The following is a 72,089-nucleotide window of genomic DNA, read 5'->3' as shown; positions in this document are numbered from 1 at the left end:
AGCCAGTGGGCAAATATCTTGATCGTCACCTACAACCTAGCGTCAACAATATGAGATCATTCATCAAGGACACCACTGACTTTCTCATTAAACTAAATCAAATAACCATCTCAGAAGATGAAGACATCATCTTATGTACAGTGGACGTCAACTCTTTATACACCTCCATCCCCCACCAATCAGGCTTGGAAGCCATTGAACAAGCACTACTACATTCCAATTATCCACAGGACTTACAAGTTTTCCTAATGGAACTGATGCAATTCACTCTCCTACACAGCTATTTCCAACACAACAACGAATGGTTCCAGCAACTAACGGGTACTTCTATGGGAAATTGCGCAGCCCCAGCATATGCCAACATCTTTATCAACCGTTTTGAAGAAGACAACATCCTCACTATTCAAGCATGGACTAATCATCAAAAGTTATATTTGAGATTCATAGATGACATATTCATCATATGGAAGGGCCCCACACACATCCTAAAAAACCATTTGGAACAACTCAATCAAATCGACCAACGCATACAGTTTACATTTAACATCCACCCCCATTCAATCACATTTCTCGACGTCAACATTACAAGATCTTCTACAGGATTCGAAACAGATCTGTACAGGCAAACCACGGACAGAAACAACACTCTTCACTATCAAAGCTTTCACCCCTTACCTCTCAAACAACATCTCCCGTATTCCCAAATGCTCAGAATCAAAAGAATTGTATCAAATCCTAACAGAACCAACATACAACTGGATATCTTAATGAAAAGATTCAGGTCTCGTGGGTACCCAGATCAAGTACTGCAAGAAGCACTGAAGCGATCAACAACCAAGACTCGCAATGAACTCCTTACACCCCAAATCAAACACACCAAAAACCAAATCACAGTAGTATCTAAATACTCCACTATGAGCGCTTCATACAAACGCATTATCCGAACATTGGCAACTCCTAACACTGGAACAGGATTTCAATCATATATTTGATGAGACACCAATTTTTGCCTTTACCAGGAATAAGAACATTGGGGAAATTCTAAAACAACCTCAACTACCGACCATTCAGCGAACATCCAAAGGCACCATCCCGTGCCTAAACTGCAACAATTGCAACTACATCATCAAAGGCGAATACATTACACATCCTATGAAAGGGCACAAAATCAAAATTAGAACGACAGCAACATGTGACACCTCCAACGTCATATATATGCTCAAATGCCCATGTGGCATAATCTATATCGGACAAACCGAACGAAAAATCAAAATCAGACTCAACGAACATAAATCTAACATCAGAACCAAACAGTTGAAGTCATCAGTCGCCCAACATTTCATAGAAGCAGCACACAATGTTAGCCAATTGAAATTTTGTATCCTGGAAACCGTTGACAAGAAAGAAGGGAGAAACAACCACAAATTCCTACTACAACGAGAAAACCACTGGATTTATTTGTTGAACTCTATGAAACCACACGGAATGAATGATCGCACAGAATTTACATGCTCCCTATAGTGGTTTCAACAACACAACACTTTATTAACCATTTTTTTTTAATTGCCAGACTATCTACATATATTGTTTCATTTAAATCTTATTTTCTCCCGCAATAGTTATGCATCCCTCCTGTAATCATCTTTGATGTTTTGATGTCTCTGTTCCCATGTGTTGTAACTTTCCCACTTTATTGACCCACTCACACTTCACTTCATAACGACAGTCAACATCACACCCGTTAACCTCATTATCCATGTTTACTCACACATTCTCTTCGAACGATAATTAAATCGTATATCACCCCCCATCTTTTTCATTATCCATCTCACACCAACTATGTTATTTCAGCCCCTTTTTCTTTTATCTTCACACATTATTCAGTTTTTTCTACAGTCTCCTTTTTCCACAGTCTCTTTTTCACATAGCAACCAGAACCCTTATAGTCTTTTTTCGCTCTTTAACGCACTGAACCGCACCACGTGATCACCTTCTTTTTTAGTTCCTGGATTTGATCTGTCACTAACCCACCATTGACTCCATGCGTCGATGCTTCGCACACCCGGTAAGAAAATATAACCTTGGAACACCATTATCCTTTAGGTTTCGTTTGATAACTAACAAACACCTTTAATATCTGTCACGTCCTTTATCATTAACAGCACCTCCTAACTGGTCACCTTGAATTCTATTCACCCGCAACATTATATAAAACACACCCGAAGAGTAAATAACACCACCCGAAAGTCACCTATAATCTTTAACATTCTATGATTGGTCACATGCAATTAGCATTCACCCTTCCACTGATCCACCACCAATACTTTTTCCGTTTACTTTCACAGTCAAGGGATCCGCGGTTTTCTCTAGACACCACGTTTATAATTCCACACTCATCGTCGACCATTCACGTGTTTCTTTAACGGTTAACACCATGTCCTCGTACATTATACTCATGACGTGCATTATCATTTGTAGATTTCCCCTGACGAAGGCAAACATGCCGAAATGCATTGGGAATGACATTGTAATTGTAATTGAAAAGCAGACGACTTCGTCTATGGATTGAAAATGGCATCTCCAATTTCTATGAAGCAATAGAAAACAGTAAAGATTCACTTCGAGAAAACATGAACTTGTGATGACATTTTTCTTTCTTTGAGAAAAACTCGAACCCGCTTTAATAATCAGAAACCTCTCCGGAGGACCATCACCAGTGCCTGGGGGACACACCCCAAATTGTTGGGGGTGCTTCTCTATGTTTATATTTACACTCCACCTCGGAGAGTGATACCCCGTGAGCACGGTACATCTTTAAACAACCTTTGGCAACTTCTAGGGAGTGCGCGTACTATTCTTTTCTTCAGTAATACTTATCTCTTCAACATGCATCGGCCATTCTCCTACATAGTTTCAATCCTGTCTCATACAGTGGTCGAAGTTGTAGGGATCGGAGGGGCCCAACGTGCCCATACTTTTTTAATTTAAGGTAAATAGTTCCCCTACTTTCTATGAAAAGATAACAGCCCTGGGATGGTTAATTCCAAGAGTTGAAATGTTTCAGCCGAAGTATAAGGAACTAAGTCTCCTCTGCTGGGAAACCGAAAGCGTGCAGAAAGCTAAACAAGCTTTCTGCCACAGTGTCTGCGTACCTGAAAGAAATGTAAATTTGCATAATGGGTCAATATGCAAATGTAAGGGAGCTCTGCCGGTATTGTCTTTAATTAATGGAACCTCATGACACTTCCTGATGATACAGATTTATTATTTTTGAATTGTTTTGTAAAGGACCTACCAGCGGAGCTGTGAAGTGTGTGCTTTTAAAGGGGGCATAACCAGGGGCGGCTCTTCCACTACGGCGGAGGAGCGTCACCCCACTGCTTTCTCGCAGTGCGAGAAAGCCAAAGCATGAATGAAAATAACTAAAAGTTATTACCATTTTACGTTTCCTTTTCGCGTTGCAGGCGTGGCTGCTCTGCTCTTTGAGCAGGGCAGGGAAGGAGTGGTGCATAAAGACTGTTTGGTCAGCCCTCTCGGGCTGCCCAATCTAGTCATGCGCACTCTACCCTTCTTAATGCAGACTGCATAGCAGCCTGCATGAAGAACATGGCCACCCCATTAGCCCCTGGCTGGGCAGCGACCCAACCAATCACAACGCTGCTAGCAATGCTGTGATAAGCTATGGGGAGAGAGCCTGGTTGCCGGCTTCCTGTTCCTGTTGGTTGCCGGAGAGCAGGAGCCGAGAAGACGCGGGACCCGGCAGGTGGAATGATAAGTTGGTAAATTAATTTAATTCTTATTTCCCTGCGACCTCCCGCTACACAGCCGTGAATTCCCCATCCCCCTGCAACCCCTTGCGCCTGCCCCCCACCCGCAATCAATGCCGGCCGTTACTGGGCATAACACAGGCCACTCTGATTACAGACACAGACCTCTATTAGAGGTTTTATAAACTATGATAGTGCATTTACCACTGATTAACTTCACTTGCATTACTTTACATTTAAGCTGTGTGTTATTTTATTTGTACAAACCTGAAGGCAAAAGGGGGAAAAAAGTTACAGAATATAGGGGGGCATATCAGCAAGGCGGTGATAAAAATTATCGCCGCCTTAGCGCCAGTTTCCGGCGATAAAGCGGCGATAATTTTATCGCCCTATCAACAAGGTGACGCTAACCCCTGTTAGCGTTACTTTTCCAGCGATAGCGACCAGAATTTTATCGCCTTTCAAGCCAGCGAAAATTAACGCTAATGACATGCAAAGTAGGCGTTCCTGACTGAAATCCCACGAAAAAAGTCGCTAACACAGCTGCTCACTATTAACAAGGTTATCGCCAAACCGCTTAGCTACAAAAAAACGCACGCGAACTCCCGCTAACTCCAGTTTTTAACACCTGATAAAAACCTGACTTACACAGGAGATAAGGGGGAGTATATAAGGGAGAGTTGACCCGAGCCTTCCCAGAACAGCCACAGAAGCCATGGAGATAGTCATCATGCAGATTGGAGTCCCACCAATGCAGCAACAACAACACCCACTGCCAATGCCACCACCACCAGGACCACCACCACCCATGCAGCGACGAAGAAGACAGCGGTCATTGCGCAGACGTGTCTACCTCACAGACTTAAGGCCAGAGGAAGTCATAGCCCACTACAGGCTCAAAAGGACATCCATCCAGCACATCCTGACCCTCATTGCCCACAGGCTGACGCCACCAACACAGCGGACAACCAATATCCCTCCGCAGACAAAACTGCTAGCTGTGCTGCACTTCTTGGCCTCTGAGACATTCCAACCAACAACAGCCAGAGTCGGTGGAGTATCACAGGCATCCTTCTCAACCTTCCTCCCCACTGTCTTGGATGGCATACTCAGCCTGATTCCTCAGCACCTACACTTCCCCAACACTGTGCAGGAGCAGATTGCCATCAAGCAAGGATTCCATGCCATTGCTGGCTTACTACAGGTGATCGGTGCAATTGACTGCACACATGTACCATTTGTGCCCCCTGCGGACAGCGAACACATCTACCGCAACAGGAAGCGCACCCATTCAATGAATGTGCAGGCAATAGTGGACCACCATGGACTGTTCACAAATGTCGTTGCCAAATTTCCAGGGAGCATGCATGATGCATTCATCTTCCGACACTGCATCATAAACCAGCGCTTCCAGGATGGCACATATGGAAATGCATTGCTTGTCGGTAACTACCAACCGAACACACCACATGCACAAAAAACACAGTCACGTTGACCCATCAAGAGGGAGGATGTAAATACATTGCCTAGGTACTGATTGGGAGGGTGCACAAAATGCATGGGCACATGTTGATGTCTTGTGTACGAGGATGAGGTATACAGGCTCCACTGTGTAGAGCACGGCTACTCATAGTATGGCCCACGTGCTGCCAGCGGCCTGGCAAACCTTTCTTGTCGGGCCGTGGACCTTGCAGACATTGTACCCGTGTGCCATGTCTGCAGATTCCATAAGAGTGCCACCAAACACTGCCGCACCAGTGCGGACTTCGGGAGACTCTGCACCAGGGGGGCTGTGCGAGTCCAGCGATAGTCAGAGTGGAGATGCATGTGCGCCAGGAGGTGAAATATAACAAAAACTCGTTAACAAATAAATGGTCCATGAAAGACCTGTGAAGTACTGAGGTGTGGCTGTGTGTGTGTGCCCAGGAAGCTGTCCCAGCCCAGGCTGCCAGGGGGGAGGTGACATAGGGTGACAGAGGGAGGGAGAGGCTAAGAGACAGAGGGATGGAGACAGAGAGAGAGAGAGAGAGAGAGAGAGAGAGAAAGAGAGAGAGAGAGAGAGAGAGAGAGAGAGAGATGTGTGTCTGCCAGGTCTGGTGGCTCAGTGAACGAGGGTGTCCGCACCAGGGGCCTGTGTCCAACCACATGCTCAGTTTCCTTACTCACTAGCTCTGCCCACTTCCCCACTGACCCCGCCCCCACCCGTGCAGCACACTGCCACAAACCACACTGCAAATTTGGGACCAGAGAGGAAGTATGTGAGTACCCATGGTGTAGAGTAAGCCCCAGTACCTGGCCATCTATTTACCTAATTAAAGTCATCCGGACTGGTATCCCAGTCCGGTGTGCGGTCGCATTGTTGATGAAGATGATCATGTTGCAATTCTTGTTGCCGGTGACCTATTAGGGTGAGCCAACGTTTCACAAGTACTCACACATGTACAATCAGTGTGTCAAGTCTGAGGTTTGTCGTGACCAAGGTTGTAACAATGCACCTTGATTGTAGGAAGTGCAGAGTGTGGCAAATGTGCATGCATAGGCCGGAAAATGTGTCATGAAACCACCATACAGCGCCATTGGTGCTGACTGCAGTGTTGAATGGTGCTGCTGTTGATGGTGTCTAGTAGCATCTCCTTTCTCACTCTGCCACACATATTTCTCATTCTCAACCCTGTGATATGGTGTGTCATGTGGTTGCCCGATGAGTAAATGGATGTGTATTTGGTCACTACTTGTGTGTTGAAATTGATCTGTCAAATGCTAATCCATTACATGCTAAGAAGTGTGCAAAGGTGAGCCATGCCATGTGTATCAGCGTGGTGAAGTGTGTGGACAGTCTGATATTGTCGAATAAACCACATAGTAAAAATGATTTTGAGAAGTTGTGTCATGTGAGTCTTATGCTCTGCTAGTGACAGATGACGCAGGCCAGTAAGTTTACGTTGTGTCACAAGTTATTGTTGATGGTGTGTGCAAGCGTTCACTGTCCCCAGTGGGCCCTGCAGGTGAGGTGGCTGTGGTCTGTTCCTCCGTTTTAGCTCTGGACATACAATTGCATGGCCTGTGTGGTGTCACAGGTCTGCCATCAGCATGAGATGCATGTCTGAATGTTAGCTGTGCCATGGGTGGCCTATGTCATTTGAACATTCACATGGCGGTTACTGCAAGGAGTGTGGATCAGTGCCATGGCCAGATGTTAGGAGAGCCAGCTTACCTGTTGGTGTCTGTGTTTTTTGTGCTGGTATCATTCCCATTTTGTACACTTGTAGTGACACTTATGCAACCGTGCAGCAAACACCAGCAAAAAGGATGGTTGGAGGATCAACACTGAGGCAATGTACTCAGCATTGATGCCGCTAAATAGCCAGAAGCAACACATGTCTAACCTAATTCTAAAAATAGCAAAAATCACAATAGAAAAATATGTCAATACTGCCAACATAGTATGCCTAATGAATCATGTCCACATCTCCCTATTACATCTCATAGGTGATCAAGGATATGCTCTCTGCCCGTGGATGATGACACCAATACGAAACCCCATCACCCAGGCACAGAGGCAGTACAATGCTGCACATCGACGCACACGTGGTATCGTGGAGCGTACATTTGGTGTGCTCAAGTCACGTTTCCGTTGCCTGGACATTGCAGGTGGCAAACTGCTGTACAGCCCAGAAATGGTCAACAAAATCATACTAGCATGTTGTGTATTGCACAACGTTTGTGTCCGTACAAATGCCCCCTGGATCCAAGTGCCTGCAGCACCGGGCGATGACCAGGATGATGACAAAGATCAACGAGGTGGCCCACAGACCACAGCCACTGCTGCTGGAATTGCCCGAGGGGACAGAATCATAAACAATTACTTCACTTGAGCACATCACATTGTAACAAACAAAGACATGTATATGGAAAATTACCTCAACACACATACCCTGTCTGCAAGTTACTTTCCTGCACCAGTATATCACTATTAAATGTTATCTTTGTACAATAATTGCAAGTAAGAGTCCAAAACTAAAATCCTGGTGTGCATGTTTCATCATCACAGAGATTCAATCGTGTGTCAATCGTGCACAACTTGACTTTACAAGGAGTAAAATCTGGCACGCAATTCATCAATGGCTGTGTCAAATAGCATGTAAATCATGATCCACAGGGTGTACTAATTATTAAAAATTGAAATGTATGGGTTTGTAAGTGCCAAATAATGAATTTCATGGTTAATTCGGTGTAAAATCAGAAAATTGGGTGTGGAATGTTGCTCAAATCTGAGAAGTGGGTGTGGAATGGGGCTCAAATCTGAGAAGTGGTTGTGAACTGTGGGTTGAAGCAGAAAAATGGGTGTGAAATTGGGGCTCAAATCGGAAATATGGGTCCGAAATTTGGGGCAAATATGAAAAGTGGGTGTGAAATGGTGCCAATTCTGAAAATATATCTCTGCATGCATCCAAGACATTGAATAAGCCACCAGCAGAGCTCACATGCACACCATCTCTGGACACCTTCAGGAAGACCGTCAAGACCGGTCTCTACGTTGAACAAATCGTCTCATTGTCAGTATGACCCAACAGACAAGATGAACTATCTGACCATCTCCCTGCAACCCGTGGTGGACAAAGTCACTGAGAGACACATAAACACCCAGCTGACTGGCTACATTGAAGAGAACTCCATCATGGACCACTCCCAGTCTTGTTTGGGTATCAAGCACAGCACCAAGAACGTACACCATGCTGACAATGCTTAAATATGCATGCAACTTGACCTGTGTCACATTGTGGATGACACATCCTACTACACCTCTATGCAGCCTCAAACACCCTCTCACACACCACACCCCAGATGCCAGACACCACCACAAGGGGATACGAGGAACAACCCTCATCTGGATCCACTCTGTCTTCCCTGCAATAAGCCAAAGGCCCCTCACCCACCCCTATCTCCTAAACCACAGGCAACAACTGCAGAGTCTCCTCCACCTGCTTCAACACCCTCTGTATGCCCAACAAGATCTACAGATGGATCCCGACAAGCACAAGGAAAATAGTCACCCAGGCCCTCGTCAGCAGCAGACTCGACTACAGAAACGCACTCCACGCCGGAGCCACCACAAAGCTCATCAACAGACTGCAAAGAATCCAGAATGCCTCTGCCGCCTGATCCTCGACGTCCCGCGCCGCAAACACATCACCCCCCACCTGAGGAACCTGCACTGACTTCCCGTCGATAAAAGAATCTCCTTCAAACTCAGGATCCACGCACACAAGGCACTCCACAAGACCGGACGGGACTATCTCAACAGTCGACTCTCCTTCTACGTACCCAACAGGAAACTCTGCTCTGCAGACCTTTACCTGGCTACCGTCCTACGCATCCGTAGAACCACAGCAGGAGGCAGATCCTTCTCACACCGTGCCGCCAAGACCTGGAAGACCCTCCCCCTCAACCTACGACAAACCGAAGACCTTCTAACCCTCAGGAGACGACTCAAGACCTGGCTGTGCGACCAGTAGCAACAGCATGGCCCCCCTCCACCCACCCTCAGCACCTTGAAACCCTTGCGGGTATGTAGTGCGCTTGAAAAATTATTTGATTGATTGATTGATTAGTTGAGTACCACATGGAGCGTCACTAAGACACACGTTTTGCTATATGCACATGTCCCCACTCACTGCCATTGCCAGACAGCACAGGGTAACCATATCATCCCACACAGACAACACACAGCTCATCCTCCCCCTCACGAATAACGCAGAAGACACAAAAGCCAGCTCCCAGGAATGAACGTCGGAACTAGCAGATTGGATGACACACCTTTGCATAAAGATCAACTGGGAGAAGACTGACCTCCTCATCTCCGCTCCATCAACATCCGCATGGGACAACCTCTGGTGGTTGTCTGCCCTTGTGAGCCCGCCCTCACTGACAGACCATGGACGCAAGTTTGGCATCATCCCAAATCCACCATCATCCTGCCCAGCCAGATCTACTCCATTGCATGCTACAGCTGTCTACAGATCTAACCAAATCCATCACAATGGCTAACCCCAGGATGCATTAAATTTGCCACAAACGCACTCATCCCCAGCAGACTGGAATACTGCAACAAAATCTACGCAGGGAGATACAAGACGCCATTACACAAGTTCTAACACAGCCTGAAAGCTGCAGACACACCTGTCTTCAGCAACCCACATCCCAAAAACAAGAAGCAACTCATACAGAACATCCAATGTGGCATCAACAAGGAGAAAGTAAGCCGCAAACTACTCACACACACCTACAATTCACTACACATCATCAGCCACAAAGACATCCACGAGAGAGTCAACCTCAACATCCCCAAGAGGAACTGCTGCTCTGACAACTAGCCCTTGCAGATTCGACCGGGCTTGGAAAATCACAAGGCAGAGGAAGCGCTGCCACCTACGCCGCCAGCAAAACCATGGACGAGATGAAAGTCAACTTCCAACAATCTCACACCCAGCATGCTTACATGCGGAACAACAAGACATGGCTATTTGGCTGAGGCGGAGCTGCACTCCCACTCCCCCACAGCGACTTGGGAGCCTCACGTGTGAGTAGGGCACATCATGCCCACCCTTAATGTCGGATTGATATGCGCACATACTCATCACCTACAGACCACCCCAGGGGAGTAGTACCCTTATAATACACATCTCTTTTTTGAATGAATGTCTGTGAAATTACCAAAAGATGTGGGGATGAGTAATGTCACATGCCATTTTGGGTGTCAACTGTCTTGGAACAAAAAAGGTAGTCTGTGTATACCCCTGAGGAAGTGTTGGCTATGGAACAACAATTCCCATTCTGTTGGGTGCAGGGGTATACACAGTACCTGGGCCTACAACGTGCTCCGACTCTTGCCTGTACAGCGAAGCTCAAATATTCAACACTGTTGGATGAGACGGATAAGGCGCTGGACGCCTGCTCAAAACTGAGCTTCACATGGTTTCGATGCATAGTGGGAGGAAAAAGTTCGAGTTTTCCACACATTTCCTATGTATGTCAATTTGGACACATGGTGTCCCACCCCCGTGCACTCACACAATTGCAAGCCCTCATTAATAAGTCTGTCAGGGAGGGCAACCGGACTTGCCTCTCACTTGTGCAGCTTACATGGCCGAAAATTCAAGGTTGCCTGGTTTTTCCCCTCATTGGTGGCTACTAACAAGCCACATGCCTTTGATATATAGTTGAATGGAATAGGCTGCTATCGGAGAAGCAATGGAGCTTCATGGACCAGTCTGTGGTGGGCAAAAACATCTGGATCTAACTGTGGCTAGCCCATAAGCACTGGCCCTGGGGCTTGTACTCTTTGCCGGTTAGTGCGCCCACCCACAAGGTCTTGGACAGGGTGGCAGTATGGAAGGGGTGGGCCTCTTTCCCCTCACCGACGAACTACAGCGTGGGTAACCCGGACTTGCCCCCGGATCAGGTATCAGTGATATTCCATCGCTGGCAAAAACAGGGCTGCAAGAGCATAAGGTCTATCTTTGATCTAGAAGGGCTTGTGCCATATCTGCGGCCCATACAGGATTATGAATTTCCCGCTGCTGTTGTGTATTCATAATGCAAAAAAACACACTGGGTCACGGGACTCGACGTTGGTTACGTCATATGCGAAGTGGTTAGCGCGTAAACTCTGGAGCGTCTGTCTCGGGGTGCAGAGGGAAAGGTGAGAGATTTTGCAACTCCGTGTTGCCCCTTTGTGATTTCATTGTCCAGAGATATGAGGGAAGTCACATGCCCAAAGTACTTGAAGGTCTGACGCATTCCACCGATGGGGCAATCATCCTCCGCCGCTCACCCAGTGGAGTGACGAGGGGGCTCCCTTCCACACATATTGTGTATGCTTACTATCATCTAGGTAGGCTGCAACCAGTGTGGAAGGTGGGGTTGTGGGAGGGTTATTGGGGGAGGGGTGTCTTTCCTCCCTTGTTTGTGATTGTTTCACTCGTCTGTTTTACATGGTTATTCTTTGGAAAATGGAAGACGCTCTTAGTGACTTGTTCGCTCTTCCGGTATGCGGCCGGCCTCTGGGTTGCGGCTTAAACGCTGTGTAAATGCTCACAATGCTTGCACGGCCGGCATCCGGATGTAGCCAGCAAGCTGGGTTTGCCACATTAGCCTGCCTTCCTATAAAAATATGTAACCCTAAAATGGAGTCGGCTTTCATTGTGCAAACCTACATTCATATTGTATTATTGTGCTGTGACCAGAGTTTTGGCCTGAATGTCCATCATTGCTATAACAATGCCGGGCCGTGAGATTCTTATCGCAAACACAATGATATGTCCCCCGCGCATTTAAAAGGACATGGCTGGACACACTCCCCAATACTGTATCAGCATCAGGCCAGTAGCAGCCTCTTATCGTGAAGAAACCCATTGCAAACTATGAAACATGCCGCATACACATTACAGTAAGCCTATGGACATTAACGGGCCCTTAGCGTGCAGATTCTAATCGCATGTATTCAGCCTCATGACATTAGCTGCCCCTTAGCGTGCAGATTCTGATCGCATTTCATTAAACTGGACGCATACACATTACATTAGGCCTATGGACATTAGCGGGTCCTTAGCGTGCAGATTCTGACCGCATGTATTCAGCCTCATGACAATAGCTGCCCCTTAGCGTGCAGATTCTGATCGCATTTCATTAAACTGGACGCATACACATTACAGTAGGCCTATGGACATTAGCGGGCCTTTTGTGTGCAGATTCTGATCGCATGTATTCAGCCTCATGACAATAGCTGCCCCTTAGCGTGAAGATTCTGATCGCATTTCATTAAACTGGACGCATACACATTACAGTAGGCCTATGGACATTAGCGGTCCCTTAGCGTGCAGATTCTGATCGCATGTATTCAACCTCATGACAATAGCTGCCCCTTAGCGTGCAGACTCTGATCGCATTTCATAAAACGGGCCGCATACACATTACAGTATCAGCCTTAGTACATTAGCGGCCCCTTAGGGTGCAGTTTCTTGTCGCTTTGTACAAAAAATGCCTCTAACACACAGGAAGTGATGTATGCCTGCTTCCTGTCTCCTTGTGTGTGGCATTCACTTTCACTTTCTCTTTTGAGCACATTGTGGTTGATTTGGCTGAGTGAGGAGGTGTTTTGGGGATTGTGCTGGTGGAGAGTGCATTTTGGAGTGTTGTTGTGTTGCTGTGCCTAATGTGCCTAATGTGTCTAATGTGTATTTTTTAATTATTTCAAATTTTATTTAGTTTTTACTGTCTACTGTCCTCAGTCTTGTTGTATTTGTTGTGGGTTATTTTCCTTTATTGTCATTATTGGGTTGTCTGGGGTGAGAACTGGGGTGTGTGGAGATGCCGGCAGTGGGAAGGTCAGGGCGGATGTCAGAGGGGGCATTGGGGGGCTTCCTGTGGCTGGTGCGGTGCTACCTGCCTCTGATGCTGGAGGGGGGAGGACGTATCCTCCAGGGCTATGGTGTGGCTGTGCAGAAGTTACGGTGGGAGCGTGTGCGGGTGCAGATGCTCCGCTGCTTCAAGGTCAACAGGACCGTGCGCCAGTGGAAGCACCGCTGGCAGGACATGCTGGTGCGGGAGGCAAACCTGCTTGACTACACCGAAGTCATGCCTGGCATCCAGGGTGGTAAGTACCAATTCCCTTGTTGTTCACGACGAATGTTACGTACATATATGAGTGACGTGTGTGAGAAGAAGATATGATGTCTTAATGCTGTCCCAAGACCGTGACACTGTACCAACGTGGTTAATGCAATGCGACTTGCTAAAAATACTTGTGCATGATGGCCTTGACCTTGGATTTGCATGACTCACTCTTCCCACTACAGTGTGTGCAACAGTATGGAAGGTGTTGGGATAGTCAATCAAAATACCCATTATTGATGTGCGCCATGCAGTGCAAGGTGGAGTGACGATTGGCATTGCAATGACCGCGTAGATTACGTTTGCCACTGGAAATACCACATAGGAATGGAGATCCCCGGTGTTAAACATCAGAAGATACACATGCTTAATGTGAGCGTATACTCAGCAGGAAGGGTTGCAGGGGCGTGGCGGTGTTTGCATATTGAAGTATAGCAAGGCATGTGTCTGTTGAAGAGCAATGTTCAGAGTTAGTGCTTGGAGATGGAGAGCAACGTTGCTTGTCAGAGGTGTAGCGGAACTTTGCCACAGGCCATATCTGCAAGGTAGGAAAAAGAGCTGAGTCACAATCAGGTCTCTCTGGGGCGGGGGAACACGGCATAGGCCAGCTGGTCGGATCGTCGGGTCCTTTGATGTGCCATGGAAAGAGAGTTGTACGTTAAGGTATGTTCGCCCAGTGTTGTGGATGGCTGTGTGAGCCTGGGTGCACATCTTGAATGTGACTCTAGCTTTGATGTGGAGACAGTGGAGTGTGCGCAGGTGGTGGGAGGTGTGACAGGGTCCTGGCAGTGTGAGGATCAATCCTGTGGTTGCATTTGAGATGTCCTGCAGCTTGCGGATGTGGTTCATGTAAATTCTGTCATGGACTGTGGTGCCGCAGTAGGGTAAGCTATTGCACAGGGTATGAGTGAGTGTCTATGTGTGTTTGAGTAGGAGTCATTTGAGTGTCTGACATGGGAGGCAGAGTGTGTGGAAGCACGATGATGAGACCGGATAGATCTTGCAATTATCTTGGACATCGGAGTCCATGATGGATTACATGTTGCGTGCCTTGGCAGTGTTGGGGTGTGGGTTCCCCATGCTGTGTGAGGAGCCTGTGTAATTCCATGCGTGGAGGTTTTGGCACATGATGGGTACTTATCTTTTGTTGTTGCTCACTTGTATGCAGCTCTTTGCCGTTCATCTAGCAACGTCTGCCATGGCTTCGCAATACTTGTGTTTGCTGGAGTTGTGTTGGTTGGATGTGTCGAGGAGGAGTTGCCAGTCATATGCCTATGATACAATGTTGAGTCCATAGCTAATCCCGATTGTAGCGTGCGGAGACATGTAGATGTGAAAGATTGTAGGGCTGAATATGGATCTCTGGGGGACTCCACGGCTGGTTGTTGTAGGCTCCAAGACAACAGAGGGGTGTCTGACCCACACAGTATGTACGTTGAGGAAGGAGCAGATCCAGTTAAGGGCCTTGTCTTGGATCCCTTTGTTGTGGAGTCTGCATATTGGTGGGCTTTGTGAGACAGTGCTAAATGCTGCAGCGATCGGTCAAGGATGATGAATAAAAAGGTTTTGTTTTGCACTCCGTGTGGATGAGGTGCCTTGATATTGCGTGAAACAACTCATATGTGCAGCTCGGCCAGCAGTGATGTTTGTCTGTGCAGCCTCTGCTTCCACATGTTCGTGTGTGGATGCCATTCAAAGTAGGCCCAGTCATGTGGCCAACATGAAGTGAACAACACAGGGATGTAGCATTGTCTGTCACTGTAACAATTCACATTGGGAATATGCCACGTTTGCTGGGGTTTGCTAACAACACCTATTTGCGTTTGTCCTCTCACAGATGGATGCCAACCTATCACCCAGGGGGACATTGACCGTTTCCGAGACCCACACGCCACTGGTGAGTAGTAACAAGAAATTTGGCGTGTTGCGTGGTCATGAGTGTCTGTGCCAAATGCAACACGTTGTTGATTAGTAGTATGGGTGTGTATCGCATGTCAATTGCCTATGATGTGCAGAGGTATTCAGCCTTTCCGATCTGTGTCTAATATGGTAGTTTAAAGGGATACAATGTATCTCATTCAGAGTTGTGACTTTGTCCATCAACAGTCATTGATACACATGTCAATGTATGTGCCTATTTCCGAGCAACTAATTCTGCCAACTAGGCATTTACACTGCAGTTGTGTTGTCAATAGGCCACTAGCATTTACTCCCATGTTCATTTGCGCAGTCTAGTCAAGATGGCACACTTACATGCGGTAGACATCGTCCAAGGGGCGTGCAGTGGGTGTAGCATTATGCACAATGAGGCAGTGCTATTATGTCCGGACAAGGTCAGACATCTTGGCACAGTGATACCTAAGGTATGCTGCATAGCACAGAAGCAGAAGTGGCAGGGTGTAGCTCAGATCCAATTTTGTCAATGGCGTGTTACACAAACACATTCCATAGATGTGTACGTCAATTGAGATTTGATATTTGTGCACTGCAATGGTGTTGACAGGCATGTCCGTGTGGACATTCCATGCTGGAATCAGGATCATGTGTAACAACTCATCTGACACAATTGGTGACATCACTTAACACACATTTCATACCCATGCATTAGCTATGCATCATTTGATGTCACATAGATTGGCAAATCAAGCCTGCGGCAACAATATCTGTGTGTACGCATTCGCCATTACGATTACACAACCCTCATGACCCCAGGGTGCCATTACAATGTGTAATCCATTGTAACAGTTTGCGTAGTTGATGCACGCGTGTTCATCTCTACTATGGAGTGAGATTGGGGTTACAACACATGCATGACTGGCAGTTGTGGGTCAATGATGTATTCCCCTAGCAGTGGATGACTATCACCAATTGCATAGTAATGGTGGAGTGAGTAAGTGCCTAAGTCAGCATTCATACCCCAAACATGTTTCCATGTGTGCGGCATGATGCAGCATGATTACAAGTGTGAGTAGGGCAGTCCCAGGCCTGTTATTGTGCATGTAGTGTGAGACTACCTTAGGTAGTTATTCACACCTGCACACATACACCCTTGCCTGTCTTGGCACTGACTTGATGTACTGCACACAGTTCCTGCGGGACACACATGGCTGCACATGTGCATTGTACTTTTGATGCAGCTGTCTGTCACAGGATGGGAGAGAGTTGTGCTGTGCACCTAGGGGTTATGCCTCCCGAATGAAGTCAATTGTACATGTCACCCGCAGCCCGGTTGTCCAATGGTGCCATGTTTGTAGCGTGTCCTTAGCTTTCAGTTGTGTCAGTGCATGTACCATACCATGCACTGTCATGTCAGTCTCAACAGCATGTAGTTATTGAATCATGCGTAGACATTGGGTTTAACAGGTCAGTCCTTGACTTAACAGGGTGAAGCGGATGTGTTGCCTCCCATGTTGTTTTTAACTTGTGATACAGATCTCATGTTGGACGGTTACATAGTGTAGGGGACAGAAAACTGAAATAGATTCTTTTTTCTCTCAGACAACATGACACCTGAGGAACAGCACCGATTCCAGGTCGCCAAGGACCGGTACCTCCACGTACGTAAGGTACATAAGGGATTTAGAATGATGGCAAGGAGGTACCGGGCCAAGAAGAAGGCAGGAACCTGGAAGTCGCTGCCGGAATGCGTCATGACTGGCAGCGGCAACAGACCAGCAACCTCAGGTGTCAGTGTGGGCTCCCAACCTGTCAATCCCCCTGCCGCCACACCCGCATCGGTGCCAGGCCACCATGCGCCACCACCTGCACCAGCACCAGCAGTGGCACCAGCACCAGCATTGGCACCAGCACCAGCACTGGCACCAGCACCCGCACCTGCCTCCATGGATCCTGGACTGTCCCAACTGATACGGATGGTCCAGGACAACACCAATACCCTCCAGGCGATCCGCCGTGAATTCCTGTACCTAAACCGGCAGATACATGAGATCCGGGCCCACCTTAGACTGCCATGAACACTGCCCCTGTTCTCACCCCCCCACCTCTTCTCCCTTCCCACACTGTCCCTCTTTTAGTATTATGTTGTGTAATGTCATAGTTGTGTGTGTTATTTAGCATAGTTTCAGTGTAGGCTTAGTTAGGATTAGCTTTAGACTTTTTTATTTATTGAATGTTATAGGATTTGGGGATAGGCGTCATTTATCTTTGGGTGGGGGCGGTTGATGTATTTATTCATTTTCTGTGTTTGTAAATAGTTAGGTAAGATAGCTTTAGTTAGAATAAATAATTGTAGTTAGTTTAGGGCTAGAGTTAGGGAAATAGATTAGTGTAGGGTTGTTTTATATATATAATTGTAGAATAAATCTTGTTAATTATAGATTTCTGCTTGCACTGATATCATGGCTGATCCGGGGGAGTGGGGCTTGCCCCATTGTGTGCAACTCATACCATCACTGGAGTAATCATTGTATGTGTAACTATGGTCCTGACCTGTCACTCTGCAGGATGGATTGAGGCCAGATACCTTAGATGTGAGCACAATGATCTTGCATGTCTGATAGATTAGCAATTATGGTTTACGGCCTACTCCGGTGACAGTTCATTGCGACATGTTCCTGGGCATGGCCAATTGATCTCCATTCCATGCATGCTGTTGGTCATTTGTGGGTCCATTGTTAACGTCACATGGCACAACAGTGTTAGTGAGTCACATGAGTTATATGAGACTGAGTCATGAGTTTGGAATAGTGGTCACTCACAGGTGTCTTGGAGTATTAGCACTGTCCGGAATACTGACTTAACTTCGAGTTTCTTGCTTTTGTGACACACTTGATCATTACAGTTATGCTTTGGGACCTGATGATGTTTGTTTGCAGATACACAGTTCTGCTGCACACAAGTGGTGACATGCTGCATTTCTCCCTGTACCAACAGTGCCATAGCCACTCATCCCAGCTGTAACTTTCGCATTGTCTCATAGTGATGATACCCTTGTAATCTTGCCACTGATTCAGACTATATGCTAAGTGCAGTTCAACTGACATCCGTAGGCACATTGGCCAATATGTGTGCACTTCATGGCAGTGCTCAGAAGATGCTTTGGCATTGTTTGTGCACAGGTAGGGGCTGACTGACGCTATGCATTTTGGTTTCAGTAAGTATTGTTGACTCAACTTCAGTGTGGCTTACTTTGTAGTTCCATGTATGTATGTTAGACCTGTGCCCTTGGGTCTCCTCAGCAATGTGAATCTGTTGTTAACACCTAGAGATGTGACCTGCAATGTGCTACATCACAACAATCTTTGACCAACATGTCCTGTGTTTGACGATATGCCTGGAGATTATACTTTGCTATCATTCTTGGTGACACTACATGTGGCCTCCAACAGACTTGTACATGTTGTCACACATGCATATTGTGAGAAAGTGGCTAGGTATATACTGTTCCCAAATAGGTACAGGGTGCACAGAGTCTATAGTCACCAGAGTTTTGGCAGAGGTTAAAGTTAGATATAACCTTACTCTCTAAAGTGGTAGCTTGGTCAAGCAGTAAGGCAGTATCAGAGGACAGTGTAAAGCATTTGTTGTATACACTCAGTGAGCAAATGGTCTCACACACTCAATAACTGAACTCTAGGCCAATGGTTTTAATATAAAAATATATGTTTGTTTTATTTTAGAACCAACAATAGGTATCAAAATGTACTTCCTCAGATTGCGAGGCTTTAGTTACATACTTTTGCAATATGCAATTGACTTTGGTAGGTAATAGTTACAAGTTGTTGCAATAGGCAACACAATTTCAAACACAATAATACATTGAGCTCAATGTGAGGTTGAAGTGATTTGCAATCGATTACTTTCAGGATTACTTTTCTAACTCAAGGACTGGATCCTCTATTCAGTCCTGTGCAAGGTCTTGGAAACATGTGAGTAAATTCGTTGTAGTTGCTGTTGTGATTTTAAGGCAATATTTTGCTACTTCAAAACTTGACACTTAGAAGAAATTTAACAGAGAAACTGGCAATGATTTCCTATGGAATGAAATTGTGTTATTGGTAAGTACGGTTGTGAGTGCTTTTCAGGGTCAGTGCTGGGCACCAAGATCCAGCAGTGGGATCTCTCCTAATAGCAGGTGAGTTTTTCCGTTTTTGTTACTTGGTTGATTTTAGGCAACTATGTTAACTTTTAGAATCTCCACACTTAGAAGAAATTTCTGATGAAACCAATCAATGTTACCCTATGGAATACAATTGGGTTATTGGGTTTTGGGTAAGTACTCGACTAGCAGAGTTAAGGTTCTGGCCACAGACTCAGGGTTTCCCCAGGGTCAGGTTTGTACAGTTGTTACACCCTCTGTGGCACTGTGGCGGACGGGGGCAGAGTGAGTTTGGCCCGATGTTATCCTATGGGAGGCAGGGGGGCCTTGGTTGGTGGCTGCTGACTAGCAGGCCATGTGGCTGTGGGAGCTGGGCTCCTGGTCACTTGCTCAGGGCAAATGGGGAAGTAGGTAGGAGTAGAAGTTACACTGCCAGGGCCACTCGGGCGGGTGGGTGCAGGGTGCCTTTGACCCTTCGTGCGCTCAATGGATTGCAATGGGAAAGCTTCAGGACAAACAAAGGCTGCAAGCTGTGGGTCGAAGATTCTTCATGTGCCCCCACCACTTTGGGAGGTAAATTGGGTAGTTGGAGGGTGGGTATGTACCCAGGAGTCGGGCACAGAGGGCCGCAGGGTGCCGGGTGCCGGGGTGACTTTTGGTCTTGGGAAATCTTACCCTCTGTTGATTGTGGTTGGGGGGGTCCCTGGTTCTGAGGCTGCAGGCGTCGTCATGAGCGTCGAGGTGAGGCCTTGGGGGCCAGATTCGGGGTCACAGTCGCCGGGGGGGGACGTCATCGGGGGCAGTTGGTGTCTTCCTCTTCTTAGCAGCTGCACAGCAGTTTCTTTCTTCTTGCTCTTCCTTGCCTTTTCGGAATCTGGAGAAGGAAGGTTCAGAGTGCCTCTAAATACTAGGTTTAGTTGCATTACAGGTAGGTACAGGGCAGGTACCAATGGGTCCCTGCCCTGGGGTGGATACACACACTATCCTGCCACTCACCTGTGGGAGTGGGCCAGTAGCCTAGTCCTGATTGTGCAGGGCTTCACATCTTCAAGATGGAGAGCGCCCGGAGATGGGCTGACCTCGCCTCCCCCACCTGAGGGTTGGGGTGGGCAGGCTGGCACATACCCTGTCCTTATTTTGTGTTTCCGGCCAGTCTTCCCGCCAGAGTGGGTGTCAGAACCGGGGGATTGGCGGCAGTTTTCTGGGTACAGCAAGTGGCCTGGAGAAGCTCACAGAGTCTGCATGCCTTTGAAGCTTCCCCCTGACCATCCTGGGGAGGAGACCTAGCACCTCGCCCAGCATGTGCATTGTTGCAGGCCCAGGAGAGCGGGGGCTCTCCACCCTGGGGTCCAGCAACATGTCTGATGTGTGGCAGCCTAGGCAGCCTCCAAACCAGACGTGGATTGTAGGTTAGTTGTCAGGGGGCATCTCTAAGATGCCCTCAGTAGTGCTTTGTACATTGAATCACACACTGGCATCAGTGCGGGTTTATGTGCTGAGAAGTTTGATACCAAACTTCTCATTCATCAGTGTTCCCATTATTGTGCTATGGAGTTCGTGTTCGACAAGCTCTCTGCACCATATACTCTTAAATGGCAGCACTGCACTTACAGTGCCCAGGAATGGACCTGAGTACTGTAGGTGCAGAGGGATAATGCTGTTGTGCGCACACCACTGGCGTAGGGCACCCAGCTATAGGGGTGGATGATGTATGCCAGGGCAGTGTAGTTTGTGTGCATGCAACACAGGGATGTGTGCCATGTCGACTCTTTGTTTTGCCTTGTACCCAGACACTCTGCCTGCAAGGGCAGTGTGTTTGTGTTAGGGTACAGGGCCTCTAAGGGTGTCACAATAAGTGCTGCAGCCCTTAGAGGCCTTCCCTTGTCACAAGGCCCTGGGTACCTAGGGTACAATTTTACCAGGGGCTGACATGTGGCCAGGGTTTGCCAATTTTGAATGTTAGTGTTTGGGGAAGGAACATAGGACCTGGGCACCTGATTGGCAGGAGTCCAGGGCACACTCAGTCAAAGTCCATTCAGCAGTTCAGCAAAAAGTTGGGGAATACCATGCAGCAAAGATGGTACTTTCTCGCACATATGTCATACATGTCGGGGGGTCAGAGTTGTTATATTGCTAGATTGTGCTATCTGATCAATGTTGTCAGTGCAATTTGGCCTGTGTAATCTCGTGTGACCCCCTGTGCCCCTTCTTCACTGTCTGACTCCAGTTGTCTCATCTGTGCCGTCATCGCAAGTGTTATTTAGTTTGGCCCACTGTGCCCCCTTCTGCCGGGTTTAGTTGTATTGCTTATTTACATTTCTTACCCTGTATTTGGGCATGTGTTCTTCAAACCACCTCTGCTCTCCCTTCCCGCCACAGTATCCCCTGCTGAGCCGCACAGCAACACGCACATTTGTACCGCTCACATGCCAGGCTGATCCTCCCACCTCCCCTTCCACTGGCGTACATCCACGCCGGGTCCACGCAAAGTGCATGAACATCCAGGGTCCGCAAACGCAACTACACACGTTGCCACTACGATGCTAGCACACTCAACATAGGACGATCACACACCTGCTTCCTGCCCGGAACAGAACGCACACAAGGACACCTCTCCAGCCGGAACTGTATTCTCACCAGCATCCAATCTGCAAATCCACCCACTGTGTTGGAAGCCAACTACCTCAGATGCATTGTCCCCAACACCCGCCACAAATGCCAACACACAAGTGAACTCTGGGACCTAATCAACTCAACCTCTCCAGACATGATCTCCATGACAGTGACCTAATTGTACCCCTCCTCGGAACACTACCTCGCCATAGCCATCCTGTGCAGCTACAAGATCAACCACAGGGACCGCACCAACGGAGTAGGACTAGGTATTGCCATCGTCAACAGGAACACTCTCAGAGTCTCAACCAACAACGACAACATCCTCATCAATGCCGAACACCTGCACTTCCAGATCCACACCAATCCCAACACCACCCTCAGAGTAACCCGCATCAACATAGCCTCCAGACCCCTAACACAGTTCTGCAACTCCATCACCAACTTTGTCAGTACACACGCCCTCACATCCACAGACTACATCCTTCATGTTGAGCTGAACTTCCACCTCTTGTACATTAACGGCACCGTATCCACCACCCTGATCGACACCCTGGCCAACCTCGGCCTCATACAACTTGTCACAACACCCACCCACCACAACAGCCACACGCTTGACCACATATTCTCCGAAAGCTCCCACGTCTACTTCCAACCACACAACCAACCTCCACTGGAACAACCATTGATGTATCAACTTCGCATTCCATGAAGACACCACGCGCCACCACACCCAACAGATCCACTGGCACTGCTGGAGCAAAGTCACAGAAGCACAGCTAACCAGCTGCCTTGCCTGGAGCACAACCACCGACACTGACTCCACCGCCCAGAACCTCAGACAAGGGCAACTGCGCCAACACACTCGCCCAGATTAAGACACACTCCAACAGACACACAGGCAAGTAAGCCAGCTGGTTCGATGCAGAACACCAGACCTCAATGCCAACCTGCCATGAGCTAGTGAAGAAATTGCACCGTGAACAGACACTGGGCAGCTACGCAACCCACAAAAACGCCACACGCAGACACCATCACCTCATCAGATACGCAATCGGGCCTCCTTCAAAGACCGCATTGCCAACAATGCATACACCAGCTAAGTGCTCTTCAACCTAGTGAAAGAACTCTCCAACACCAGCTCCAACACCAACACCATCCCACCTTTGAAAGACCTGTGCAACTCCTTTGATACTTTCGTCCATCGCAAGGGTGCAGACATCCACGACAGCTACAAATCCACGACTGCCACGAATAGCACTGAGACCTCCATCCCCACGGATCCCATACGCACCAACCCCCTGCTCTCCTGGACCAACATAAACAACACAAACACAATGCACATCTGGTACAACATCCACTCCGGATCAACGTCAGACACATGCCCACACCACATCTGCTCCAAACCCAGCCCCACCATTGCACCCTATTTCCAGATGAGCATCAACATCTCCCTCGTAAATTCAACATTCACGTAGAGCTGGTAGCACACCGATATCAACCCCTTACTCCACGAACAAAAGACTGACCCCAAGGACCGCCTGAACTTACGTCCCATCTCCCTGCTACCATTCGTATGAGGTGTCATTGCGAAGATCATCAACAGACAACTGACCCACTAACTCTATGGGAACAGCATCCTGGATCCGTCCCATTCACACTTCAGCGGCAACTCCTGCAGCAAACTGGGCACATCTCCGCCACCAATGACATAATGCCAAGGATGGACAACAGTGAAACAGCAGCACTCATTGCCCAGGACCTGTGATTTGCCTTCAACACTGTCTTGCACCGCACACTATGCACACGCATACACGACACTGAGATCCGAGACAAGGCTCGTGACTGGACAAACTCTTTCCTCTACGGCAAAACCCAGTCCGCCCACCTCCACCCTTCCTGCTCAGAGTCCACAGAAATCTTCAGCGGATTACCCCAGGGCTCATCCCTCACACAATATTGTTCTACATGTACATGTCACCTCTCGCACATATTACCCGACTGCACAACCTCAACATCATCTCCTACGAGGACGACAGCCAGCTGATCTTCTCCCTCACCATGGCCACCCTCACTTACACAACCATAAACCATGTAGGACTGTAAGACGTTGCTGAGTAGAGGAAGAACTGACAACAGGAGACAATCATCAGACAGGACAGAAATGCTCATCCTCGAATCCACCCCCTCCGCATGAGACACCTCCTGGTGTGCGGCCGCCCTGGGAACAGTTCCAACACCAACCAACCACGCACGCAACATGGGGTTCAACATCAACTCAACTCTCTCCATGCCAAAGCAGGTAAACACCGCCTCGTCCTCCTGCTTCATCACCCTCCAGATGCTTGTCAAGTTCTACAGGTGGCTTCCCACCGAAACATGGAGAACAGTCACACAGGCACTCAGCAGCAGCAAGTTGGAATACGGTAACACCCTCTATGCAGGAACCTCAACCATACTCTAAAAACGACTTAAACGCATTAAAAACACCTCTGCACGCCTGGTCCTCAACATCCCTCGCCGACAGCACATCACACCCCACCTGGGAGACCTGCACTGGCTCACCGCCAACAAGTGTATCACCTCCACGCGCCAGAACCACGACTCAGCTTCTGCACCCCAATCCAGCAGGTCCGCTACGCTGACATTGCAATCGCCACAGTACCCCGCATCTGGAAAGCTAACTCCTGCAGAAGATCATTATGCCACCTCAATGCAAAAAACTGGAACACTCTCCCCACCCTCCTGCGGCAGGCACAGCACATGCTAAAATTAATGTGACTCCTCAAGAACGGGACTTCCAAGCAGTGGCAGACTCCCACTCCCCCCCCCGCTCCTTGAGATACTCACGGGTTAGTGGTGCACTTTAAAGATGTTATCATAGGAAAATTATCTAGATTGCTTTTGCACATACACGGCCATCTCGCTGCCTATCCGTGTCAGGTGACGCATGTACATTGATTGAATTAGCCTTGCTGGACCTTCTTATGAATTCACAGCCCCTTACTTATTGCCTTAGTTAAATACTTGATTGTTCATGGAAACACCCCCCCCCCCCATGTGCGATTTAAGGGAATTTATTTACAAGACAAGGTTTTGCATGTACCAGAAGTGGACCATAGGGCATGAGATTGGCAGGATGCCTGTTGGAGTAGCAGTCCATTGTGAGTGACAGAGCCAGGCAAAGAGGCGGATTTTGCAGTGCCATTGTCAGTGAACAAGAGGAGATTTGCTGTAGGTCAATTTGTGGGTCCAAGCTGTGTGTTGGTGGACATCGGCAGACAGTGGGAGAGGAAGGGCAGTGAAATGATGGTATGTACAAACCAACAGGCCTTTGTACATCACTGCTAGCTGAACTTGCGCATTACCATGGTGGCAGTTTCATCCTCAGATTCGTCCAATTATGTGTCATGTGTCTCACATGTGCGTGGTGGTACGGTGGGAGCAGCACTGTGAGGCACAAACACATCAGGGTGCAGAGCTGAGGATGTGGATGTGCAAGCAGCAGATGTTGTCGCAAGACCGTGGGGAGGTAAAGATGTCATATGAAGGAGCATGGCCTGACATATCCGTTCCAGATTACGCTGGTGTTGAGCCGTGGCAGCCATCTGTTGGAGCTCCCTCCGCTCCCTCCGCTCCCTGGCCTCCATTATCCCTGACAGTCGGGATAATGCAGTACAGACACTGCTGGAGCTATCCTGCCGGGACAGTGTGTCCGCTCTCCGGATCAGGACCCCAGCAATGTCATCCAGGGCGCGTTGGAGTTTATTGAGGGGTGTGTGGATGTCTGACATCCTCGCGATGTTGTTGTCGAGGCGCTTCAGACACCCACTGAGCTCCTCAAATTTGGCTACCAGGCTCTCCAAGCCCACCCAGACAAAGTCCAGTGTCTCCCGTTGGACCTCAAGCACCATGGTGTGAAAGGCCGCATATGGGTTGGCTGGGTCCTGGGAGGCAGCTGTGGTGGGAGGTGCTTGCTGCTGGGTAGTTTGTGCAGAGGGTGGGCTGGGCGCAATGCTGCTGGGTAGCCCTGCTACTGGAGTTGGTGTGTCGAAGGAATCGAGGAGACGCTGAAACTCATCCACATTGATGGTGGTTGTTTCCGACGAGTCATCGTGGCGGAGTGGGTCGTCCAGCTGTCCAGGAGGTGTTGTCGCTCCCTCTGAAATGTTCATGGGAGATACTGTTTAACAGTGGTATCCATGTATAGGCATGCATTATTTGACTTAACAATCAGACTGAGGGAGACTGTAAATTATAGATATTTTGTACAATATGCATGCTAGTTTCTGGATGGTGATTATTTCAGAGACATCACGGATGTGAGGGTGTACTTGTACGTTGTAATATCACAAGTTGCCTAGGTGAGAAATGTGTCTTGACAGTGTCTACACACAAATGCTACCTGTTGTGTCCTGGTTTGTGTTATGTGACTAATGCAGTCCGCAACACCTATTAGGCAATGTTGATGTACTCAGATTAGTATGTGTGTACACTGCATTGTGTGATGGGGGCACCTGCTGCCTTTGTTTAGCTGCCCCTTGTCCCTTTCATGAAATGGGCCTTGGAATTCTGTGTATGGACAATGCAGACATGTGGAAATCTGTGTGGATTGTGTGTCCTTGTCAGAGTTGTGACACTTGTGCATAGTAGGTCATCAAGTGTCTTGTTCACATCAGGGGTTGTGTGTACATAAGTTTGTGACAGGGTGTGACATGCTCCCTTGAGGATGAGTTCCACACTCCGCAACATCAGTGAGGTGTCCTGCACCATGTGAATCTCTTTGTCCTGCAGGCGTGCTATCCATCATGCCCTATCACATGCCTTATCAGTGTGGCTCGAAAAGTTGCAGCTTTGCAGGTGCTTCCACATGTGCATGTGTTTAGTGTGATATTAGTAATGTGTGATGAGTGCCCACTTTTGGCACATTGGCAATGGGAGCCTACTTGGGGGCATGTTATCATGGACGGCCATGGTGTTAGCGACGCTTTAGCAGCAGGAAACTTCCACTACAAGCGGCAAAGATGTTCTTGGAAATATGCCGCATAGAATTCCAGGAGAAGCACATGTTCTTGTGTGAACATGGGCTTTGATTGGAATTCTCTGCAGCATGTTATCAGGCACATTATCACCGCTTTGGTGGCAGTTTCATGCCGCTGAAGTGGCTATAATTTTAAGAACATCCTTGATTATACACAAAGTGTTTTTTCTACAAAGCTGCACTGTGTAGGTCACATGTGCCTCTAAGTCGCTTTGGCTCCTTGCGATTTGTGTTGTGTGCATTGCGTCTGTCATGTTTAATCTTGCATGGTTTGCTTCCTGCACTTCTTTTGGATTACCCTTTCAGAGTTTGGTGCAGCATGTATAGCAATTGTTGTTGCTGTCTGAGCAGACTGTGTCCACACCCATTACCCACAGATTTGGTCCCACATGTGGAGTGTGTGTGGCAGTGGTGGGCCGTTTTGTGCATCATACCAGGCGCTGACCTTCTAGACTCTGCATGTGCGCTTTGATTTTAGAAGGGGGGACTACATACTCCATGCAGCGATCACAGCGGATATTCGTGCGCATTGTAAAGGGGACCAAGCAGGACCTGAGCTTTCTTTAGGGTGCCAATACATATTGACAGCAGCTGTAAAGTTTAAGGCAGTCACATGCCTGTACATGCGCATGGGTCTCGTGGAGCTGCCCCCTTTGGACATACTTAATTGAAATTGGAGGTAGATGTAGGGAGAGAGATACCAGCAAGGGCTTGTGCTGAGATTGTAGAGTAAGCCTGGAGGTGCACTAGGCACACCCGTTTCCAAAGGCTTCTTTTTAATGTTTTACATCGCCTTTCCTCACACCGGCAAAAAGTCAATGCATGTTTCTACACTGACTCATAGGAATGCACAAGGGTTCAGGGAGAGGGGCCAAACTTCCCTCACCTGTTTGGGGGTGACCACTTTGGGCTACTTATTGGACCGTAGTGATGACACTATTGAAGGTGTTGACGGACAGGGAGGTGGATCTGTCGTAGTTGGCTTGTATCCTACATTGCTTCCCACACACGGCTCAAAGTGGGCTTGCTGCAAGTTTATGGATAGGGGATTATTAGTGGCCATGAGGGTATATTACGATGCACTGGAAGGCAAGTGGGGCCACGAGTTTAGATCAATGAGAGTGCGAGTTCACCTAATGGGCAGAGTGTGATGGGATAGTTAGGCTACTACTGGTCAAGGGTACGGTGAGCAAGGGATCACTTGAGGCGGCTAGGGCATGGGACCATTTCTTTGGACCATTGGTGGATTAAGACAGAGAGAGCAATGTCAACACTGAGCCAGGTGAGCTGGTACCAGGGTAGGGCCTTTATAGCCCGTAGATGTGACCATTCGACACCATTGTAGACATTCATGATGGGTGAATCTAAAGAGGCAGCCTGTATATTGTGTTGTTAGTGTTTACCTTCTGGATACCACAGATTACGCACTGCTAAGGCTATCAAGGAGTACAGAGCAACATGGGTAGTGACATGCCTTGAGGGAGTGTGAAATAGACTTTCGGATGGATTTGTGATGATGATGTTTGTTTAAATGGCCTGTGTTGTAAATTGATTGTTAATCCCCTTTTTACATGGTTCTTAATATTAAAGGTAGTAGAGGAGACATGTCATAGTAACAAGCCAGGGATCCTATGCTCAGAAAATTGAACATCATAGTGAGGGGAGAGGGACTAGAGGCCATATTATCAAGATCAGCGTTAAAATTATCGCTGCTTTAGCGGCAGGTAACTGCCACTAAAGCGGCGGCAATGGGCTTGATGATATGCCCTTGTGAATTCCCATAGAAGTCCATGTTCTGGTGTGAACATGGGCTTCTATGGGAATTCACAAGGGCATATTATCAAGCCCATTGCTGCCACTTTAGTGGCAGTTTCCTGCCGCTAAGGCAGCGATAATTTGAACGCTGATCTTGATAATATGTCCCTAGGTTGGTGCGATTGTTAGATTTGAAGATCTAGCTTTCGCAGACATGAAGAGTTTTTTAATTTGCAAGAGCAAATAGTACATGCCATGCGTTGACATGGGGCGGGGGAGGGTGGTGGGTATTATGGACAGGGATATGTGTGAATGCAGGTAAGTTGCCTTTGGATGATTGAATGGATTTCATGGTGCGCCCTACATCGCATTTTGCAATGGAGGGTACACGACTAAGGGGCATATTATCAGGGACAGCATTACAAATTATCGGCACTTGAGCGGCAGAGAACCGGCAATAATGGGCTTGATAATATTCCCTGGGGAATTCCAATAGAAGTCCATGTTCTGGTGTGAACATGGACTTCTATTGGAATTCTCCAGGGCAAATTATCAGTCCCATTATCGCCGCTTTAGTGGCAGTTTTCTGCCGCTCAAGCGGCTATTATTTTAACGCCGTCCTTGGTAATTTGCCCCATAATCCGTATTTTTGGTGTGACATTGCATGTGTTGTCGGTATGCAGAGTCACTCATTACTTTCTCATCTTGCTGTACACAGTACTGCATAGCATGTACAGGCAAGGGAGCATTTTTGTAGTACAGGCATGAGGTTATCACAATGTCCCCCTTGCCTCATCACCACACTTATCCAAATCATCTACCAGAAGGCCGCAACTCCCATGTGCCAAAATGAGTATGCAGTGTGAATGTGACTGGTCATGTGCATGAGTAAGCATGCCAGTGACAGTCTCAGCACACCTGCAACATTGCACATGTGTCTGGCTCATGTGCAAGGTTGTGTGTGGCCCTCCAAGTCACCCGTGTTGGCCATGCACATCCTTGCACACAAGTCAGCCACATGTGCTATTTTGCAGGTGTGCTGGTCTTGCTGTTGGCATGCTTACTCATGCACGTGATCAGTCACATTCACACTGCATACTCATTTTGGCATATGTGAGTTGCGGCCTTGTGGAGATGATTTGGATATGGGGTGTGATGGTGCAAGGGGTGTATTTTGGCAGCATGCTGCGTCTCTATGTGATGTGGCATTTTGGTATGTGATGTGGCACTTATTTTGTGGTCTGATGATGTACCTGGACTGTGTTTTTCTGACGTTTCAGTCAAGTTATATTCAGTGCACATTTCAATGTCTGTGTGTCCGTCAAAGTGTGTCTAGCAATGTTTATGTTGGATCAGTTGATGTGTGTCCATGCAACCATGCACAGGGCTATCTGGGACCTGAACCACAGTAATTGTGGGTATGCAATGCTATTTATTGTACATGTGTACCATTGTGGCCATCCACCCCCGTCCACCCACTCCATAGTTTGTACTCACCCTGTGGTTGTGTCTGTTCACCTGCAGCAGTGTCCCGACCCAGCACTCCAACCACCGTCTCCTCGGTGATGACTTGCGCCACCATTTCCTCCTGCTCATCTAGCTCCAGCAGGAGCACAGGGCTACCACCTCCAGTGGCCATGGCTGCCCTCCGGTTGGCGGCCATCTTCTCCTTAGTGTTCCTTTTGCTGTCGTTCCAGCGCTTCTTTACCTCCTCCACGGTCCTCCTCTTTCTCTCTCCCACAGTATTGACCTTTGCTGTGATCTCCTCCCAGATCGGTTTCTTCCTGGACAATGGCACTGTCCTCCGGATAAAGAGCTCCTGCTGGTGTTCAGCCACCAGGCCATACAGGAACTGATTCTCCTGGTGGCTGAACCTGGGGTTCCTCCTCCTCTTTTCCTTCGCCTGTCTCTCTCCCTGCTCCTCTTGGCTGGCTGTGGGGTTTGCTGTGGTCTCCGTGCTTGGCCCCGCTTCCTCCATGTCTCTGGTCTGGTCTCTGGTATCCATTTTGTTTTTTGGCCTGGTTGGGGGCCTTTTATAGTGCATTTTCCCACTTGCTGCGTGCAAAATGCAGGCCTATTGGCAATTGTCGGGCTGATTTTGGAGATAATTGGCTTAGCGCGACTTTTCACGGCTTAGCGTGCGTTTTTTTATTGCCGGCGCTAAGATTTTATCGCCATCCATTGGCGCCGGAACTGATTGTTATCGCTGGCTAGCGGCGCCTTGTTAATACGTCGCTACTGCGGCGATAAAAAAAGGACTTCACCGGCGATAAAAAAAATTGCGCTACCAGCACTTAGCGATAATTATCGCTATTTGTTGTTCATATCCCCCTTAGTTTTTTAGCCACGCCTCTGACTCAGTCCCCACGCTTACTCAACCCACCCCATTATTCACAACATCACTGTTCCCTTACGTTTTTTAATGCACTATGACTGTTGGAATATCCTCTAGGCGGCTGCTCTTCAGTTGTACCTTCATTTTAAAAAACTAGAACATTCCTCTTACGATACAACAGTTTAGTTATCATATGTGGAAATATGGTGGCCAGCACGAGCAGATCAAAAGGATGCTGGTGAAGTAGAAAATACCTTACATGGTGATGAAGACTGTTAATGAAGCCAGTTCTTTAGTAATAGACATTCAGGAGCAGAGTTACTAAAGTGTTAACCAATGCAGCGCAGCAGGCAAAAATGCTGCGCTGCGTTGCATGACAGTGAGGGGGCAAGAGAGCACCATATCTAGAGATATGGCTCTCTCGTCAATCAATAAATCAATCAGGGGTTTGCAAAGCATGGCTACTCACCCATGAGGGTCTCAGGGTGCTGGGGGGTCTGCTGATCCATCTGGGTGTGGAGGTTCAGTCGAAAAGCCAGGTTTTGATCTTTCCTGAATTGGGTGAACGACGCGGATTGCCTGAGGTGTAGGGGTGGGGTGTTCCAGATCTTGGCAGCGAGGTAGGCGAAGGATTTTCCTCAGGTTCTGGTCACGCACACACCTTTGCGCCATAATACAAGGGTGCGTGCGAGAGTCTAGCATAGGTTTTCTACTGGACAAAATCCCTTCCAGTGCAAAATACTACTCCTAGAAAACTTTGAAAACGTTACCTACTTTGTATTTGTACTGTATGCTGCAGCACACAAGCAAAGTCGGAAAAGAAAGGAGAAAGGAAAAAATTCTAGTTTTAATGCCTGATTTCAAAATGCGTTATATTTTGACGCAAAACCCTGTCTCCCATTTTTGGTAGATAGGGTTTGCTCCAAAAAGGGCGAGTGGTTGCATGGTAACATCCAAGTAATGCCCTCTTGACGCTAAGTAACACAAATCAGTGCTTTGTGCTATTCTGCATTACTTTTATTCAATTTCAAGTGCAAAACAGGAATTAAATAATAAAACATTTTGTGCTGGTTTGTGTAACTTTTATGACACAAACCCAGAGCAAATTGTTAGTAAATCACCCCCTCCGTCTTATTTTGAAAAAAGATTTGTCCATTAGAGAAACAAAATTGGGAAAGGAAAATTATCTATGGCAGCCAACCTAAATGAGCATAAATCCTCAAAGGTAATTTGCCTTCTTATTGATGTCTGCAGGCAAGTTATATTCGAGTGGCACTGCAGCATCAATGATGTCCTGATGCTGTTTCATCAAGCATCTTGCACATTTATGGTCTCATTTAGGATTTGGGGGCACTTAAACCACCAACGAAGCCGAAGTGGAAGCGAGGAGCCAAATTTAGAGATCTCTGGTACAGAGAGTCTACTCCTTATCCCCCCCAACCCCCACCCCCACTATCCCTGCCTGACCAGCTATTACATGCAAAAGGAAAACCTGGGACCCGATTCACAACACTAATCTGAGATAAAATTCTAAATATACCACTTTTCGTATTCACAGAAGGCACTTACGAGTGTTTAGTATTCACAGAAATCACTTAAGCCTCCTAACTTTACGTCTGCACTCGGGCCGGAATTTCTGCATCCGGGGCGGAATTTCCGCACCCAGGCCGGATATCCTGCACTTGGGCTGGAATTTCCGCACCCGGACCGGAATCTCCGCCTTCGGACCGGAATACCCGCATTCAGGCCGGATGATCATTTTCATCAATGCTAAACACCTGTCCACGTGCTTACCATCCCCCCACATGTGTCAGATAAAATCAATTAACAGCAACTGCAAGACCAGCACCACAAACCACATAAAAGCAGCACACATTCAAGGAACAGGTTTGGCCACAGAGAGTTCCTGTTTTCATTTGCTGTGCATTGCTACTGGAAAATGTACCAAATGAGGAGGAAGAAAAACTTCACAAATGAGGAAACCACCATGATTGTGGAGTTCATTGTGAGTCACCACAAATGGCTACATGGTCTTCCCCCTTACTGCACAAGTCGCACACAGGAGGCAGCTCTATGGCAGCATTTAACCACTGCTGTCACAGCATTGGGGGAGGATGTGTGCACAGTCTGTGACATCAAGAAGAAGTGGCAGGACAAAAAGGTGCAGGTGAAGGAGAAATACTTCAGGATTGAGTTGGCCAGAAGTCTCCCTGCCCCATAATCCAGAACCCGCCTCCGCCCCACCACACTTGAGGAGGATGTCCTCACTACAATCCACCCCCACATGCTCCATGGGCTGCCAGTGAGTGATGTCTGCAACGTGGTACCAGGTAAATGTGATGACAAGAACAAGAATATAAAATAACTGTCTGTGTTGCACCCCCAATGTGATTAATTAAGTTGTCCAAAGTTTATATAAATCTATAGTCAATCGGAGGCTCATGTGTTTCCTTCTGTATGTTGCACCACATGTACCAGAATCCTTTGTAATAGAAATTACAAATCCCATTGAAAACATGGGCCCAGTACTGCTGCCGTATATACCTAACACTGTTAAGTAGCATTAGACAAAGTGCCCATTCCACTTATCCAGATGTGGCCGGATCAGTCAAGAACGCCAGGGGAGGTGGTGCAGTGCAGAGGAAATTCTACTGACAACGGAATAGGAAAATTAAAAAATAATCATCCCAAAAATAGCTCACCTTGTGCTTGCTGTAACACCAAGCACAGGTGAGAGAATCCTTATTCTGAGACATTTCTTTCCGCTATTCCATTGTCTGTTTCCCACTGTGCCCCACCATGCCACCCCCAATGTCCCACTGCTCCTACCTGCACCAGCCGCGGCAGTACTTCACAATACTGTTAGCATGCCGAAGATGTGAGGAAATGTCAGACAAGTTACACATGTACATTTTCGATTTGGTCACTTTTCTCTCTATTTGACACATTCAGCCAGAGTACAGACGACCACTGTAGCAGAGGTCCCTACATGTTATGTTATGTTATGTTATATGCGGATTTATAACGCGCTCCAATAGTCAAGACTGTCCTGGCGCGGGAGCGAAACTGAATCAAGGTGGTAAAAGGAGTCGACTATTCATGGATTTGAAAAAGGTGCGTTTTAAGCAGTTTTTTAAAATTGAACAAATTGGAAGAGTGTCTGAGAGCGTCTGGCAGGGCGTTCCACAATTGGGCTCCCTTTACCGTCAAAGATTGTCCACCCATACGAACTCTTTTAAATCTGGGGACGACCACCTGCTTTCTGGAGGTAGATCGCAGCTGACGGGTCAGGAGGTAGAGAGTGAATCTTTTGGCTAGATAGGCAGGGCACGGTCCATTAAGGGCCTTATAAACGAGGACCAAAGTTTTAAAGCGCACTCTTTGAGCCACAGGAAGCCAGTGAAGATCCTTCAACTGTTTGCGAACGCTGAGTCTCCTTGAGATGTTAAAAATGAGTCTCACCGTTGCATTCTGGACTACCTGTAGCTTTCTGATCAGGTAGTCTGGAGCCCCTATATAAAGGGCATTAGAGTAGTCCAGACGGGAGAGCACCAGAGCTCTGGCTACCGTTTCTTTAGCCATTTGAGGAAGAAGGGGAAAGAATTTGCGAAGAGTGGTCAGGGTTCCAAAACACGTCCCCGCCAGTCGCGAGATCTGGTCTCGAAAACATAAATCTGCTCCAAACCAGATACCCAGGTTCTTGGCCATCCCACTCTCTCCCGTTGGGCATGTTGATTCAGTGGGCCAAATAGACTCCTTAAAGTCAGTGGGAAATTGGCCGTAGAGCAGAATTTCTGTTTTTTCCTCGTTGCATTTGAGGCAGGCTCTAGCTAGCCAGGCAAATACAGAGGATAGGCATTGGCGTACTCCAGAGGTGCACAAGTTCTCCTTTTTCCAGGTGAAGAGAAGCTGGGTGTCATCGGCGTAAGCCATAATCTTAGCACCCCAGTTCTCTGCCAGCCGGATCAAAGGAGTTAAATAAATGTTAAATAAGAGGGGACTTAAGGTTGACCCTTGGGGAACTCCAGTTTCTACCCTACGATTAGAGGAGTAATAGGGAGGTAGCCAAATCTGTTGAGTCCGGTCGGAAATGAAAGACCTGATCCATTCCAGTGCCGTGCCCGAGATGCCAATGTCCTCCAGCATAGATAGAAGTTGGAGGTGGGGCACCGTGTCGAAGGCGGCAGAGAGGTCCAAAAGAATAAGGGCCGCTCTGCCGCCTCCGTCAAGGCATTCCCTGATGGCCTCTGCCACCTCCACCAATGCCGTCTCCGTACTGAAAGCGGTACGGAAGCCCGATTGGGCCGGATGAAGAGCCTCAGAAGATTCCACAAATCTCTCAAGTTGCCGAAATGCAGCTTTCTCGCAAACTTTAGCAAGGGCTGGTAGGAGGGATATAGGCCTGTAGTTGGAGGTGATCGATGGATCTGCGGAAGGTTTTTTTATCAGAGGGAGAAGTTTAGCTTGTTTCCACTTGGAGGGTAAAATTCCTGAAGTAAGGGATTCATTGACCAGAGCAGTGACCATAGGGGCAATTACTTCGGCTATTCCATTAAGGACCCTCGCAGGGCAAGGATCTATAGGTGACCCTGACTTCAGAGATTTTAATATGGTCACAACATCATCTGGGAGGAAACAACATCATCCAGAGCAATGCATACCATCCTCAGTAACTGGTAAGTCAAACTGTTCTGGAGATGGTCAAAATACATACATTGTTAGCAGACAACAGAGGGACTAATAGGGCCCGAATCTCAAAGGTAACCGGAGATGAAAACCTAACTTTAAAACTATTGGAAAACTTAAAGGAAATTTACCTTTAGCAACTGACATTTGTGAAAAGTGAAAGACAAAAATCATTGGGGCAGATTTACAAACCCCTTGTGCCTCGTTTATGCCGCCGTTGCGTCACTTTTGTGACGCAGCGGCGGCGCAAAGCCAGCGCCATGGTGCGGGGTACTTACAACGTGACGCATCCGGGAGATGTGTCACGTTGTAAAGCCCTGCGCCACATGTAGGCGTTCCGGCGCGGGGGGGGCGTTCCGGCGCAGGAACGCCTCCTAAAAGTGGCTGAGTGAAATCTACAAGATTTTACTCAGCTACTTTTAAGGCCATGATGTGTCAAAACCCTGCGCCTGCTTGAAGCAGGCGTAAGGATTGACGCAGTATTTTAAAGATAGGGTACCCCCGAGCCTTGCTGGAGCTGCGTCGCGCTTGCAACGCAACTCCAGCAATGCGCCGCCTTTATGGCAGCAGATGCATCACGCATCTGTCCCTTTTTGCCCCATGGTGCGCCGCATTGTAAACGCAGCGCATCCATGGTGGCGGAGCCGTGACGCACAATAACTGGCGCATCCCTGCTGATATGCAGGGATGCGCCAGTTATTGTAAATCTGCCCCTAAATATCTAGGCTCATCATCCCTTTGTGATTTGGGAACATTACATGTATTTCATCAACGGTTCCAGAACTGTGAACTCAGTCCTAGAATTGAGTGCCACAACAAGTCAAAAAGGAGTCTCTACTAGATTGTAATTGTTTTTGTAGACAAAATCTAGAAATCCAATGTTAACAAATATAACAATGATGAACAAGAAGTGACATTCAATTGTCGGGAGTATTGAGAATGCTTCCAGTATCCAAATTTAATGTTTTTTCAATACATGAAATTGTCCAGTCACCCCAGCTAATCATATTTATTAACTTTGGATGGCATGTTTTTTGGCCATAAACAAAACACGATAATGGACCTTACTTTAGGAATTGTTGTGGTGTCAATTTGATAGACGTTGCTTCTAGGCAGTGGGGCCATTATAAGTTGAATATGGGATCACTCATGATATTTATTGCCACACACTTCTGCAACGGTAGTGCCCACACTGCTTGTGCTCATCATTTGTGCCTGAAATTGAGTGCATCACATGTGGCAGCTGAAATGTAAAGTTGCAAACACACTTACCATTGTAGGTCCAATTATGTCATCTCAGATCCCAGTACCCCCAGTGACTTGTGCTACAAGGTTGGCTGTCGCATCTGGTCAGGGACCACACACTGGTCAGGTGCGGGGCCATGGTAAGTAAACTGAAGAATAATGTACCTGAATGCTCATTAAATGTACCATTAATCTCCGCTGTATATTGTATGTGTTCTACATCACTGTTGTCCTGCATCACAACATGCCTACATATGGCATTTAACCACATACCAGATCACACCATGGTGGCTAGTGAAAGGATGACACAAAATATATGCCAAGTGAGTGCAGAATGGACACAAAATAGTATATAGTGTCATATGAAGTGTACTAGACACAGCTGGATTGTAATTCAATTATATGAAATCTCACTTGCTAAATGTCAATGGGCAAATCCTATTGAAATTGATGGATGAGGGTCGTACTGATGCCAGTTGTGTAATTTTATGATGGATGTATGGGCTGCTAAGGTGAATCTTGAGGAAGTGAAAGGTTCAAATCTCTTGGCTGAAAAGCACAATGCAATTCCAGTGTAGGCGGCAACCATCAAAGCTTCTTAACTTACCCACAATGTGGGATCCTAGTCAGATGTTGCATTCTGCTTGCTTCCTCTTCTACTGTTAGTGAGTGTATGACATATGAGGTTAGGATGTCTGCTGTACAAGACATCATTCGTTGTCAGCTATGTACTACCATGATGTTGTAAATCGATTATGGGAACAGAGGGCACTCAAAGATTGACATAACAATTTGTGATCTCTCAGTCCAAAATGAGCTTTTGACTTCATATGTAGGTAAGCACAAATGAGCCACAAAATGTACATGAATATTGCACATCTCACATATGAACCCAGCAATGCAATGTTTGATCTGATGTTCAACTGTGAAACTGCTCAGCCTGGTGATGTACACTCATTTCAACTTGTCATCAGACAACACCATACTCATGAGGCATTATGGACTTAACGGTGAAGGTGACATCAATGTAATGCAGAGGCATCCTGAATATTTATCCCCACTACTTCAAATATCAGTAACCTTCTCATATACGTTTGTCTCTTGATTGGTCATCTAATTGATGTCAGTGCTGTGTGGAGATAACATCTGACAAGTGCTGCATGTCATCAGGGGCCCACATGTGTAGTCCGTGAGGCAAACATGCTGCACAGTAGCGGCCCACGGTGGGAGTGCTGCCGGGCACTGATGTGGGGTGGGGAGGGGCAGGGGCAGGGTGGGGGGTAGTAAACTATGAATTTCGTCTGATTAGAGGTAAGTAAACATGTAAATAAATAAAACAAATTTTGTTGCACGCTGTGCATCGCATTTCGAGTCCTGCTGTTGGTTCAATTGGCTAGCTGAGCCCACTGAAATGTAAGACAAATCATGATGTGGTGGTTGTACACGTCAGAACAAGACACATACCTATATGAGCCAAGGGCAGACTTTGTTCTCCTCTGATCACACTATATAGTTGTCAGTGTTTAGGAGCTTAAATTATGTGTATGTTCATTGTCATCTCTAACCCTGGGCGGAGTTGGTATAGTGCCACTATGCGGAGTTCCACGGAGTGTAACTCAACTCCACTCCGCTCCCCGCCTCCCCCCAACCAAACAATGAAAAGAATTAAAGAATTAAAAACACACTTACCTCTACTATGGCGTCTCTCGGCTGTCCTCCTCGCTGTGGTCTCACTCCTGCGCGCATGCGCAGTTCTCGCCAGATGTGTGTCCAACGTAGGGGTGTGCAGGAGAGAGACCATGGCGAGGAGGAGGAGGGCAGCCGAGACGCGCCACAGTAGAGGCAAGTGTGTTTTTTTCTTGTTTAATTCTTTTTCAAATTGTTTTATTAGGGGGGAGGCGGGGAGCCTATTTTTAGCAGGGGGATGCTGGCTAACTCCGCTCCGCTGCGGAGTCGTAGTTTTGCTTAAACTCCGTGCTCTCAGCGGAAGGGAGAGTAGGCAAAACTCTACATACTCCGCTGGTGGAGCGGAGGTCTCTGCCCCCCCCTTAGTCATCTCCTGATTTGAGTTGGACATTGACATTTCACTTGAATTTTGGTGGCTTACACATCTGTACTGATCAACCCATTCTTGTGATCTGTGTGTCCTGTCACTGCTACATGGGCAGGTTCCAAACCCAGTCTACAAATGGAGATCAGAGAGAGTCCAGATGGTATTGGAATGGGCCTGTGATATGGAGTCTCTGTCTCTTACTTCCGGACAAATGTCATCTGCTGTGTAGCATTGTATTTGAGACAACACAAATGCCAATTGGGGACATTGGGGGTCACACATGCATATTGGGTCTGGGCTCTTATGTTTGGTAAGTTGTGCATCTAACCTTTTGATATTCCCTCACAAAAGCTGACAATTCGGTGCCACATATTGGCTTCGAAGACTGATCTGGTTGTGCTGTGCACAGGTGAACAGTATTGGTTTGTTGTTGCTGCTACCTGGACTTGACAAATGGCATACACGCCACTGAGGGTAAGACGTGTGTCTGTGGACAGACTTAGCAAAATTGAAAACACTTAAGAGTGAGGCAAGGATCTGAAAGTCTGTCTTGACTCCATGGCAAATGAAGATCTGACTAAGTCAGAACACAAACTCACCGAATGCAATGCAAGTCACAGCATCCAATACCCATTGGCCTCTGATACACACACTGGAAAGTGTGTGTACCATTCCTCATCAAATGCACATGATCCAGCGCAAGACCGGGAAATGGGGAACAACATAACCGATACCCTCCCTGCGTCGCAGACCCGTCGTCACGCACACTTATTCATACATGCATTCATTGGTGGGGCCCATAACACCAACACTCACACAATCAATTCAAGAGTCTGCACACAGGAGGGATGAGTGATTCAAGTGCCGGACATGTGGGAAAAACACCATATAACCTATAGGGAAGGAAAAGTCATTTACAAATATACATTAATGCCCCTTCGCCTACAGATCCTTAATCTTAAAACATCAAGGCACTCCTCCCACTTCAGTCAATGGACCAAATTAGTTGGATTGGTTGATGGTGATTTAGAACCAGCTAAAACACATTTAAGACCTCAAATCTATTTCTTAAATGAAAACTCACAACTCATGAATTCTCGTTAATCAATACTTATTTATCTAAAATGTCATAATGATTTTAATTCGCATTTGTCTCGTCAAAGTTTAGAAAGTTTATATCAAATGTTCAGTAAATCGCTGAACTTCATATTTACCTAATCTTACTATTTGGAGTCCTCGAATTCATTGGCTCTGCATAGTCTTTGTCATAGATCGTGCGAAAGCAAGGCAAAGCTCAAAGTTTTTTGCTCAGCACGTTACAATCACAAAGATCGGCAAAGGACCAGAGACGTGCAAGCATCTATCATTGCTCGTAGATTTAGGAAAAGTTCGCAGTCATCAGATGATCAGGCAGCATCCAGAACGTGCGTCATGCATTCGTGGGTCGTTTGTTCATTCGCGAGCAAGCGCCTCTCTATTCTATTACCCCCTTATATAATGCAAAGTAGTAAAGATGAAACAATTTAATAATTTAGGACAGTCGTGATTGGCTGGTTGAGATCGTCCGATGTCAGTTTTAAAGTTTTAGTTCAGTTCGAGGGGTGAGGTCATAAGTAAGTCCAAAGTCGGTTTGTTCCAGTTTATTGTAAGGTTGATTGTTCTCTAGTTTTTGGCCAGAATCCCGTGCTACATCCTTGACCGCGGACATACGGTACAGAGGTTATCACGAGGTTTAGGAGATTTCTTTGCGCCTGCGCCGCTCACTCCGCGCCTCGTGGAACAGTGGCCACTTCGTCGTGTGGTGTCAGCGGCTATCTTGGATTTAGGCCCAAATGCTAACTTAAGCGAAACAAACACAAAAGAGTAATTAATATATAGAAATAATAAATTTAATGTTAACCCCTTACTAATCCCTTTATGTGCTTGTATTTATCTAGCATATAGCAACATTTAAAGCCATTATATTCACCTCGTTGGTCCTCCTCTTGGGCAACATACAAAAGCAACATATATCATGCAGTATTCTAATTACCACATATACTACTTGTTAATATGCGTACAGATTTTAGTCATAAAGGTTATTTTAGCCATGCAAATGCAAACTTGTTTAATAATATAGTTAATAGATTATCTAATTAGTATTTTCATGCAGAATAGGGGAGGTATAAAAAATTGTTGTACTACCCGCTCCATCAATCCCCCCTTTGGTGATTTTTATCACCACACCATTAACATTTTGTATCAATTTGTCATAAGAAGTGAAATTAATTCTTTAGTTTAGTTCACATTTCTGTTTCCCCAATTTCTTCTCATCTTGCTGTTTTATACATATTATCTTTCATTTCTTCTAATTCTACTTCTTCATATTCCCTCTCTTGTCTCTTATTCTGTCTTCTTTTCAAATTTTCTCTTTTTAACTTTTTCTGTGTTTTCTTTCTTATATAACATAAACGTCCTAGTCTTAAAATTAATACTAGAAAAATCACATGTTAATGGGAATACGATCTTACCTATAAATGTACCACCTAAGTTAAACAAGAAATCTTTAATGGAAGAAAGTTTCTTTCCAATCTTTTCCCAAACACTTTCAACCTCCAGTGGTGCAATTTCCTCATGCAATTCAGTTATATTTTTAATGTAGATCTTCAAATCTTTACTTTCGTCCGGAATGTAAGTACAACAATGTTGAACTTTCAGCATTTCATAGACTCCACCCTCTTTTGCCAATATTATATCAAGGGCAAGTCGATTTTGCATTACCATGGCACGCATGGCAACCATTTCAGTATTTACCAATAAGAATCCTCCAGCGGTGCTTGTTGACTAGCGATCCACTACTGTTGATAATTTTCTAATTTTGTGTGCATTCAAAGATATTCCCACTGCTGGTATCAATGCTCCAAAAATGTCTCCTACAATTTCTGACCAAGATTCTCTCTTTCTATGTGTTAGTAGACTTCCTAACTTTTGTACACCATCTTCTCCTCTTCCCATGTGGAATATCTTTGGAAAAACGAGACCTACATAACATGTGCCATACCAATGATCTGGCAACCGATAATATGCCTTGTTCCCGCAGATAAAATATAATCCAAGAAAAACTGGATCATTTCCGCCTCCTTTAAATCCCCATCCACCCATGATTCGATATGTATCATGGCAATCACTGTTACCTACAAAGTAATTATCATATGCAGTTTGATTCCTTCTAATACACAACTTTCCTTTCTGAGGCCAATCTAAAGCCATTGTTGGACTAGCTTCTCCTCTCAAATGCTTCTGCTTTTCAACATTTCAGACTGTCTTTTCCTCTCTTCCCTCAGGTACTTTCTTTTGCATTTTTAATCTCCTTTCTTCAACCATATCCAAGAACACTTTCTCCTCCTTCTTTAAACTACAAGTTAGATTATTCCGAAATATAGATTCTAATGTTAATTCTTTGGTTTCTAAGAAAAATTCACCTAATACCTTTGTAGGTTTTACTTTATTCAATTTGTTAATTACAGGTACTTGTGAAAATATGTTATCTACATCTGAAAAATAATATTTTAATTTCCCTATTTTGTAAAACAGACTAGCTATCATACTACATGTTATTCCATACGTTACTGGGAGGTGATGATAGGTCACTCCATCAGATACAGATGCAGGTAACTGCATGCAGACGTAGCAATCCCTCACATCCATTGTCTTTACATATTCATACAGTAGTTTTGAAAATACATTGTTAGAAAAATCATTTATAGACCTCTCTTTATGATAGTTTCTATCTATTTTTGTCAGATATACTTTCTGAAGCTTTTCTATATTAGTTTTATATTCACTATGTCCTTCTATTGTTTCTAGCGTAACTTTAAATAAGATCATCAACGCTAATACACTCCATAAAAGCATCAGTAATCCTGTACAACAACAACACATTTTAAACCACCTTCTAAGAAACGAACATTTAGCTTTTCTACTTTCTGTGTTTGCCATTTTCGTAAAATGATCAGTGTCTTTTGACTTAGCCTCTTCTACTTCACAACTAGTTTTGTCTAACCCAAGGCTCTAAGCACCTACTTGGTTCTATCAGTTATGTCTTTCTCCGTATTTTATAGTTTTTCCATTAACAGCATTTTTGTCTTATTCAGTTTGGCATTTGATCGTCTTTTACTTTTCTCTCATAGTCTTGATGCAGAACTTCCTGAACATCTGTTTTTTCTCCAATATCGGACAAGATAACTCTCAGGAAATTCCGATTCTTCGTCTTCCTCAACCACTTCTTGTACAGTCACCTCTGGGTTTTCTTGGCTGTCTGCCTCTTCTTTAATTTCAGGCAGGGCCACATACGACCATTCCAGCGACTTATACTTCTGGTTAGGTTTTCTCGTTCTTTTGTTTTCCTCTTCTGTAGTTATTTTCCCTTTTTTCGATTTTTCTTGACTAGATTCTCCATCCACTTGTTCTGCTCTTGGTGAATTCACTCGTGTCAGTCGGTATCACAATCTCTTTATTTTGTTTGACCAAATTTCCTCTTTTGCTGATCTTTTTGAATTATTTCCTTTATTATTCTTTTCAGCTCACCATGCTCTCCTTCTCAAGACTCGACCTCTGGTACTTCTTCATCACTATCCTCTAGTTCTGTAACAACTTGCTTTTTGCTTTCAGCTGTTCTTCTTTCCACCACTTCTTTAATTTTCCCTACTTCTGTCCCTCCTCGTGGTTCTTCCACACAATCTTCCTGCTGACTAACTATCCCTTTTTCTAACTGGGTGTTCGAATTCCCTACAACTCCTCGGGTGTCTTCCGCAAGAATCTTTCCCTCACTTTCTGTATCTGGCACCTGTCCATCTACTTTCGTTATTTCAGGTTGACTTTCTCTCTGTTTTCCATCAAAAACTTCCTTATCAACAATTTCTTTGATTGTCTCTTCACTGTTTTTCTCTTTTCTCCAATGTACCTGTGCTTGTTCAGTCTCTGAGTCTGAGCTGGTGTCAGAAATCTGTAATTTTCTTCTCAAGGGAATATTTTCTGGGGCGATAGTCAAATCTGGTTCTGATTCCCCCCTTTCAGGATTTTCTCTTGTTCCCTCAGCATCCGCTTCAGAACTAGTCTCTGACTCTTCAAAATATTCTCCTTCCTTGTTATCCACTAGATTTGGGATTCTCAATGTGTGACTAGCATGTATCCAGTTCTTTATTCCAGCACACTTTACAGCTGTTGTTGTGGTCAAAATCACTTGTCGTGGTTTTTCCCAATGTGGGACCAGACAGTTCCTTCTTCTGTGTACTTTAATTCTCACCCAGTCTCCTGGGCTCAGAGCATGAGCTTGCTTCTTTTCAAGGGTGGTGGCATCTGATCCAACCTGATGAAACCCTGAATGAACTGCGTCAGCCAGCCCCTTACAGTAATCCAACACCAAGTCATCAGTTATAGGGAACAGCTTGTTGACTGGTATGAAAACATGTTGCATTGCTCTTCCCATGACAATTTCATGGGGACTCAGACCTGTGTTCCTATCTGGAATAGATCTAATAGTCATGAGTACTAGAGGCAAGACATCAGGCCATTTCAAACCTGTGGCTAAACACATTTTTCCCTATCGGTTTTTAATGGTGCCATTCATCTGTTCCACCACACCAGAAGCCTCTGGGTGATAGGCACAATGTAGTTTCTGTTGTACATTCAATGCTTCACAAATCAATTTCATGATCTCATTATGGAAAGGTTTTCCTCTATCTGATTCAATTGTGACTGGGAACCCGAATCTAGGGATGAATTCCCTCAAAAGCAGTTTTGCTACTGTGATTCCATCACTCCTTCTTGTGGGATATGCTTCTACCCATCTAGAAAACAAGCAGACCATCACTAGAACATACCTCAACCTGTTACAAGGAGGCATTTCAATGAAATCAATCTGCATTCTGGTGAAAGGCCCTCCTTCTCGACCCATCGTTCCTAGACTTACCACTGTTTTCCTTCCAGGATTAAACTGCTGACATATAAGGCTTCTTTGACAAAGGCTCTCAGCTACAAGTCTGAATTTTGCATTATACCAGGTTTGCTTAAATGACCTAAGCATTGCGTCTCTCCCTATGTGTGCTTGTCCATGATACATCCGTGCCATGGCAGACACCATGCTATCAGGTATGACTGGTCTTACATCTCGATAGATCCACACATGATCTGTTTCTCTTGGTGCACATCCTGCTTTTACCCATTGTCTCATTTCCTCATCTCCTGCTTCTTTCTGCAACTGCCTCACTTCTTCCCAGGTACTCACAATGTTAGTAAACAGTAGGGGACAATAATTAATTTCCCTTTCTTTCGCCCTGTTGATTGAATTCTGATTACGAGCACAATATTGAGCCACATCGTTGGCATATTTATTACCAACTGCGATATAACTCCCGTCTGAACATGAGCAGCACACTTCACAATGGCCAATTGCTTAGGCAGCTGTATCGCCTCAAGCAACTTCCCAACAACTTCAGCATTCTTTATAGGAGTTCCACTTGAAGTCAGAAATCCTCTCTGCAGCCATATCTGACCGAAATCATGCACAACACCAAAGCCATACTGACTATCAGTTATCACAGTCACTCTCACATTCTTTCCCAACTTGCATGCTCTAGTTAAGGCTACAAGTTCAGCAACCTGGGCTGATTTCACTCCCTTCAGGTAAGATGCGTCCATTACTGCTGCAACTGTGCATACTACATATGCTGCACTTAGAATTCCTTCATCTGTTCTCAAGCATGACCTGTCCACAAACATCACAAACTCACTTTCTGACAATGGTACATCTTTTATATCAGGACGTGGTTTGGTACAGAAATCAAGTACATCCAAACAGTCATGATCCACTTTGTCTCTGACTTCCACATTCTCAGCATCAGGCAGTAACGTTGAAGGATTTACATTCAAGCATCTCGTCCGGCTTACATTTGTTGCACCTAATATGACCTTCTCATATTTATTCAGCCGACTATGTGTCATGAACTGAGTGCGGCTCCTTGTTAAAAGGATTGCCACATCATGAGGTACAAACACTCGCACAGGATATCCCATCACAATTCCTTCACTCTGTTCCAGACTCTTACTAGTAGCAGCTACTGCTTTCAAACAACCTGGCAACGCTACAGCTACAGGGTCTAGCATAGCTGAAAAATATGCAATCGGTCTTCTCAATTTTCCATGTTTCTGTATTAATACAGAAAGTGCACATCCATTCCTTTCACTGCAGTACAACTCAAACTCCTTTTCATAATCAGGCATTCCTATTGCTGATGCTTCACACAAATTGTCTCTCAATTGTTTAAAAGCTGCTAGTTCTTCCCTATTTAAGTCAATGGGGACTTTTACATCACTTCTTGTCAGGCGTACCAAAGGTTTTGAAATCAGGGAAAAGTTACTTATCCACTGACGACAATATCCAACCATTCCAAGAAACATTCTCACTTCTCTTTGCGTCATTTGGGCTTTTATTCCTTTTATTATCTTGATTCGGTCTGTAGTTATGTTCCTCAGTCCTTTTTCAATTTTGTGGCCTAAATATTGTACTTCTTTCTGACAAAATTGTAATTTCGATGGGGATACCTTAAGTCCTCCATCTGCCAAATTGTTTAGCAATGCTATGGTGTCCATTACACAAGCTTCTCGAGTCTTTGACGCCACAAGTAGGTCATCAATATATTGAACTAGCACTGAATTCTCTGGCATTTCTAGGTCTTCTAAGGCCTTTTTAATATCTGATTAAATATTGAAGGGCTTTCTGTATACCCCTGTGGGATTTGGCACCATGCCAAAATTCGTTCACCAAAACGGAACGCAAACATTTGTTGGCTATCATGATGTAATGGGATGGAAAAGAAAGCATGACATAAATCAATCACTGTATACCATTCTGCATCTTGTGGAATCTGATACAAAATCACAGATGGGTTTGGTACAATAGGACAACATGACACAACGATTTTGTTTATCTTTCTCAAATCTTGTATTATTATGAACTTTCCATTAGGCTTTTTCAGTCCCATAATTGGTGAATTACATGGACTACTCATTATTTCTCTCAAAATACCTTGTTTAACCATTTTCTCAATTATAGGAGTAACTCCTTCAATTATCTCAGGTGTCAATTTATATTGAGGAACATTTGGGTAACTTATTCCTTCCTTCACTGTTATTTTTACAGGATCCACATTTTTCATTAATCCTACATCTTCTCCTGTGAAATCCCAGACTTCTGCTTTAACTGTCTTTTTCAATTCTTTTGGTAATTCGTCAGGGTTGAATACAGCAAAGGCTTCAGTAATCTCAGGTTCCATATTAGCCATTGTCATTTTATACAGTACGTCTTCATCAGGGGTCTCAAATGCTATACCATCAGGGGTACAAAATATGGTGCAATTCATCTTGCACAGTAAGTCTCTTCCTAACAAATTTACAGGACTTGAATCGCACACAACAAAGCGGTGCATTTCGGAAAATTTCCCTATATTGACCTTTACTGGTTCTGTGAGATATGTTTTAATCTGTCTGTTGGATACTCCAACGACTTGGATCCGAGAGAGGAAGATTCTTAACATCAGCTGACCTAACAGTTGATCGAGTAGCACCAGTATCTACTAGGAAAGTAATATTTTCATCATTTACCTTTCTGTCTACAAAAGGGCCTGTCTGGTCTACTTCTAGAGTTGCGCCAAGGGCGCACTCTTCTTCCTCCCTTCGGCACCGTTAATAGCCTTCTTCTGACTCACTCTCATCGCGTTTTAGCCAATACTGCGAAACAGCGCTAGCGCGCGGCAGCTTAGTTACCTGTTCTTCGTTGAAGAATCCTGTCTCATTACTGTATTTCTGTGAATTTACGCTCTATGAAAAAGGCGGTTTTGGCACCTGATTCTGTTGGGTAACAACCTGCTGCTGTCGCTGTGGTGGACAACTCACCTCTTTCTGCACCTGCGGATTCATTGATGCATTATCATTATTAGTATTCTGGGGAAATTTACACTCGGATTTCCAGTGCCCTATTCTTCCGCAATTATGACATGGCCATTTCTTTTTGGCTTCTTCTATATTAAATTGTCCCTTTCCTTTTCCATTATTACATTTTTGTTTCATACCTGCACCATTGGCCTGTTCAATCAATTGAGCTGCCTGTCTTTCTGCTACCTTGACCTGTGCCCACGTGGCTTTTTCTTTCAATTTACGCTGCTTGGCTTCAATTTCATCACTAAAATACTTTGCATGTCTTAGTACTTCATCTATTTTCTTATTTTGCCAATCTACTGTAGGCTGTTTAATCATTTCACTTATCTCTGGACGCAGCCCATATACAAATCGGTATACAAAGTGACTTAAATCCTTTTCACTCAAGTTTTCATCACCACTAAACTGCTTAAAGGCGAGAATCAACCTTTCATAATAAGCATGTACCGATTCCTTAGCTTCCTGATGAGTCCTGTCGATATTTACCCAATCAGTCTCTTTAGGAGGTACCTTGTTTTTCAGGAAAACAATTACTTATTCATATTTTTTCATGACTTCCGGGTCAGGGGCTCCCGTTTTTGGGTCTCTAGGGTATTCTTGTGTGGGCCAATTTATCATTAGTTTACACTCTGTCCATAGATCTGCTGGTACTTTTATGTCAAATAGACTATTTAAATCAATCCATAAAACTTTTGATAACTTTACGAACCTATCCACTTGCCTTTAACACTCGACTGGCTTTTCGCGTAGTCGAGGAAAATCATTGGTAAATGACAAAATATCTTGTCTAGTCCAAGGGACATGTACATATCCCCCTCCTGGAATTTCTCTCATGGGACATTCTGTTACTACCTTTTCCTTTTCTCTTACGAGGAAAGCTGCAAACGCTTTGTCCGAGGTATCATCTCGTTTTCTAAACCATCTACTTTTCCATTTATCTACATCTCCCCATTTTCTTAACAAAACGATTATGTCTTTGATCTGGGTTGTTCTTCCAGTGGTATTCAGATTTGCAATATCCTTTTCAGAAAAATCTACTCTATATGGTTTTTGTAAAGCTTTTACTCTTTCGAAGTCTATACCCACTTAGTTTGCTACTTCTTCTAGTCTTTCGTGTAGACTCTTTGCTCTCCATGTTATGCTTTTGCATAGAAATAGTCATTCGTCATCCTGATAATTTTTTAGCTATTCTGTGGGGATAGTCCCTATTATTAATTCTTCCAAAACCATCCTTAGCTTAGCCACATCTATAGATTGGGATTCTTTATCTTTTTGCTGCAAACTCCTTAGCCATTCACTTAATTCTTCTGAAGTTGGACCTACACTATCTTTCTTAGTATTTTGTTGTACTAATCTCTCTGGTGTTCCTGGGACTGATTCTGTCGTCATTATTATCCTATCCACTAAACTTTGATTTACTGTCAAATTTTTAGGTGTACTCTGTTCTAATATACTTGTTGTCTATCTCCATGGGTTCTTGTCTATATTCTTTTCTGGCCTTTCTGTTTGTTTATTACCGTTATAAGGAATTGTCAGACAATGCTCACTATCCTTCTGTTTATCAAAAATAGGCATTACAGGACCTATGGTTACTGGAACCGTTACGGCTTCTACATTTTTAGTTAATTCCCTAATCTTCTCAGTTAATTCTAAAGTGGTTTTTGCTACGTCGGTTGAATTTTCATTACCCATTTTACCATGTTGCGTTTGCTCTAACTCTATTTCAAAGGATTGTTCCTTCCTGTCTCTGGTAATACTGATTCAAATTGTATATTCTGTGAAATCTCTCTCAATGGGGCACTTAGTGTCAATATGGTGGAATCTGACTGAGAAGGGGGTGGATTTTTATAAAACATGTCTTCAAGAACATCATCCTCCGATTCATGCACACCATACCCTTTTGACTCGACATTATTTCTCTTTTCCACACATTTTCTACTGCTAACTTCTTCAGTATGTCTCACAGGGAACAAACCATCAGCCATATTTGCACTTCGCCATCTCCTCATTCTATCATCATGATTCTCCTATCCATATGATCTACCAAACATGTCCTTATATCTTCCGCCACTTCTCTGTCTCTCTCTGTCATGCATCTCATCTTCCCATTCTGTCAATGCTTCAAACTGTGTTGGTCTAGGTCTCGGTTCTAGATTCATCATTCTTTCTCTCAAATTTCTTAAAACCGCTAAATTAAATGAACCATGTTCTGGAAATGCCAAAACTCCATCATCTTTTGTATACTTCGCCCAATTGTCCAACCAAATACAAGTATGATATCCATATTTCCCAACCATAAAGGATGCGGGCGATTTCGGTGGAGGAAGCAACTGTCCCTCTCTAGTCTTAATTGGTTTGTCCTTTTTAAATAAACTCTTGATCTTTCCATACCAGGTCTTTTTCTCTTTTTCTGGTGGATCGTAATACATCATTTTGTCTTTCGTGTATCGCTAGATTTTCCTTACGACTATTCTGTTGTTTTAACCAATCGTAGCGCGACTCACACTAACGCACCAATCCGGAGCGTCTATGTCACTTCTGCAATTCTCCAATCTCAGCGCGACTCACACTAACGCACCAATCAGCAGCGTTTACGTCACCCTACAATTCTCCAATCTCAGCGCGACTCACACTAACACACCAATCAGCAGCGTCTACGTTTCTTACTGACTAGCCAATCCCAGCGCGGACTTTCTGACGTCAGCTTTTCTCGCTACTTCTGCTTTTGCTGACCCCTCCTTTACAAAATTTATCGGCAAACTTTTCTTACGTTCTTTCTGACTCACAAATCTGTTAGTAACGACATAAATACACCACCATTATCTGTTTCGCTAACAAAGTATAGTTAATGACCTTTCTTACAAGAATTCCGTCTTTCCCGAGAGCAGCGCTTACCTCTGCCCTACTACGGAATCGTTACTTCCGTCGATAAAGTAGCACATCCCTCTACCTTACCCTTCTAACATGCATCAGCTAACCGTTTCTCCAGAATTAATACACCTAGTTAGAGACGCTCTGCTCCTGAGAAATAAAACCAGAGTTTCACAATTAACCTGAATGCTATTTCATTCACACACTTTCATACGGAAAATATAGTTCATTCACACAGAATTCTGTCTTTCCCGAGAGCAGCGCTTACCTCTGCCCTACTACAGAATTATAACACTCGTTAATAAAGTAGCACTTACCTCTACTTTATCCTTCTAGCAAGCTTAGGGAACACCTATTACCTTTCCAGTGATAAGCGTAATCAGAGTGCCTTTTGGACTCCTGGTACCTAAGACCAAAATTTCACAGGTGACCTTCGCTACCATATATTTCTCTCATACAGAGAATATCCCTAATGGCAACACACGACGATGTTACCGAATCGAACCCAGACAATGCGTCGTGCAACTTCAATTGTCACACGTTTTCCCCGTGTACTTCAGGGCAACAACAATTCTGTTTTTCCCGAGAGCAGCGCTTACCTCTGCTCTACTACGGAACCGTTACAGACTTCCGACTTCCTACATCCCAGAAGCCGTCAAACAACATAAAACTCGACGCGACTCAACATATAGTGTTAATACATAAACCAATACTTATCCACAATCAATAATCAATAAGCAATTTACAAGCAATAATCATCAAACCAATACAATAATAGCTATCATACTGCTACCAGAAAAACTGATCCAGTGCAAGACCGGGAAATGGAGAACAACATAACCGATATCCTCCCTGCATCGCAGACCCGTCGTCAAGCACACTTATTCATACATGCATTCATTGGTGGGGCCCATAACACCAACACTCACACAATCAATTCAAGAGTCTGCACACAGGAGGGATGAGTGATTCAAGCGCCGGACATGTGGGAATAACACCTTATAACCTATAGGGAAGGAAAAGTCATTTACAAATATACATTACTGCCCTTTCGCCTGCAGATCCTTAATCTTAAAACATCAAGGCACTCCACCCACTTCAGTCAATGGACCAAATTAGTTGGATTGGTTGATGGTGATTTAGAACCAGCTAAAACACATTTAAGACCTCAAATCTGTTTCTTAAATGAAAATTCACAACTCATGAATTCTCGTTAATCAATAATTATTTATCTAAAATTTCAGAATGATTTTAATTCGCATTTGTCTCGTCAAAGTTTAGAAAGTTTATATCAAATTTTCAGTAAATCGCAGAACTTCACATTTCCCTAATCTTACTATTTGGAGTCCTCTAATTCATTGGCTCTGCATAGTCTTTGTCATAGATCGTCCGAAAGGAAGCCAAAGCTCAAAGTTCTTTGCTCAGCACGTTACAGTCCCAAAGATCGGCAAAGGACTAGAGACGTGCAAGCATCTATCATTGCTCGTAGATTTAGGAAAAGTTCGCAGCATCCAGAAGGTGCGTCATGCATTCGTGGGTCGTTTGTTCATTCGCGAGCGAGTGCCTCTCTATTCTATTACCCCCCTTATATAATACAAAGTAGTAAAGATGATACAGTTTAATAATTTAGGACGGTCGTGATTGGCTGGTTGAGATCGTCCGATGTCAGTTTTAAAGTTTTAGTTTAGTTCGAGGGGTGAGGTCATAAGGAAGTCCAAAGTCGGTTTGTTACAGTTTATTGTAAGGTTGATTGTTCTCTAGTTTTTGGCCAGAATCCCATGCTACATCCTTGACCGCGGACATTCGGTACAGAGGTTATCATGAGGTTTAGGAGATTTCTTTGCGCCTGTGCAGCTCACTCCGCGCCTCGTGGAACAGTGGCTACTTCATCGTGTGGTGTCAGCCGCCATCTTGGATTTAGGCCCAAATGCTAACTTAAGCAAAACAAACACAAAAGAGTCATTCATATATAGAAATAATAATGTTAACCCCTTACTAATCCCTTTATGTGCTTGTATTTATTTAGCATATAGCAACATTTAAAGCCATTATATTCACCTCTTTGGTCCTCCTCTTGGGCAACATACAAAAGCAACATATATCATGCAGTATTCTAATTACCACATATACTACTTGTTAATATGCGTACAGATTTTAGTCATAAAGGTTATTTTAGCCATGCAAATGCAAATCCCACGTGTAATTTTAATATTAATAATGCTGATTAATAAACATGCAAACTCGTTTAATAATATTATAGTTAATAGATTATCTAATTAGTATTTTGATGATGAATAGGGGAGGTATACAAAATTTTTGTACTACCCGCTCCATCACACACATCAGTTATGGGGCCCTTGGTTCACAGTTAGTGGTGCTGGCAGTGAAAATTTGAGTACTAATGCACATTTGTGGCTCAATTCACCAGTTCTCATAATAAAACTACCACTCCCAGAATGCACTCTGCCCTGTACAGTCAATGTGCTACAGTGAGCCTTTTACTTCATGATAACTGCTGCATAGACACAGAATAGGTAAATTGAGGCATGCGATTCATGATGGTACAGCTCTCTCTTCACTCATGTCATACATACAGACACATATTGCATATAATGCACTTACCAAGTCTCTGCTGCTCATGCTCCTCCTGCTGAGCATGGAGGGTTGGCCAAGCTGCACGCAGGACCCTCCTTTACAGTGGCGAGAGGTGGGGACAATGCACATGGTGCTGGGAAGACTGGCCCAGCAGCTCCTCGGCCTTGTGCCGGGCCCATCGTTTTAGGTCATTCCAGCGTTTGCGGCATGCCCTGGCCTTTCTGGTGTATGCGCCCACTGCACTGCAGCGCTCACTAATGTTGGCCCATAGTGTGGCATGCGCTGCATTGCTTAGCTGGTCCTCTGGCCCCCCATAAAGCTGGGGATATTTGTTTAGCACCCCCTCAGATAAGATGTCTAATTCCCTTTCAGTGAAAGGGGGTGTTTTCTCCTCATAACCCTCAGCCAGTTTGGGGTAAAATAGGTTGAAATGAGCAGCATTATGGCAGAGGATCTAATCTATGAGAGAGGATGACTCAGAATGAACACAAAATGGCTGGCAACTACTTCCTGTGATGTATTTCCTGTATGTCATTTCCTGTATGTAAGAATGGGTTCTGGTTTGTTTTCGGAGCTTCCGGCCTGAATACGTATTCTCTGGTTGCGGAAAGTAGGGTCCGCATAAGAGGCATACGCTCCACAACCAGAAAGCACGCAGTTGTGCTGGAAGTTGCGAAAACGGACCGGAACCCATTCTTTCATACAGGAAATGACATACAGGAAGTTGTAGACAGGAAATACATCACAGGAAGTAGTTGGCAGTCATTTTGTGTTCAATCTGATTCATCCATCATCACAGATCAAATCCTCTGCCATCCTGTTGTTCTGTAGCGTGGAAAACTGAAATGACAGTGTAAGAGAAAATCACGGACATGGAACAAAAGGTAGAAAAGACCATTTAATGAGACTTTGGCTGGGACAAGGGTGGGGGCTGGCACAGTATCACACCCCAGTTTAGGTGTTTTCCTCCTTTGTATTATGGTACATGTAGTCCATATTTAGTGCTCAACACAAGAGTTGTCAGTTGTGTTATGGAAAATTGGCGGAAGCAGTGCTGTATATGCCAGACACATAGTGCCAGATTCACCCCGAATATCATCACTCACGTTGTGGGCCCATCATTTGTGGGGGAGTCAAATCTGTTGGGGGCAAAAACTCTGGCGATGCAATAGTTAGGCACTTTTGTGATTCAGACACCCATTCTCATAAGGTCCGGGAAGGTCTCTCAGAACATATACATCTTATCCACTGAGTCAATAGATTCCTTATGGACATCAACAACACTAATTACTGACACGGGCACATGACCTGATGCACGGTCAATCTTTTGACTCCTTTCAACAGCTGTGGTTTACATTCAGTTAGTGTGGCTTGTAAAGTAGTCTCAGGATGGAATTTTTGGACAGAGTCATAATTAGCCAACTTTCATCATTGACAACAGACTGCAAACCACAATTTGTCCATGACACAACAGGTTGCTCATGTGAAAAACGTGGCAACCAGCTGATCACAGACTTGCATACCCTGACCTCTGTTATGTGCAATGGCCCGGTTGCCTGGATTCAGAGCTAGCCGAGGTACAAGAGGTATGTGTAAGCCATGTGTTAAAGCTAAATTGTGCAAAACACAACAGGCTAATATGATCTTGCACATAACTTCAGGGGAGTACATCAGCACACAGCCTGTACGGTCAAGACATCTGAACCGCAACATCAGCAGACCAAAAGTGCGCTCTATGATGGCTCGAATTCGTATGTGTGCCCTATTGTACCTACGCAGAGGTACAGTTGTTTGACGTCTGTAAGGTGTGAGGAGTTGTGGGGAGAGTGAATACCCAGCATCACCTACGGAGGTAAGAAAGAGCAATTGGTTACATTTCCCTCTTTAATTTACACAGAACATGATCTACACTTTGGTACATGCAGTGTCTGTTGAGACTGTGTATGTTGCTTGATGATTCTTATAGTACAATGTTTGTTAATGTAAGGTGGCATTCATACATTTCATTTACACATATCCCTCATTTTCAGTGCTTTGTACTTACCCAGTGGGCACATGTTGCCAAATTCTCCTGCAGCCATCCGCCAGGCAAGAGGTGACATGTGGAATACAAAGCTGTCATGGGTACCGCCTGGAAACATTGCAGGCACATCAATGAATCTCCCACTGGCATCACAGACAGCCTGCACATTGATGGAATGCCATCAGTGTATGTTGCTGAATATGTGTGCAATGCGGTGGGGTGGCTGAAGGGCCACATGGGTACAAACAATTGTAACCAGCACACGTGGAAAGCGAGAAATTAGATAGGAATCTCTAGCTACCCATTGTCTCATGTCCAGTGTATGGGGCATTCATATGTGGAGTTGGGCTCTTGAATTGATGTAGCTCAGTACCTGATGCAAGCACTGCGACTGGCTTGATTGAGAGATGCCCACAAGGTCACAGGAGACCCTTTGGAACGACCCTGTCGCAAAGAAATGGAGAGAAGAAAGTATCTTGAGATATGCATGGGAGCAGCAGGTCACAGAGCCAAGTTCCTGCTCCCACTCACATACCATCTCGAAGATGGCTTCTGGAGGGAAACGGTATCTGGCCCTGATATCTTGGCTGGACATTCCAAAAGGTTTATCAAGGGGCATAACAAAAACACCCCCGCAGCCCCTGCGGAGCGGGGGGGGGGTCTAGTCTTCAGTACGTGAAGGGGGGCCCCTCAGCTCATCTATAGACAGCTGTGTGTGTCTTGCACTTTTGCTCTAAAGCAGCTGCAGTGTGCAGTCTGCTCTGAGCTCCTGGGTTGACCCAGGACTGAAGAGAAATAAAGTAACAATTTACATTGCTTCTCTTCAGTCAGAGCCAGGCCCGGAAAAAGGATGGGTTGGGGGCCCTCAGAGAGAGCATTCTCCACAGGGCACTGCTCCTCTGAGAAGGGACCAGACAGCACAATGCTGACTGGGGCAGGAGAATGTTTGCAGGACCTGCTGGGAAGCACTGGAAGGTAAACAAGCATTTGCAATGCAATTGGTCTGGCATTTGTGAGAGTTAGAGCTATTGACATTGTCAAGGACAATGTATTTTACCTACGCATTTTCTGTTTGGAGTGGAGTGAATGTGTGTGGTGTCAAATGGACATATGTGGTTTGGATTGGAATTGTTAGTTGTGGAATTGTGTTGTGTGGATTGGATCTGTGAAGTGAAATAATGTGGCATGGCGTGCAGTGTAATTATGTGTATAGTAATTATGTTGAATTGAGTGTACTGGCATTCTGTGGAGTGGGATTGTGTGTCTTGGAGTGAGATTATCTGGAATGGTATTTTATGTTGTGTAGTGGTATGTAGTGAAGTTTACTTCTGTGGTGTGCTGTTAAATATTGTAGCATGATGTGGAATTTTGTGGTGTAGATTGGATGTTATGTGGAGTGTAATTATGTTGTGTGATGAATTGTGTGGGGATGAATTGTGGAATTGTGTGACGTGTGAAAATATGTGGCATGCTGTGCATGCTAAGGCTTTTATGTCATGGGGTATAAAGTTGATGATTGTCTATTGTTCTTTGTAAAAATAATATGGGCTGTTTCTTTACTATACGGTACATTTCTGAACAGTTTGTTAAGCTAAATTGTATTGTTGCATTGTGTGCACATGCAGGGAAGAACAAGTGTCTTGCAGACATGCAAAAATCATCCTACGTCTCAGTAATAACTTCCGCACTTCTAAGCAGTAATTCCAATCCTAGAATGAGTTAACTGTTTGCTTTACAACAACAGTTAGACATGGGCGCAACTACCACCCCTGCAGCCCCTGCGGTGCCGAGAGACCCCAGTCTTCAGTACGTGAAGGGGGCCCCTCAGCCCATCTGTAGAGAGCTGTGTGTCTTGCACTCTTGCTCTAAAGCAGCTGCAGTGTATAGCCTGCTCTGAGCTCCTTGGGTTGACCCAGGACTGAAGAGAAACAAAGTAACAAGTTATATTATTTCTCTTCAGTCAGAGCCAGGCCCAGAAAAAGGATGGGGGCCCTCAGAGAGAGCATTCTCCACAGGGCACTGCTCCTCTGAGAAGGGACGAGGCAGCACAATGCTGACTGGGGCAGGAGAATGTTTGCAGTTCCAGGAACAGGATCTGCTGGGAAGCATTGGAAGGTAAACAAGCATTTGCAATGCAATTGGTCTCGCATTTGTAAGAGTTAAAGCTATTGACGTTGTAAAGGACAATGTATTTTACCTATGTGTTTTCTGTCTGAAGTGGAGTGAATGTGTGTGGTGTCAAGTGGACAAATGTGGTTTGGATTGGAATTATTAGTTGTGGAATTGTGTTGTGTGGATTGGATCTGTGTAGTGAAATAATGTGGCATGGTTTGCAGTGTAATTATGTGGATAGTACTTTTGTGGTATTGATTGTATTGGAATTATGGGATTGTGTGTCATGGAGTGGGATTGTGTGTCTTGGAGTGAGATTATCTGGAATGGTATTTTGTGTTGTGGATTGGTATGTAGTGGCGTTTACTTATGTGATGTGCTGTTAAATATTGTAGCATGATGTGGAATTTGTAGTGTAGATTGGATGTTTGTGGTGTGTAGATTGAATTATATAGTTTGTTGTTGAATTATATGGTGTGGAATGGAAATGTGTAGAGTTGAATTGTGCGCTGTTGATTGAAAATTATGTTGAGTGGTATTATGAGGCATGGTGGGAAGTGTAGTTATGTGGAATGTTGCTATGTGGCATAGACTGGATTTATGTAGAGTGTATTTATGCAATATGGAGTAGAGCATAATTATGTGGAGGTTAATTATGTGGTGCTGAATGGTATTATGTAGAGTGCAATTATGTTGTGTGATGAATTGTGTGGGGATGAATTGTGGAATTGTGTGACATGTGGAACTATGTGGCATGGTGTGGTGTATAATTGTGTGAAGTGGAATTATGCAGCATGTTGCAGAGCTGTATTTTGTGGAGGGTAATTATGTGTTTTGGAGTTGAGTGTAAATATGTTGTGTGAAGTATAATTATATAAGTTGAAGTGGAATTATGTGTAGTTGAATTGTGTTGTGTGGAGTGTAATTATGTGGTTTGGAGTGATATTAAGGTGTGTGGAATGTTATTATGTGGTGTGAAATTGTGTGGTATGGAGGAGAGTGGAAATATGTGTTTTTTAATTTTTAGGATTGTAATTATGTGGCATGGAGTGTTGTAGGGTGAAATTATTTATAATTGAATTGTGTGGCATGGAATTATGAGATGTTCAAATGTGCTGTGTGTGGTAGAATTAGGTGGTGTGGATTTGAACAAGCTGTGCACGCTAAGGCTTTTATGTCATGGGGTATAAAGTTGACAATTGTTTATTTTTCTTTGTAAAAATAATATGGGCTGTTTCTTTACCTTCCGGTACATTTCTGAACAATTTGTTAAGCTAAATTGTATTGTTGCATTGTGTGCGCATGCAGAGAAGAACGAGTATCTGGCAGACATGCCAAAAATCATCCTACGTCTCAGTATTAACTTCCACACTTCTAAGCAGTAATTCCAATCCTAGAATGAGTTACCTATTTGCTTTACAATGACAGTTAGTAAAACAAGTAAGTGATTTGCCAGAGTGTATAAGTAGCAAAGGTTATAAAGGGACTTCTTTTCGTGCAAGGTATTGTTTTCCCTGTTCACGGAAGGGATAAAAAACATCTCCAGATAATAATTGGGTTGACAGGATGGTGCGATAGCAGACTATTGATACGTGTGGATCTGGTGAGGACTGCGGGCAGCAAGTGCTTGATACGCTATTTGCATAAAAAAATCCTATATTTGTTTTGTAATCTTCATTAGTTATTAGTAAGGAAGGGGGAAGAGATGCGTTCACCAACAGCATTCGGTTACTCTTAGGGAGACAAAGAATGCTGTGGTGTGTGGTTGATGCCGCCCAGAAGGCATAGGTATATGTATCAGGAGGTGCCAATGAAAGGAAGTAGAAATGCGCTTTAGACATTGCCGGTATTGATGGCTGCTGTGCGGTTGGAGACTTCGCTAGGCTGACAGTAGGTGGGGAAATGCTACGTTGTCACTGTAGGTTTGATTACATGAATCTTGCATTCTCTCTGGTGTTTGTCCTTGGTGTACTTGCTGACTGGTGCTACAGATGGGATCAGGTTTTCCTTTGACAGGAGGTATGGTTTAGTGGGGTAAATAGTGTAAATTAATGTTGGCGTGAGGAAACAAAAATTGGACACTTTGTACATTTAATATTAATGTGTGCATCATGCAGAGGATGAAAAGTATCAGGAACAGCTTTGATGCCATAGAGGCTAGCAGGAAGAACTGTTTTGGGGTGGTCAGTTGAAGAGATTGTTTAACATGTTTCAAACACCCATAGTGGTATTGGGGAGGACAGCAGCTGAAAGGTTCTGTCTTTACTGGTAGGCAGTGGTTTGATGGGGACCGGCCATCAGTCTTTCTGTCAGTGGTGGACAGGAGAGCAGTGGGCGGCGGTCACGAGTTTGCAGTGACATCCGAGGGGTGGTTTAAAAGGCGGGCGGAAAGGCATAACTGTGGGTTTCGTAAGGGTGAGAGTAGAGTGTAATGGATGCGTTATTAGCAGGCACGATGGAAGTGGTCTGTGTTTGGAGGTGGTTAACTGAGCGGGCTTCGCTTGGAGGTGGGTCATCAAGTAGGAGGATGTGTTTGGTGGGCCGGCTGGAGGCAGTGTTTTGTAACTTTGCTGGAAGGCACAGCAGCAGTATTTACTGATGTATGTAAATCACCCGATGAGAGGGCGAATGTAACCAATGGAGAAACCAGAATCTTTTTTATGGCTGGGGTGAGCCCCTGCAGTTTGGTGGGTTGCTGGCCTGAGATCTCTTGACTGGCGTGGAGAATGGGGGGCCCCCTCCATGTACTTTGCAGTGGGGGCCCCTCAAGTTTTGTTACGCCACTGGGTTTATCCTTTTTCTGAATATCCTCTCTACTCTCCTCCTCCTGTCTTCTTGCTGCATGGCAAGGGACTTAGCAACAAACACATTCAGTGGCATGTTTGAAGATTTGGGTGTGTTTGTTCTGCTTTCATATGTGCTGCAGGGCTGGGATTGGCTGTTGGGCTGCAGTGTTTCTGCTGGAGCATGGTGGGGGATGGTAGGCACTTAGACAGGTGTTTAGCATTGATGAGGAAAAATGATCATCCGGCCTGAATGTGGGAATTCCGGCCCGGAGGTGGAGATTCCAGCCCACGTGCGGAAATTCTGGCCAAAGTGCAGGATTTCCGGCCCGGGTGCGGAAATTCCGCCCCAGATGCCGAAATTCCGGCCCGAGTGCAGACATAAAGATAGGAGTCGTAAGTGATTTCGGTAAATACCAAACACTTGTAAGTGCTTTCTGTGAATATCAAAAGTAGTATATTTAGAATTTTGTCTCAGATTAGTTTTGTAAATCGAGCCCCTGATTCCCAGAGATAGGCACAAAAAGTAGGTGTTCATCAACAGGACTCGCATAACTACTGCCATTCACACACTGAAAACAGACTCCTAAAGAGCAGTGCCCAGACACAAGTTTTTCTGACCAGATCCACCATGGTTTCTGTGGCATTCCCAGACAGAAACTGTGCCAGAGGGAAAGATGATAGAGGGGACACCCTTAGTTGCTTCTCCCTTCTGATGTCATTCCTTTTGGTGTAAGGACTGCTAAGAGGATGGCACCTAATAGCATCTCCTCCATTGGAATACCACACTAAGGGCCTCATTTATTTATTTATATTTTGCCGTAGGGCAGCACCGCAAGGAATCTTGCTGTGCTGCCCTACATGAAAACAAAAGGGCAGGAATGTGCTGTATCTATGTGATAGGGTGCATTCCTGACCTTTTCCTTTAAAGCTGGCACACACTGGCCTGCCATGCACCAATGCAAGAACCCTTGCACCATGGTGCAAGGGTGCCTACGCTGTGGGGCAGATTGATTTTGTGCAGGAAGGAACACCTTCCTGAACAAATTCAATCAATTCTCGTGATTTTCTCTTTCTATGTGTGCTGCAGGGGGCGGGGCTGAATCCTGCAATTGCATGTCGGCCGGCTCTATTGCTATGGCCAGCTCGACATGCGCAGTATGCACCCAGCAATCCCATGTCTGTGAAACAGCCATGGGATTGCTGCCACAGGCACCCAGCCTCGAAATGAGCAGTGGTGTTGCGTGATTCCATCAATTTGAAGCAGCTCTCAGGATGAGAGCAGCTCCAGGATTTATTGTATTGGTGTCCACTGAACAGGAAGGAAGTCCTTCCCTTTCCTGCTCCTGGATGCCAATCAGGAGAGAGGTTCGCACTGGGGGAGCAGAGTATGGTGAGTTTGGCGCTGTATCACCCCACCATAGGTTTATACTTGCAGCTGACACTGTTCATAATGAGGACCTATGTGTTTCTGTTTTTCCATGTTGCATGGCCATGGTTACACATACAAAAGAAATGCAGATTTTCCAGTAACTAATGTAATGTTGTATATATGTGTGATAAAATATAGATTTTAAAATGTATTTTAATTATTGATGCTGCGATGAGCATCTAGGCTTGCTCTTCCACTTGGTGCTTCTTTGGTCTCCTTGTTTAATAAATACGAACTAAAAAATGAAGAGAACATAATATTTTCTGCTTCCTGGCAAATTCGCACTTTATTGTTCATGGACTAGCGCACAACATGTAGAAGGTCTTAGGTAAGCAGTAAAATGACCCACTGCAGACTGTTTCATAGAGCTGCAAATTTTACAGAAAAATGCACGAGAGTCTTATATGTCTAATTGTTTTTGTAGACTGCAGGTGGACATTGAATTCCTCCAAAATGCAGGCCTAATCAGTGCTTAATTTGAGCCGGTGGGTTTCGGTGTTCGGCACCTGCACTTAATTGTCATAACTGGCACTAAGACAGTCTGCCACATGGGTGCGCTGTCTGTCTAATTTAGAGATGAGCACAACAACAGTTGTTTATTAATTCATTATACATTAAAAAAGACTACAACCTGCCACTTAAGCCATTCTTATTGCTGTGGGTGGACTTGAATAGTCTGGATTGTCACACTTGTAAGAGTGTGATGGTTAGCAGTTGTGTTGGTACTGTGATTGGCAACTCTGGCAGGGGCAATGGGTGGTGCAAGCTGCAGTGGCCTCATGTCGAGGCCCCTGGCACTTATATTTTTAGTAGCCTTATCCCCATCTCAACCAAGTAACCATGCATCTTGAGGCATCTGTTCCACGTAATGGGCCAGTTGGCTCTGGATGGCATGACGACAGACATTCTTTCCACCAATATTGAGAAGGCATTTGATATGCTACTGTGGCCGTATCTATTTGCTGTGTTAGACAAGCATTTACAATGCAATGGTCTCGGCATTGGTAAAGTTAGAGCTATTGGCATTGCTCATGACATTATTTTTGTTTATGTTTTTGTTTTTAAAACATTTAAAGAAACGGCATTGTCATGAGCAATGCCAATAGCTCTAACTTTAACAATGCCGAGACCGTTGCATTGTAAATGCTTGTTTATTTAATACAAGTTGACAGCTGGGGTGGACAGATAGACAACCAGAATATATCCTGCTGGCTGGATCCCTTTGAACTCACAGGGGTGGGGGGGCTCTAGGCGACAACATTATGTCACAGCCCGTGCCCCTGCATTCATATTACACTATCACTGTATTCTCTGAGCCCTGTCTTGTCATGTTTGCATGCTTGCAGTGTCTCAAAGCGCTTTGAAACAGCAGACAGGCAGCATACCAGCGCTACATCACAATTTGTAAACAAACAAAACAGTTCAGACACTCTTTGTCACTCCTGTTCTTTACAATGATGCCCTTATCTGTTCTAACCCAGACCCCTAACCCCCAACCACACACATAGCGCCCAGAAACATTAAGAGGAGCTCAGACCACCAGTCCGGTAATAGCGCCAGAGGTACATGAGGCTGGGGGTGATTTTGCATGAAAATCATTGATTTCCCTGTGTGCCTCGCTGCGCTATGTTAGCACTGAGTGCGAAATTCTAGTTTCACAGAGCACTGTATAGACTGGATCGCTTCTGGGTGCTATATTTAAATGTAATGCTGCGAAGGATGTCCCAATGACAACACAGGAAAAGAAATTGATGCAAATGAATTGCAGATCACACACTTTTCAGGTTGGGCAGGTCCAGCCCCCTTTAGTTTTATTTCACGCGTTGCATCATGGTATTCGTAGTCTCAATTGGCAGTCATTCCTTCTCAGCACTGTAAGTCTTCACAAACATATGTTGATTTGTCTGTAATCTTTGTCAACAAAAAAAGCATCTACTTACAGTGTAAACAATGACGCATTTCAAAGGGCAAGCAACAGAATTGCCTCTCCGGGGGCGCACGCACCCCTGCGCAGGAAGCAAGGCTCCGAGGGACCACGTTCATATGCTTGAAAGCGTGAGAGCTACCCCGACAAATCCGCTCGTGCAACATTTAAAAGTGCTCGGCTCCCGTTGAGGGATTCGTTTTATCACAGGCATTATGGGACTTGTAGTTTTGTATATTTTCCATTCATTCCTGATTTTTCACGATTTTAGTTCACGACATGTACATACTTTGCTTTCTTTTATGCTAATCATGTAAAAACTCACATTTCTGTGCAGTTAAATAATTTTGGAAGGCAAATAGAAGAGTCCTTTAAATAACCACGTTGATAAGAATCACCCTGCTGTCTCTTGTCGTGATATAATTTAAAAGACGCTTTTGCAGCCAATGAATCAATAATAAGGAAACACATTTAAGTGGCTTTTACGTCACCTTTCTTTGTATTGGTTACACATTTCTTTTTACTTTTGCACTTTCTATTGCTTCAGGTAAACAATGACGGGGGAAGTGAACAAAGTGTAAATAGCGCTTCACACCGCTTAGGCGCTATGCTTGAACACAGAAGCAAACATTATTTGCACCAATTCTTAGGGAGGTGGCAACATCTGAATTAGGAGTGGGCATTTCAAACTTCACGCGTCTCACTATGAGACCTCAGCTGAGACAGCGCACGGGGTGCAAAGCGGAAGCCGAGCCACTACAAACAAGCATTGGCAAACCCAATGTATCTGGACTTGGCAAGCTGTTGCAATGGATATTTAGCAAGCGGCACAAAAACAAAAAGAGAAAACAGGCAGCTACCTGACCAATCCACTATATGCTTGCAATAAATATTGTGAAATTAAAAATAATAACATCGGACTGTTTTACTGGTGATGTTCTGTCACAAGCATTTCAGTTGTATTGTGCATTTTATTATTATGTGACAGGGAGAAGAAAAAATCAACACCGAACAAAACAATTAAGTTAAGGGGAACACTTATAAAAGCAATGTGTTAGGTTGTGTCTCCCAGACCGTGCAAGAGGTCTGGTTGCACACAGAGGCGCAACTAGAGCCCAATGACGAGGGGAGGGGGGGGGCAAAGACATTTTTTTTGCGGGGGGAGGGGGGGGGCCTGGCCTGAATCTTGAAGCAATAGGCAGAGTGGAGCTGCAGGGGCTCTTAGAAAGGGTGAAACACCAGCGAGGCCTCATTAACATGCAAATGGTCTTTCAAAGACCTGTGAAGTGCTCGGGTGCGGCTGTGTGGGCACTGGGAAGCTGTCTCATCCCGGGCTGCCACACACGAGGGGGGACGGGGATGAAGCCCTTTGAGTCCAATTGGTGTTGCGCGCCCGGTCCCTGGGGACGGAGATGAGGAAGTAAAAGGGGGTGGGGGGAGGAGTAGAGAGGTGGGAGTGTAGGGGCTGCCACAAGAGGGCCCTACCCCAGTTTCTGCCCTGCTGCACTCGAGCACCATAGTAGTAGCCGGTATTTTTCTACTAATCCGATTTCACCCTATAATTGAACAAAGCAAAACCGCACTGTCAATCTGTCTATACCTTGGAGCCCTAACAACAGTATTCACGGCCACATGCGCCCTCACACAAAATGATATTAAAAAAATCGTAGCATTTTCCACATCAAGCCAACTAGGCCTGATAATATAAAACTAATAGTGCATAGACAGCAGAATCGCAGGCCTGCCTCAAGAGCAGGGGAGATACAGAACCGGCACTTAACACCCCACTCCTGCAAAGAACAGGAGTGGGGTAACCAGCAATGCAAACTTCCACACACAGTGTGTGCACCACATGAGGTAGAGCAATTTCCACCATAAATAAAACTGATAGTGCATAGGCAGTAGAAGCGCAGGCCTGTCTCAAGAGCAGGGGAGATACAGAACTGGCACTTTACAAACCCATCCTACAAAGAACAGGAGCGGGGTAACCAGCAGTGCAAGCTTACACACACACGTGCACCACGTGACGCAGGGCAAGCTTCCTTCTCACAGAAAATAGTACAGTGTGGGCAACACTAGGCCTAGCTGACCTCACACGCAGACAGAACAGACCCAACAACAGCACAAGCTTCCATCAGACACTGGGCGTGTAGAGCACAGACAGGAGCGCGAGAAGCTTCTCTAACACAGATCGGGCACAGCAAAGCAGTACTGTAGCTTGATGCAGAGACCGAACAAGTACAGCACAAACTGCGGCAGTACAATTTCACTCACTGATGTATTTTGCCGTTTTCTATGGATGCGACAAAAGAGAGGCCAGCGGGTAGAAGAGTAAGCAAGCTTCGCTCGCATACTCAACGCTGCATCATACTTCAGCAATGCAAGTTTACTTTAGACGTAGAATCAGGACAGCTAATGCAGCACTGTAAGCTATGTGGGCAGACACACACACACGACAACGCAAGAAATAGTATTGATAATCTCTCACGAACACACAGGTGCAACTGAACAGTAGCATGCAAGCTTTTACAGAAGGGAGGGACAGCATAGGCAACAGAGCAAGGCCCCCTCGAGCACAAATATTGGTAGTAGAAGTACAGACGGGTTCAACACTTTCTTAACCGTGCTGGGATCCTCACAGAATAGACCAGAGCAGTGCAAGCTTCCCTGGCATACACAGTAGTAGTACTGAAGCCATGCACAGAAACTTGGAAAATCGCAGCTCGATTCTACTGAAATTGGTTATAGCAGCATTCTATGAGAGAGACAGTAGTTAAAACTTTGCAACGGAGGAACAGGAGCACAACTACTGTGTGAAAGTGTGGACGGATGTGACCATTGCAGCTACAGACGAAAGAAGTCGGAGAGAGTTGTCAAATGGGAGGACACAACCGCGAGGGGCTAACACTCACCGTTAAACTTACGATCGGTGAAAGGGGGCACTGGATTACGATACTGAGAACTCGGACAGAGGTAAAAGCCTAGGCCAACACCGACAGAGGATGTTAACAGCCTATCAAGCGATTGTAAAGTACTTTCCCGAATACCTCCCCACATCACCCAATCTCTCTGACTTTTACACGTATACATATCATTTCACATAGCCTCAAATCGAACAACTTGCATACCCCCTGCCAGTTCCTTACTGCGGAGTCGTTATCCAGGACCTGATCCTCCGCTCCCACAATGGCGGCCTCTGTACGTCCACAACGCGCTCCCGGAAGCAGAATTCTAACTCTCCAGAGTTTTCACCAATAGAGAGATGCTAGGCAAATAGAGGAATGGTTTACACCAATGAAAAGCGGGGTACTAGGAGAAGGCGGTACCGCTATGCCAGACAGACAGGCAGCTATCATCATAACAAGGATGCCGATATAAACACTAGACAGAAAAGAAACACTACAGAACATAATGCTTCATGCGTATAAAAAGTGGACTGCAACAATCAAAGACCAATACTGCCAATAAAATCGAAGAAAGAATATGTAAGAGCCACAGAGAAGACCCAGTTACGCTAAGTTCGATTGATAACGGCCTGAGTCAAACTCCTTTCTGCAAACGAAACACAGCTTCTGACTTTGGAACTGAGGAATCGGGTGCAATGTTTGTTGCTGGTGATAGCACGGGCATCCTTCACCAGGCATCGAGATGTGATCAGACGTCATGGGAGAGAGGCGAGGAGGAGGGAGGGAGGCAGAGAGGCAGAGGCGGAGGGACTGGGGGAGAGAGGGCGCTGGGCATACCAATGCTGAGGGAGGTCGGGTCCAGCGGAGACTGCAGAGGAAGAGGCTGAGGAGGGGCCGGCGGGGGAGACAGTGAAAGGGCGAGAGAAGAGGCAGAGCTGAAGCCTGCCGGTAAAAAAAACACAAGAAGACCCTTGAAAAGGTGAGGAGACCAGAGCAGCAACCGGACGAAGGGGGAGCGGATGAGCACACGACTGCCTTTCTCCGAGGCAGAGCAGAAATGCCTCGGAGAAAGGGAGCGTCCTTTTCGGATTCGGGGGCGTGTTTTGCTGTTGTCTCCTCCCTGAGACTTTTCGCAAAAAACACGCCCCCCGATCCGAAAAGGACAGGGCCTAATCGGAGTGACTGACCTCTTCTCCAGTGGCTGGCCAGCATTTACGAGGCCAGCCAATGGAGAACAGGGGAGAAGAGGGGCGGGTTCAAGCCCCTCTTCTCCAAGTCATTATCTCTCGCGAGCGAGACTGCGCAAGCGCAGCCTTCGCTAGCCGAGACCTAAAAAAATGGGGTAGGACAATAACATATTAAAATGGATTTGTTTGTTGTTTACACATCTGCCAGCCAGGGTGCGAATGGGGAGCATGGTGTCAGAGCAATGGTTTATTTATCCTCTGTCCCCATTGCTTTTTGCTTTAGCCACTGAACCGCTGGCATGCCTACTACGAGCAGAGAACATGACTGGGGAAATAGGTTACCACATAGGTATAGCAGTGACGGCTGGTAGATTTGAAAGTGGTGAGTCCCAAAATTAAGATCTGAGTTGTTGCATGTAAGCTTGCATAGCTAAAACTAAAAAGGGGGGCTTAGACTCGAATTTCATGAAAATGTTCCAAAAACAAACCAAAAGCTATCCAGGAGACAATAGTTTGTTTTCAAACTGCCTTACAGCCCCAAGCACATACCGACACATACAACTGATTTATTAAATATACTGCACCTCTGATGCTTTACCACATCACTGAGCCAACAATGAGACAAGCTGGGTCATTATAGAAGCAAAACTAATACTGATAGTTAAAGATATATCACACCCACTATATCTGAATACCTGTCTTTCTTCCAGGCAGCATTCAACCGTGCTTTCCTGATTTCAGGGTTATTTTTAAATTGGGGTCAGTTACCCAATAACTCTAAAATGGATGGTTACTAAGGCAGGCTTTTTAACACCCTGAAAGATGGCTGAACCCCAGATTTTGTTGCTGCTTAAGTCAAGTGCTACTTTAATTGTTATAAGGTCTGATAAAGGTAAATGTACATTTTTGTCTACGTTTACGTTGGTTTTGGAATTCACAAAAGATATGACATGCCTATCTTTTTATGTGCGGAGTTTTCTGCCCCCAACTGCGGAGTCTCCACCTCAAAGACCATGAAGGGCAGTAGTGGCGCAATAATGTACACATAGTTGGCCTGTCTGAACACACGGAGGACCACTACATGGAACTCTTCCTAGATGACTGGTTTGTGAGAACAATACTGCAAGGTAAACAATCACTTTTTTCTCAGTAGAGAGAGCGCACAGAGTCCCAGGTGAACCACCCCACCCAGACGCAGCACCAAGGACCGTGATGACGCGCCTATTCAATTATAGAGACAGAGACCACATCCTGCAGGTATCAAGAGCAAGGTGCCCGTGGTCAGTTGAGAATGCCAAAGTTCAAATGTAACCTGATTATACTCTGGATGGCCAGAAACGCAAATCTTCCTTAGCAGTGGTGAAAAGGATCCTACAAGAGCAGGAAATTAAATATGCATTACAGTTCCTGGCCACTATACGAGTCAAACATGATGGCACAATGCAATTCTGTAAAACTCCAGAGGCAGCCTAGGAATGGCTAGAGCAGGTGGGTCTAGCACTGACACGAGGAGGCAAGTACACCTTAAAGCAAACCTGGCAAATACAGCAGAAACAGCGGAAACACACAAAACGTCAATCCAAAGGCCCCACTAAAGAACAAACAATGAAGGAAAGAGCTAAAGCAGTAGAAGAAGTTGAGAAACATGTGTTGACTTCCTCCTCAATAACGTGTGGCTCAGAACTGGAGACTAAACAAAATTAAACATTACACTTCTCGCCCACCCAAATAGCTGCAGTAATAAGTGATGGCCTTACAGTCACACCACAAACAGCAGAGGATGTGATATGCCATTCTACCACAAGGTTTGGAGTAGACATGCGTGGTTGGGGTGATTATAATGCTTACCTCGTGAACATACCGGGTTGATACTCACTTTTTTAAAGGAGCACTGGGAAACATTATTCACCAGAAGGGCCTAACCTGGCCGCCTGATAGCCCCCCTATAAAAACCTCTGTATAGACCATTGTTTCTTGATACACAGACTTGTGTTATTAACATGAATTTCAGTGCAAATGGCCGGCCACCAATGGGTGTACTGGCTAGGGTGTGGGATTTGGGCTTTATTGTTGTTTATTTTGTTTTATTTGTTGAAAATGAGACAGATGCATACTTTCTACCAATGAAAACTGAGATCCTGCCTAGAAAATTCACAGTAGGGTTCAAGTACTGGGAGAGTGAGGATATGTTACTCGTGATAAAAGCACAGACAATTATCATGTTATACACCCAAAAAACACACAACAGATCCCAATTTTAACACTCATAACATGGAATGTCCATGGTCTGGCAGGGTATACTAAACGTTATCTAGTATATCAGTACCTTAGAAGGCAGAAAGTAAATATAACATTGCTGAAAGAGACGCACCTCACCACACAGACAATCGAGGCAATTTGTACACGCTGGAGGGGAACATTGATTGGTACTACTTACTCTAGTTATGCTAGGGGGACTTTGATATGGGTGGCACCGGGGACACCGCTGGAGATTCAACACACCTGTATCAACCCAGAGGCAGGTATGTGGTACTGGAAGGAAAGTTGGACTGTCAATCGCTAACACTAGTGTCGATTTATGCACCTAACACCAACCAGTCCTCCTTCCTACTGCCCTTACCACCTTCACTATTACACGATACACTAGCTCCTGTTTTCTGGGGAGGAGACTTTAATTGCACACAGAACCTGGTCCTGGACCGTTCCCATCCCCCAACCCCTGGCTTGCAATCTATTGCCTTAGCTAGCAGCTTACTAGCTTTTTCCACAGGGTCTGCATGACAGAGAATACTCTCACCACTCAGGTCTCCATGACCTACATACCTGAATAGATCTAATATACGGTTCACACAAAGCCCTCACAACGGTTTCCCAAGCAGAATATCTTGGCCGAACATTGTCGGACCACAACCCACTACAGTTGTGGCTGACTTGGGTAGAACTAGGTCGGCTATACCTACATGGTGATTACCTGTGGCGGCGCTCAAGTATGCGCCATTCCGCTCCGACATATCAAAGAATATAGCTTCCTACTTTCAAGACAATGAAGGTTCCGCCTCGGAGCCAGGAATAGAATGGGATGCATTTAAGCTAGTGCTGAAGGGAAATACGATCAAAACTGTGTACAGGACTAAAATGGTTCTCAAGAAAGAACTAACCTGATTAGAAACCGAAATACGAAACCTAGAGCAAAGGACCCTAGATATGACTTTGCAGACAGGGCAATTAACTAAGGCACGATTAGACCATAAAGAATTATTAGATCACCTAGGGGCGGTTGATAATAGGGAGTATGTGGCTAAACAACACGCAGAAGGTGACAAAGCAGGAAGGGTTCTGGCATGGCTACTACGTTCTGAAACACTAAGAGACCTGATCCTAGCTATCAGAAACAAAACATGTAGCATAATCTACACACAGAACAAAATAAATGCAACTTTCCATTCTTACTACGCAGCATTGTATAGCGCCCTCCAGGAGGTGGATACCACAGAACTACAACCGTTCCTAGAAGACATAACACTCCCACTTTTACCACTAGCAAGGTACACAGACTTAGAATCCCCCATTACACTAAGTGAAATAGAACATGCCATAAAGCAACTGGCAAAAGGGAAAACACCAGGAGCAAATGGTTGGACTCCAGAAATTTTTACGGCCTATCAGACTCAGTTAGCCCCATGTTTGCACTGGATGTACATGGAAGCATATGATAAAGGAATCCTACCTGCCTCACTGCTTCTGGCAGTAGTAGTGGTACTCCCTAAACTAGGCAGGAACCCATTACACTTAGGCTCCTATCGACCATCGGTCCTACTAAATACAGATTATAGGATTTTAGGCAGGGTACTGCCAAACTGATTAATTGCCCTAACACAAATATTAGTACACCAAAACGGCTTTATCCCAAACTTGCGTAGGCTATTTATGAAAATGGACTGGGTGAAAACAAACGAGAGGCAAGGTTGGGTGGCGTCGTTGGACATAGAGAAAACGATTGACACCCTGGGATGGAAATACTTACACGCACTGCTCTCACAATATGGAATTGGCCCACA

The sequence above is a fragment of the Triturus cristatus genome, chromosome 1_1, assembly GCF_964204655.1.
Source record: "Triturus cristatus chromosome 1_1, aTriCri1.1, whole genome shotgun sequence".
Lineage (NCBI taxonomy): Eukaryota > Metazoa > Chordata > Amphibia > Caudata > Salamandridae > Triturus > Triturus cristatus.
Note: the sequence above shows the minus strand (reverse complement) of the source record.